Raw genomic sequence first — 72,089 nt, 5'->3', positions numbered from 1 at the left:
TATCAAAATATTCAGACTGGGACACTGGATAAGGAAATATGACCCATCTATATGCTGTCTACAAGAGACACATCTTAGACCCAGAGACTCATGGAGGTTGAAAGTGAATGGCTGGAAAACAATCATACAAGCAAACAACAACCAAAAAAAGGCAGGAGTAGCTATATTAATATCAGACAAAATAGACTTTAAATGTGAAACAATTGTGAGAGACAAAGAAGGATACTACATTTTAGTGAAAGGGACAATCTGTCAAGAAGATCGAACAATCATAAATATTTATGCTCCTAACAAGGGCGCCTCTAAATATGTGAGGCAAACGCTGGAAAAACTAAGTGAAAGAATAGATGCATCTACAATTATAGTGGGGGATTTTAATACACCACTATCAACTCTGGACAGAACATCTCAAAAGAGAATCACTAAAGAAACAAAACATTTGAACAGTATATTAGAAGAGCTGGATCTAATAGACATATATAGATCATTACACCCAAACACAGCAGGATATACATTTTTCTCAAGCGCACATGGAACATTCTCCAAGATTGACCATATGCTAGGCCACAAAGAAAGGCTTAATGAATTCAGAAAGATCGAAATCATACAAAACAGTATCTCTGACCACAGTGGAGTGAAGCTGGAAATTTGCAAGGGACAGAGACCCAGACTCCACACGACAATTTGGAAATTAAACAGCACACTCTTAGAAAAACAGTGGGTCAAAGAGGAAATCTCAAAAGAAATCAATGACTACCTTGAAACAAATGATAATGATAACACAACATACCAAAATTTATGGGATGCAGCAAAAGAGGTACTGAGAGGGAAATTTATAGCCATAAATTCATATATCAAAAAAGAAGAAAGAGCAAAAATTGGAGAACTAACTGCACTTTTGACGGAATTAGAAAAACAACAACAAAGTAACCCAACAGGAAGAAGAAGGAAGGAAATAACAAAGATAAGAGCAGAACTAAATGAAATAGAAAATAAGAAAGCACTTGAAAAAATAACAAGACCAAGAGCTGATTTTTTGAGAAGATCAACAAAATTGACAAACCTGTAGCGAGACTAACAAAGAAAAAAAGAGAAAAGATGCAAATACACAAAATAAGAAATGAGAAAGGTGATATCACCACTGACCCCACAGAAATAAAGACTATCATAAGAGGATACTTTGAAAAACTATATTCCAACAAAAATGACAATTTAGAGGAAATGGACAAATTCCTAGAAACACATAAGCAGCCCATACTGATGAAAGAAGAAATTGATGATCTTAACAAACCAATCACAAACAAAGAGATAGAATCAGTCATTAAAAATCTCCCAACTAAGAAGAGCCCAGGGCCAGATGGCTTCACAGGTGAATTCTACAAAACATTCCGGAAAGAACTAATACCAATCCTGTTGAAACTATTCCAAAAAATCGAAACAGAAGGAAGACGGCCTAATTCCTTCTATGATGCCAACATTACCCTAGTACCAAAGCCAAACAAAGACACCACAAGAAAGGAAAATTACAGACCAATTTCTCTAATGAACCTAGACGCAAAAATACTTAACAAAATACTTGCTAATCGTATTCAACAACACGTTAAACAAATTATACACCATGACCAAGTGGGATTTATTCCAGGTATGCAAGGATGGTTCAACATAAGAAAATCAATCAATGTAATACACCATATAAACAGACTGAGAGAAAAAAACACATGATTATATCTATAGATGCAGAAAAGGCATTTGACAAAATACAGCACCCCTTCCTGATAAAAACACTCCAAAAGATCGGAATACAAGGAAACTTTTTGAACATGATAACGAGTATATATGAAAAACCGAAAGCCAACATTGTTTATAATGGTGAAATCCTGAAATCCTTCCCTCTAAACTCAGGAACAAGACAAGGATGCCCATTGTCTCCACTCCTATTTAACATTGTCTTGGAGGTACTTGCTCGAGCACTGAGACAAGAACCAGATATAAAAGGCATTCAAATTGGAAGGGAAGAAGTCAAAATTTCATTATTTGCAGATGATATGATCCTATATATAGAAAACCCTGAGAGATCTACAACAAAGCTCCTAGAACTCATAAATGAGTTTAGCAAAGTCACAGGTTATAAGATCAATGCGCAAAATCAGTAGCATTTCTATACACCAATAATGAGCAAGATCAGGAGGAAATCAAGAAACAAATACCATTCACAATAGTAAATAAAAAAATCAAATACTTAGGAATAAATTTAACTAAAGAGGTAAAAAACTTATACATTGAGAACTATACAAGATTGTTTAAGGAAATCAAAGAAGACCTAAATAAATGGAAGAATATTCCCTGTTCATGGATAGGAAGACTGAATATTATTAAGATGTCTATCCTACCAAAACTGATCTACACATTCAGTGCAATCCCAATAAAAATCAACACAGCCTTCTTTAAGGAACTAGAAAAACTAACTATGAAATTTATTTGGAACAGAAAGAGGCCCCGAATAGCCAAAGACATATTGAAAAAGAAAAACGAAATAGGAGGAATCACACTTCCTGACTTCAAAACATACTACAAAGTGACAGTAGTGAAAACAGCATGGTACTGGCATAAGGAGAGACACACAGACCAATGGAATCGAATTGAAAGTTCAGATATAGAACCTCATGTATATAGCCATATAATATTCGATAAAGCCACCAAACCCTCTCAACTGGGAGAGAATGGCCTATTCAACAAATGGTGCCTGGAGAACTGGATAGCCATATGTAGAAGAATGAAAGAGGATTACCATCTCACACCTTATACAAAGATCAACTCAAGATGGATCAAAGACCTAAATATAAGAGCCAAGACCATAAAGACCTTAGAAAGCAGTGTAGGGAAACATCTACAGGACCTTGTAATAGGAAATGGCTTCATGAATATCACACCAAAAGCACGAGCAGCAAAAGAACAAATAGATAAATGGGACTACCTCAAAATTAAAGCCTTCTGCACCTCAAAGGAGTTTGTCAAGAAAGTAAAAAGGGAACCCACACAATGGGAGAAAATAGTTGGCAACCATATATCTGATAAGAGACTTATAACTTGCATATATAAAGAACTCATATATCTTGAAAACAAAAAGATAAACAACCCATTTAAAAAATGGGAAAAAGACTTAAACAGACACTTCTCCAAAGAAGAAATACAAATGGCTAAAAAGCACATGAAAAAATGCTCCAAATCTCTAGCAATCAGGGAAATGCAAATCAAAACTACAATGAGATACCATCTTACTCCCATAAGATTGGCAGCCATGAAAAAAACAGTAGAATACAAATGCTGGAGAGGATGTGAAGAAAGGGGAACACTCATCCATTGCTGGTGGGAATGCAGAAGGATCCAACCATTCTGGAGGACAGTTTGGCGGTTTCTCAAAAAATTATCCATAGATTTGCCATATGAGCCAGCAATACCACTGCTGGGTATATACCCATCAGATCTGAAAACAAGGACACAAACCGATATATGTACACCAATGTTCATAGCAGCATTGTTCACTATCGCCAAAAGTTGGAATCAATCCAAATGTCCATCAACAGATGAGTGGATCAATAAAATGTGGTATATACACACAATGGAATACTACTCAGCTGTAAGAACCAATACACTACAGTCGCACGTGATAACATGGATGAACCTTGAGAATCTTATGTTGAGTGAAGCAACTCAGGCATTGAAGGACAAATACTATATGACCTCAATGATATGAAATAAGTTAACTGCCTCAGAGAGCTAGAGTCTGGAAAAGTGGCTTACAGGAAATCGGGGGGTGGAGGAAGGATGTGAGTTAATGTCTGCAGGGGTGGAATCTGTGATGAGCTGGCGGTAAGTATGAGCACAAAGAAGGGACAAAATGGGGGCAAGGGGTTACCTTCGGGTGGGGTTTTCTGGGTTTGAGGGGGGCTGGGGATGGGAAGAGGGGTAATATTGTCCAAGAAATAGGTGGGAGGGAGGGGCAACATATGAATATGGGGGAGTGTCAGAAGTTCGTTGAGAACTAAATGTTGAGTAAAACGTATCAAAGTATAAGTAGGAGGGTTACCTGGTTAGGACGCTCAGGGGGTATGGTCTGATGCATGACGGACTCCGGAGGGAATAGCTGAAGGCTCATTTTGCCAAGGTGGGTTCTACCATTGGGTGGGGTGGACCCATATCCTGGGGAAGACTATCTCGTGAGAAAGGACGGCTCCCAGGGTATTAGATTGGCAGGCGTTGTGGGCCCTAAGGGGAGGGGAAAATGGATGTGGAATGGATGGAACAAAGGTAAATAAGGGGGCAAAAGAGGAGTTAAGTGAGAGTACACGAGGATGAATATAAAACAGCTAATATTACACCAAAATCATATAGGGGATGACAGACTAATAATGAAAACCATAAGACAAAACATAGGATAACTAAAAAATTTAGAAAACTGTACAGCCTAAAATATGGACCACATAGTAAGCACAAATGTCACCTTGTTTGAAAACTATAGTGTTGGAATCTGTACATCAGTTTCAGGAAATATGATATGAATAAGTTAAAAGATTATTGCTGTGCAAGGGAAAAGGTTTTATGGTGGATCTGGGGAAATACTGTATATTGTATATATGAATTTCGGTGATCTAAGACTCTTCTGAAGCTGACATTATGTTGGGATTCACTTTACGGGAAGTTTTGGATCACAGAGTGGTTCAACAATGGCAGTGGAGGAATACTGATATGGGATGTTATTGACAGGATATATATGGTTGACAGGGAGTTATACAGGGCATATGCCCAGGGTATATGGTAATGTCTATATATACTCATAGTGGAAACAAAAACAACAGCTGGGGGGGTACTGGGCTCCTGGCCAGGGGGTCACTGTTGTGGGCCCTGAGAGAGCAGCGGCAATCCTCCAGGTGCAACGGCAAGAACCAGGAAGGAAGGAGGGCCCAACAGTGGGCTCGTGATACTAATGTTTACACTTTTGAGCCTATACACCTGCAATAAGAACAAGGCCTAGAGTAGCATTGTGCCTGGGGGTTTCCTCCTGACAGCCTGCATGTTACTCAAATGTGGCCACTCTCACAGCCAAACTCAGCGTGTAGATGCGATGCATTCCCCCCAGCGTGGGACATGACACCCGGGGATGAGCCTCCCTGGCACCGAGGGATCACTACCACATACCAGCTGAAGAAGCAACTAGAAAATGACCTTGAATTAAAGATTCAATGTGGAACAGCAGAATATACCTGTCTACATATAAAGACATGACTTCGGGAAGCTGTTTGACCTAATGTAAGGGGGAAATGGAAAGGAGAAATGAGATTATAAGGCTGTGAGTCTCTAAAAAAGAGTCTGGAGGTTGTCAGAAGGAATACCCCTATGTACAACTGAACAGAGTCTAAGAGACAGATAAGGTAGATACAACCCCAGGTATTGGTTCTTTTGAGGGATAAAGAGACCCACGGGTTCTATGGTCATGGCAGAAGGGGTTCACTGCCATGACAGATAGCCCTTCTTTGGAGCTGGTGTTTCTGCATGATGGAATTGGACTCAGAGGGGATCTCTTTTCACAAGACTTGCATGCTACTTTATTGGAATTGTAGTCGGTGCTGGGTTTAAGATATATATAGGGGATTCGAATCTCTGGACTGATAATATGACACCCAGGCCCAGAGCCTCAACAGACTTCAGCTCCTACACTTTGATTTATTGGACTTACTCCACTCAGCTAACATGGAGTTGAAGAAGGTCAACCACCACAACATGGAGCCTAGAGTGTCTACAACTGAAAGCAGGAGGAGTGCATCCAGTACCCATATGGAATCTAAGCCCTCACTTGACATAGATGTGCAATGGACACAACCAATCCAATGTCCACAGAGAAAATGTGGAATGTGTGTGGAAACGGTAGCCATGGTGGCTGCTGGGTGTGGGGAACGGGAGGAAGAGATGAGATGTGGAGGCGTTTTCGGGACGTGGAGTTGTCCTGGGTGGTGCTTCACGGACAATTACGGGACATTATAGATCCCCCCAGGGCCCACTGGATGGAACGTGAGAGAGTCTGGGCTATGATGTGGACCATTGACTATGGGGTGCAGTGATGCTCAGAGATGAACTTACCAGGTGCAATGGATGTGTCATGATGATGGGAGAGAGTGTTGCTGTAGGGAGAGTGGGGGGCGGGGGTGGTGGGGTTGAATGGGACCTCATATTTTTCATAATGTAATTAAAATAAATAAATAAATAAATAATTTTTTAAAAAAAAGATGACAGAGAAAAATGAGATTTGGTGATTTGTGTTAACTTCCAGGAAACTTTGTCATGGAGCACTAATTCTGGGAAATTTTCCTCCTTTTTTCTAAAGACAAGTGTGTCCAGAGGTTCTGAGTGTTGGGAAAGGGAAGAATAGGTGTAATATGGGGGAATTTTGGTGACATTGGAGTTGTCCTGCATGACGTTGCAGGGATGGATATAGGCCATTATACATTTTTTCATAACCTACAAAATTGTGTGGGACAGAGTGTAAACTATATTGTAAACTATAGTCCAAGGTTAGTAGCAATGCTACAATATGTGTTCATCAATTTTTACAAATGTAACACACTAATAAAGGATGTTGTTATTGTTGGAAATTGTGGGGGAGGGAGGGGGCAGGGTATACGATAATCCCTTATATATTTTTTTATGTAGCATTTATATGATCTAAAGCTTCTTTAAAAAATAAAAAAAAATTAATTAAAAAAAAGAGAAATTGAGGGCCCGAATGGGGTTTGAATCTTACCAAGAGGGCTGTCTTGGGGGCTTGCAGGGCGGAGGGTGTGTGGACATAGATTTGGAGAGACAGTGGCAGAGGTGGTGCCTGCTAAAGGTAGAGCTGCCGCTTACAGGTACAGAGGTCGGAAGCTGTGGACTGGCGGGACTATTCCCCCTGGGGATAATGGCTGCGGTGTTTCCTGAGAACTGTCAGTTGTGTGGTGGCATTCCTGGGCCCCATGGTGTCCAGATGCGTGGTCTCCAGGTCCACGTCTCCTGAGTCCCGCTGGCCAGGGTTCCACGGAGCTAAGTGCCCTAGGTATGCAGAGTCCCGGACTTCCCTTTCCCAAGTCCAGCGCTCTTGGAGGTCCAGGATTGCCCTAGCCCTCCGATTTTGGACTGACTCCGTGGGTGGGATTCAGTGGGGGATGCAGTAGGGGGGCCTGGCTACTGTGGGTTCGATTTTCTTGTGCCCCCCCCCCTTTTTTCTTTTCTTTTTTTCTTTTCTTGGAGCATACTGGCTGGCTTAGGGAGAGTCTGGGAAGAGAGGAGTAGCACATCTACTGAGAAAGCCCAATTCACCTAAGTACCCTGGGATAGGAAACTCGACCTGGGAGAAGGTGGAGTTAGAAAATCAACAGGCCCTCTCATAGCACACCTAAAGGAGAGGGACTATAGGAGTTCTTTTCCAAGCCTCCAGTAGCATACATGGGTTTCCTGGTGAGGTGTGGGGTGCTCTCTCTCTGGAAATTAAGAGTCATTGTTTTCTGTGTGGAGCTGATTCAAAAAAGGACACACTTGAATCTTCTACTGGACCTCTCAGGCAGCTTTCCTACTGCCTGGGAGAGAGGGAAGTGAGGAAGGGAGAAAAGGGGGAATGTCAGATTGCTAAGCGTTTTATTTAACTACAAACAGGATTCCTTGCTTGAAACTTTCCCTAGTATTTAGTTGTTTTTTCCTTGTTTTTCCTTCCTCTTTAACACCCCAAGGCACTTTTTCTTTTTTCTTTCTTTCTCTTTTTCTTTTTCCTATTTACTTCCCCATTCCCTTTTGTCCCTTTCTTTTTCTCTTTGTTTCTTTCTCTGCTTTCTTATTCTTCTTACATTAGGTTCTGCAGGGAGAGATTCACATTTCCTGTATTTTCTCATCCTCCACTTACTCTTTTCTGTGTGTATTGATTTTGGCCACCAACGCTATTCCCTTTCCTCTACATCTTTCTACCCTCCATCATTTATTGTTTCTCTTACATTAACCTCTCTTTCTTTGCCCCCTATTTTTTTTTGACTTTTTATTACTAATACCTTTGTTCTATTTTCTACCTTATAGCCACTCTTTATATTATTGTCCTCTCTTTTCTCTTTTGCTCTCTTCTGAATACACAGGCCTTTTAATTCACATTGTATTCCTCCCCATATTCAGATTTGTGTGTACTCTACTTTTCTTACTGTTATAACACTACATATCTTACATGAGTTAAATACCCATTCTCCCAGATCTCACATGGTTCATCTGTTAACATTTACTATCAATACTACTATTATTCATTTTCTTTTCTTACTCCTTTTGCTTTCTCTGGCCTTAATATTATCCTCCAAGTGAACTTAACCAACAGCAAGGAAATAGAATAAGAAGAACAAAGTGACAAAGAGAAGAATTGACAAAAAGGCAAAAACAACAACTAAATAAACTCCAAACGAGACAAAGAAGTGAAGCAGATATTTCACTCCCATCCTCTGCTTCATAGCCACCCTTTGTCCCCAGGGCCTTGGAAGTCCATAGCAGTTGGGCAGGCTGAGGACCCAGGGGACAGGATTCAGCCTACAGGGCAGGGGTTTGGATCCACACTTGGAATCAACCTCAAGACAGAGGCGAGGTGTTCGGGATCCGGTCGTGGAGAGCTGGTGCTCGGGCCAGGCCGAGATGCCAAGTGGTGCTCCAGTATCTCCTGCAGGGAGGTGGCTGGGCGGCGTTGGAGCCTCTTCGGGACCAGGCTGTTTCAGGATTTTTGTGGGTCAGGAGGTATCTGGACATCGATTTGCTGGGAAGGTAACAGAGAAAATACGTCTATAAAATATACACGGAGGTCCCCACTGCGCGCGGAAAGTTCCCTCCTTGGGTGGGCGGAGCCGCCGCATTGGGCACTGCCGCAGCACGGGGACCTGCCACGGCAGTTTTGTTTTGTTTTTTTGTTTTTTTGTTTTTGTTTTTTGGAGGCCCCTGCAGTACTGGGGAATTCATAAGCCCTGAGCAGCCTATTGGGGGGTTAATAGAACAGGAGGCACTTGCAGACTGATTTGGGGAGACAAACGGGAGTTTTATGGCAAAGCCGGGGGAATTTTTGATTGCGGACACAAACAATAGCGCTTCCGCCTAGAGCCACACCCCCCCAAACCCGGCTGCTGATCTACATTGGACTTAAAGTGATAGCAATAAAGAGACGCCACCCAGGTCTGGTAGGGTGGGAGACGTTTGGAAGCTGATTAGGGGAATATTTTGTGAAGCGCGGGAATTTCGGGTTTGGACTCTGTTATTAGCGTTTAGGGCTGGAGCCCCTCCCCCAGACCTGGCTATTGATCTGAGTCATTAAATTGGCTGCAGCCTAGAGGCGCCCCCAGGTGGCCGTTCCGGGGGATCACAGGGTGGGAGGGGTCCTGAAGTCAATTGGTGATATATCCACAGAATAGACCCTAGTGAGTGAGTGAATTGTAAGGTACAGAACACAGGATAGAGCTTGTGGATGTGACCTCACCCATAGGGCTGGCACCCAGCTCTGGGGATCTCTGAAGGCTGTGATGCACTATGGTGCTCCCAGGCTTCCTGTTAACCGGACTTGAGGTTGCCAGGTCTGAGTCCCCTAAACCCTGGTGGCCTACACCCCAGAGACTCACACCTATTGAGTCCTCAATATCTCAGACTTTCCATCCCTGAATCCATCATTCCCTGAGGTCCATCTGAGGTCCTTGAATGTCCTAGCCCACAACGTTTGCGTTTTTTCTTTTTTGTTTTTTTTTGTTTTGTTTTTATTTTTATTCTATTTTTATTTTTTATTTTATTTTTTAATGTTCTGATTGCTAACATTACATTATCCCCTATTCTTTTCTCCCAGCGTATCCCCCAAAGAATTTTTCTATTTTTCTTTCTCTCTTGTCCCCCATCTTCTTTTTATTCTATTTTATCTTAACTATACAATAGGTGCTGCAGGAAACACCTCACATTTGCTGGGTTTCCTCATCCTCCACTGCCTCATTTCTGTGTGAATAGATTTTGGTTATCTACACTATCCCCTTTCCCCTACATCTTGATATCCACCATCAACTACTATCTCTCCTATATTCCACCTCCCTTTCTTTGATCCACAAAGTGTCTAACTCTTAATTTCTAATACCTTTGTTTTGTTTTCTGTCTGTTATCCACTCCTGAAACTATTACCTTTCTTTTCTCTTTCCCTATCTCATGAAAACAATAGTTTTTTAGTTCATACCATATTCCTCCCATATTCAGTCGTCTACCTCATTAAAGGTACTCTACCTACTGCTATAATTCTACACAATTTACATGAATCTAACTGTTGTATCCTAACCTAAAATCTGCCCACTTCCCTAGTAACAGCTAACGACACAAGACCACAAGTCCACTCACGAGTTTCTGCCAACCCCCAGCCGCCCCGTAACCATCACTCCTCCTGCTCTACCCCCGCCCTCCTCATTCTCTATATAAACCCCTGCACTTCCGTAATAAATTAGACTTGCTCTGCACTCCAGACTGTCTCCATGGTCTCTCCTTACCACGCATCCTCCCATGCCTTAGAAGCCCCGCTCTGGCCCACTCCTCGCCTGGGTCTTAGAGCATCATCGTCGGCCGTGCCAGCCCCTCTGTCTACCCCCGCTGACCCCCGACCCCTCAGGGAGCGAGCAGCCCGTCATCTGGCGCCCGAACAGGGACCCCCCCCGCGGTGTCTGGTTCCCGCCCCATTGCTGCCCCTCGTCTCTTCAGTCGCCGTGCTTCTAAGGTAAGGACCCCTCGTTACCGGCCCCAGGCGAAGGCCATGGGCGGGCGTCTATCCTCCCGTCAGGAGCCCCAAGTTAGGGCACTAGCTGCCTTACTTGATACGAACCAAGTTAAAGTCTCCTTGCGACAGCTCCAAAAGTACTGGGACCTTCTGTTGCCCTTTAATCCGTGGCTAGCCACCTGCCACCTTTGGAGCCCAGACACTTACTCGCGTCTCATTGATCGCATCACCTCCTCTATGGAGCATGATGGCAGGTCGTTTCCCCCCGGCCTCCTGCCCACCCTCATGGCCATCCGCGCCTGCCTCCTTGGTGCGCCAGCCCCAAAGGACACTTACCAAATTTCCACCGGGACTGCTGCGCGGCCGCTCGACTGCGACCCTGATGACGAAAACACTCCCAACTCAGATACCGAGTCCTTATCCGAGCAGCTCAATGCCGATCTTGAGCGTCACCCTCTTCCACCGCCTCAAAATGGCAAACTTCCCCCCTCTTCTCCACCCGAAGACAGAGAGTCCCCACCCACAAATCCTCAAGATGGCGAACTTCCGCCTTCTTCCTCGCCCAAAAAAGGGAGGCATGAGCCTTCCGTTAAAGAGTCGGCCTCTCTCTACCCGCCTCTTCCTGCCACGCCGCCATCTTGGTATAGACCGGAAGAGAGGCCACCGCCATCTTGGTGTAGACCGAAAGAGAGGCTGCCGCCATCTTGGTATAGACAGGAAGAGAGGCCGCCGCCATCTTGGTGTAGACCGGAAGAGGGGCCACCGCCATCTTGGTATAGACAGGAAGAGAGGCTGCCGCCATCTTGGTGTAGACTGGAAGAGAGGCTGCCGCCATCTTGGTATAGACAGGAAGAGAGGCCGCCGCCATCTTGGTGTAGACCGGAAGAGGGGCTGCCGCCATCTTGGTATAGACAGGAAGAGAGGCCGCCGCCATCTTGGTGTAGACCGGAAGAGGGGCCGCCTCCATCTTGGTATAGACAGGAAGAGAGGCCGCCACCATCTTGGTGTAGACCGGAAGATAGGCCTCCGCCATCTTGTTCTAAACCAGAAAACCAACCGCCACCATCTCAGCACACGCCGGCAGGAAAGCCGCCATGTTGCCAACCACCGCCATCTTATGCAACTTCATGGCAGGCCACGAATTCCTGGACGCCCCAACATCCTCGAGTTCTCGTCCAGCCAACTACGCACCTCTTTCCCTTAAATCCGGTGCCCACTGCAGCGCGCCCACAAGAATGGTTCCCATTTACCAACGACGAAATGAAAACGCTTCGAAAAGCCGTTAAAGAAGATGGAGTTAGCAGCCCTTATGCACAACAGCTGTTAGAAGAACTAGGAGCCCAACTCGTCCTCCCATACGACTGGATCTCCTTAGCCCGAGCCATTCTTACACCAGGCCAATTCATTGAATGGAGAGCACACTTCCAAGCCGAAGCAGAAAGGCAAATGGCCAACAACGCTCGCACAGGCGTTAATGACCATCCGGATGCCTACACCGGTACCGGCACCTTTGTCGATCCAGCGCTGTACCGCAATGTCGACCCAGGATTCTGGCAACGACTGAAAACTATCACCTTGCAAGCTTACTGAAATGTTTCCACTACGCGTCCTACTAAAATCACCCAACTCACTCAGGGCAAAGATGAGGACTTTGCCACCTTTGTGGCCCGCGTTCTTGAAGCCTGTCAATGTAAAGTTCGTGGGGAAGAAGCCCAACTTGCCCTTGCAAAAGATCTCATCATAGAGGGCAGCCTTGAAGCCTGCCGCCAAATCATCTCAACTATGCGAGACAAAGCCATCCATGACTCGGTTCTTGCATGCCACGAAATAGACCCACAGGCCAAAACATTAGCCAATGCCTTTGCATCAGCTATGGCAGTCTCGTCTGGATGCTTCCGATGTGGAGAGACAGGTCACTTCTCCCGTGACTGTCCTCAACCACCAACAAACCAAGCGCCTCGTCTGCCGCCTGTATCTCGTCCCCAAGGCCGCGCAAGAGGACCTTCTACCCCGTGCCCGTGATGCGGAAAAGGATTTCACTGGGCCCGTGACTGCCACTCAGCAAACCCTCGGCAACCTTTAAACTCCCAGCGGGGCAAGCCTCAGCCCCACCCCCAAGAGGCCACCCATCAGAGAAACCCCAAGCCTTGATGTGGACGGTTCCCATCAAAAGCGCCTCCAAGCCTGTCATGGAGCTCAAAATTGAAGGGCAATGGTTAGAGGGACTCCTCGACTCCGGTGCTGAAGTCTCCTGCATTCCCTTTGAAATTGCCGCCTTCAATCACTGGGCTCTTGAGCAGGGGCCTCAAGTAATTGGGGCCACAGGCTCCGCCGAGTCCTGGAGATGCACCACTCCTATCAAATGGGAGGACCGAGAGGGCCAGCAGGGTCGCTTCCGCCCCCTCATCCTCTCCACCATTGGCAGCATCCTCTGGGGCAGAGACATCCTCAGCCAAACAGGAGCTATCCTAACTACCGAAGCCCTTTTGCTCAATCTGCCCCCCCCCCCTTATAGGGGCCATTGCTCCCATCACAATGCCTGACCCTATCCCTCTTGATTGGGACACAGAGGAGCCCATCTGGGTCGAGCAGTGGCCCTTGCCAGCCTACAAACTGCAAGCCCTCTCTGCTCTCGTCAAAGAGCAATTACAGGCAGGGCACATTGAGCCATCCACCAGTCCCTATAATTCGCCTATCTTTGTAATCAGCAAGAAAGGCACTGGTAAATACCACCTTCTCCACGACCTGCGTGAGATCAACAAGCACATCAAGCCAATGGGGTCACCTCAACCAGGATGCCCGCACCCCACTGCAGTCCCGCAGCATATGCATGCGGCAATCATCGACATCAAGGACTGCTTTTTCTCCATCCCTCTCCATCCACGAGACTGCCCACGGTTCGCCTTCACTGTGCCACGCACAAACCACCAGGGTGCAGCACAACGTTTCCAGTGGAGAGTCCTCCCTCAAGGGATGCGCAACAGCCCAGCTATTTGTCAGCTTTATGTAAACCAAGCCGTTAATCCACTTCGTGAAGAAACAAATGGACAAACCTACATTATTCATTACATGGATGACCTTCTTCTCGCTGCCAACGACCTGCGCAAGCTCGAGGCTCTCAGCAGCACACTCTTACATAACCTTGCTCAAATTGGTCTTACTGTTCAGTCAGACAAAATTCGCCTTCAAACCCCCTTTCAGTTTTTGGGGTTCCACTTCCATCATTATGTCAAGCCAGTGGCACCAAAGCTTCGAGTCGCACCAAAAATGTTGCTTACAGAACTGCAACAGCTCTGCGGCCAAATTAATTGGCTCCGCTCGGCTCTCCCAATCACAACGGCCCAAATGCAACCTCTTTTCGAGCTTCTTCAAACAAAAGATTTTCCTGCCAATGCGGTCACCCGCTCCATCACCATTACCCCTGCTGCGCGAGCAGCCGTACAAGATGTCAATGAGGCTCTTCAAGCCTGTCGCCTCGAGCGCTACGCTCCAGGACAGCCAATCCTTGCGTTAGTTCTTCCCACCCCAGTCACGCCTACCGGACTTCTTTGGCAAGATGGGCCATTGCTTTACCTACATACCTCCAAAAGCAAGCTTCCAAAAATTTGCCCTTTCACGAGGGCATGGATCACCCTCGCTTCCGATCTTGTGGGGCTTTGCATGCATACCTATGGAGTTCCTCCTTCTACAATTATCTGGCCTTTTGATGCCAAGGCCACCACCAACTTACTCATGCACAATGAAGATATGCAAATACTTGTAGAAACATTCCGAGGCTCCTTTGACAATCATTATCCTCACCATCGACTACTTCAAGGCCTTTCACGGCTCGCACTCTCCTCCCCGTTCCATCCACTGCCAGCCCGCAAGCCCATTCCGTTTGCCGCGACGGCTTTCACCGATGCTTCCAAGACCTCATACGCGGCTGTCATTTACATCTCAGGATCACCTGAGCCGCGAACTCTTGTGTTCGCAAACGCATTCTCTGTTCAGGTAGGAGAGCTCCTCGCAGTTGCCACTGCTTTGCACACCTACCCTAACCAACCACTCAACATATTCACAGATAGTCTCTACACTATGCAAGTGTGCCATGCTCTGCCGTTGGCCACCTTCTTTCCAACAGACACCGCTATTGACAGAGCACTCCAATTTCTGCAGCGTCAACTAGAGTCCAGACGGTCGCCCTGGTTCATCGCTCACATTCGAAGTCACTCTAGCTTACCTGGACCTCTCACCCGTGGTAATGACATGGCAGACCAAGCTGTCTCCTCTGCATGTTGCGCCGCGCTCTCACGTGTAAATTATCACGAAGGACTAGTCAATGAATCACGGCTCGGAAACCTTATCAACCAAGCAAAATTACTTCATTCACAGTTCCATTTCTCCGCCCGTTCCATTCGCAAACTTTTCCCAGACTTACCTATAGAAACCTGCAAACACTTGGTGCCTTCCTGCCGTACATGCGCGCCTCTGCTCCCTCTTGGACCACTTCAACCCCAAGGAGCTAACCCTCGAGGCCTTCGCCCAAACTCCAGATGGCAACTAGATGTCACCCATGTTAATTCTTTTGGGCGCCTAAAATTCTTGCATGTAGCAGTGGACACCTTCTCACACATGTGCTTTGCCATACCACAAACTGGAGAAACCGCCAAACACGCCATCAAAGCCCTTCGACAGGCCATCCTCTTCATGGGAGTCCCCTGGGACCTAAAAACAGACAATGGACCAGCATACCGTAGCTCCGCCTTTGCCGCCTTTTTGCAACTCTATAATATCAAACACCATTTTGGCCTCCCTTACAACCCCCAAGGACAGGGTGTTGTAGAAAGAACCAACCAGCACCTCAAGCTGCTCATCCAAAAAGAGCAAGCCACCTCTCCTCACAAGTCACCAGCTGACATCATCACTGCCTGCCTTATACACCATAATCTCCTCTCCTTTGACAAGGAAGGCCTTTCCCCCACTCAAGCACTGGGGTCCCATGTGGCAGCCCTCCCAGGTTCCCCTCGTGCACTGGAAGGACCCCCTCACTAACCGCTGGCAAGAGCCAGCCCCCCTCCTTGCCCAAGGGCGAGGATTTGCTTGTGTCTTTCCAGATTCTGAGCCTCAACCATTGTGGATTCCTGCGCGTTGCATCCGACCTGCCACTGACCCCCTCATGCCGCCATCTGACAAACACCCTACGCCGCCCGCGCTGGACAACATCGCACCTTTTGCAGTGATCAAGTTCCAGCCCTCATCATCACAGCCAGAGAACGCTGCGCCCGCGCTATCAAGCAACAGTCCACCACCGAGCACCCCCTCTTCATCTGCCCCCCGAGATGACAGCACCGATAGAGCAGAAGACTGAAGCTCGTCTATATCCAGTCCTTCTCCTTCTCATTCCTCTTCTCCAGCCTGCCTTCTCCAACCCACTCCATCAGTCTTTTAATTGGACTCTCTCCCTTTGGCAGCAGGAAAAGCTTCTCCTCGCAAACGTAACTGCCTCCGCCCCTTCCTTTACAACAAATCTCTGTAACCTCACTGGACTCATTAAGAGCCCGTCCTCTAGCCCTTCCTATAAACCATGTATGGGCTCACCCACCGCTAGTGAGTGGGGAGGGCGCAGCCCCTCTGTCTCAGGCTTCTACATCTGCCCATCCTCCGCCAGAGGATGCCATAACCCTACAGACTATTACTGCCCCTCCTGGGGATGTGAAACCATAGCCTATGGGTGGTCTGGCGCCCCCAACAAGGACCCATACCTCATCTTGACTGAGACTAAAGGCTGGAACAGCATAACCCTCACGGTCAAAAATCCCTCAAACGATGTCTGGCTGTCTGGCCGCACGTGGGGAGTCCGCTTATTTGCCACCGGATACGACTATGGCGCCTTTATCATTATAAAAAAGAAGCCAATTCCTGCTCATTCCACCCCAGTAGGCCCAAATCAAGTTCTCAATCCTCCACAGGCTCAGCCTCCCTCTCCGCCCCGCTATGCCTCGCCCTCTCCTTCACCCGGCACCTCTCGCACAACTGCCCCCCTTAGCTCCCACTACCCCAAGCCTCGCTTACCCCCCACTCAGTACTCCAGCCCCCTCATTAACCTAATCAGAGCCGCATACACCTCTCTAAACTCCTCCCACCCCAACCTCACTGCAAGCTGCTGGCTTTGTCTCTCCCCCTCCCTTCCTCTATATGAGCCCGTCACCACAAACCTCACCTTCAGGGAATCCTCTGAAAATTCCCCCACCAGATGCAACTGGAACACCTCCTTTGTCCCCTTAACCTTCCAATCTGTTTCCTCCACAGGGCGCTGTGTTCATTCTCGCCAAGGTTCCCATCCCCTCCTCGATGTCTGCTCCAATTACTCCTCTCCCAACGCTTCCGCCAAATTCTTAATTCCTCATAACACCTCCCAATGGCTTTGTACCTCCACGGGATTAACCCCCTGCCTCAACGTCGCCACTCTCAATGCCACAAATGAAACCTGTCTACTCATTCTCCTAGCCCCTCGAGTCCTTTTCCACAGTGACGAAGAGTTCTTCTCCACCCTTCAGAATCAAAAACTTCCTGCTCACCTCCAGAAAAGAGAACCTATCACCGTCCTCACAGTTGCTACCCTTCTAGGTCTCGCCGGAGCAGCCACAGGAATCGCCGCCCTTGCCACACAATCCTCTTCCCTTTCCTCCCTCAGGCAAGCTGTCGACAGTGATATCTCCCACCTCCAAGTTGCTATCTCCCATCTTAAAAACTCTCTCAATTCCCTTTCTGAAGTAGTTCTCCAAAACCGCCGGGGCCTTGACCTTCTCCTCTTCAAAGAGGGAGGCCTTTGTGCTGCCCTTGGAGAAGAGTGCTGTATATACGCCAATTCTACTGGCCTTGCCGAGTACAACTTAAGAAAGGTCTGAGAAGGACTAGAGCGGCGCCAAAAAGAGCGTGAAGCCGCTAACTATTTTTCCGGAGTCTTCCATACCCTCCTCCCATACCTCCTACCTCTCCTAGGCCTGCTAATAATAATTTTCCTAGCTCTTACCATAGGGCCCTGGGCTGTCAAGAAAATCATCCAGCTTGCCAAGGACCAAACCAACGCAATCCTCACATCCTTCGTGCGCATCCAGTACCATCAGCTCGCCACTGAAGACAGCCCCTCCAACAAGCCCTGTTCAGCCCGCCCCAAGAAGAAATCAAAGACTACTCAACCAAGAACCCCACAACGCATTCCATTGCTCCCCCAGTCCGTGCATTCCCCACTTTAGCTACCAACCTCGCTCTCCCTCCCCGGCCAGGCAGGGGGCGGGGCAGGCCCAGGTTTGAATGGCAAGCATAGCCGCACCTAGTGGGGGAAGTGCGCAGCCCACCACTCATGTGTAGCACAGCTGGTCTGTTCTGCTTGCCTGCCACTCTTTGGACCTGCCACCCACCCCCTGTTAGTGGCCAATATAGCCTACACACGTCCATAAATATACACTCCAGCAAACCCCTCACTTACCACTTACCCCCCCTACCTTCTCAAAAAAGAAAAAGGGGCAAATGTTGTATCCTAACCTAAAATCTGCCCACTTCCCTAGTAACAGCTAACGACACAAGACCACAAGTCCGCTCACGAGTTTCTGCCAACCCCCAGCCGCCCCGTAACCATCACTCCTCCTGCTCTACCCCCGCCCTCCTCATTCTCTATATAAACCCCTGCACTTCCGTAATAAATTAGACTTGCTCTGCATTCCAGACTGTCTCCGTGGTCTCTCCTTACCACGCGTCCTCCCACGCCTTAGAAGCCCCGCTCTGGCCCACTCCTCGCCTGGGTCTTAGAGCATCATCGTTGGCCGTGCCAGCCCCTCCGTCTACCCCCACTGACCCCCGACCCCTCAGGGAGCGAGCAGCCCGTCATCTAACCTCCATCCTCCCAGATCAAATATTGTTACTTTGTTAACATACATCGCCAATACTACTTTACACTTTTTCCTTGCTTACACAATTGCCTTTCACCGGCCCTAATACTTTCCTTTAAAGTGAACTTAACCAGCAATAAGAAATTAGAATAAGAAGAATAAAGTGACAAAGAGAAGATATAACACTTATGCAAAAACAACAGCTAATTAATCTCCAAGACTAGACAAAGAAGCTAAGGAACTGATTAAACACATCAAGATAAAATGATGACCAGAGAGCAACAAAAATCTACAAACCAAACCGGTAATCAGGAAAACATGGCTGAATCCAATCAACAAACTAAAAATCAGGAAGGGGAGCAGAACTTCACACAAGCAATGAAAGATCTCAGAACATTTGTCACCGACAAATTTGATGAAGTAAAGGAAGAGGTTAAAAACATGAAGACAACACTTGGAGGGGAAATTGCAGACATACGCAAAAAGATAACAGATATGATAAAGATAACAGAACACCACAGTTCAAGAAATCAAAAATACACTTGCAGCAAATATCAGCAGACTAAAAAAGGCAGATCAGAGAATAAGTGAAGTGGAAGACAGTACATTGGAAATCAAACAGATAATAGAAGTGGTCGATAAAAAGATAGAAAAAATCCAGCTAGGACTTAGGGACCTGAATGATAATGCAAAATGCTCAAACATACGTATTATAGGCATTCCAGAAGGAGAAGAGAAGGGAAAGGGGTCAGAAGGAGTGTTGCAGGAAATAATGGCTGAAAACTTCCCAAATCTACTGAAAGAGACAGATGTACATATCCAAGAAGCACAGCACACTCCACTGGTCATAAACCCCAACAGGCCCACTACAAGACATATACTTGTCAAATTATCCAATGCTCAAGACAAAGAGAAAATTCTAAAAGCAGCAAGAGAAAAGAAAACCATCACATGCAAGGGAGGCTCCATAAGATTAAGTGCTGATTTCTCATCTGAAACCATGGAGGTAAGAAGGCAGTGCTATGACATAGTCAAGGTACAAAAGGAAAAAATTTCCAACCAAGAATACTCTATCCAGCTAAACTAGCATTGACAAATGATGGAGAGTTCAAAATATTCTCAGATAAACAGAAACTGAAAGAGAATACCAAAAAGAAACCTCCCCTTCAAAAATTCTAAAGGGAGTTCTGCAGGAAGAAAGGAAAAACAGGACAGGCAGAGTTGGAAGAGAGTGTAAGAGCAACAAAAAAGACAAAAAGAGAAGGAAAATAAAATACAAACAAAATATGACAAACACAAATCCAATCAAAATATGGCTAACACAAATAATTCCTTGAAAGTAATAACACTGAATGTCAATGGATTAAACTCACCTATCAAAAGATTCAGACTGGGACATCAGATAAGGAAATATGACCCATCTCTATGCCTAAGGAAATATGACCCATCTATATGTCTACAAGAGACACATCTTAGACCAGAGACTCATGGAGGTTGAAAGTGAATGGCTGGAAAACAATCATACAAGCAAACAACAACCAAAAAAAGGCAGGAGTAGCTATATTAATATCAGGCAAAATAGACTTTAAATGCAAAACAATTGTGAGAGACAAAGAAGGATACTACATTTTAGGGAAAGGGACAATCTGTCAAGAAGATTGAACAATCATAAATATTTATGCTCCTAACAAGGGTGCCTCTAAATACGTGAGGCAAACGCTGGAAAAACTAAGTGAAAAACTAGATGCATCTACAATTATAGTGGGTGATTTTAATATACCATTATCAACTCTGGACAGAACATCTCAAAAGAGAATCACTAAAGAAACAAAACAGTTGAACAGTATGTTAGAGGCGCAGGATCTAATAGACATATATAGATCATTACACCAGAATACAGCAGGATATACATTTTCTCAAGTGCACAAGGATCATTCTTCAAGATTGACCGTATGCTAGACCACAAAGGAAGGCTCAATGAATTCAGAAAGATCAAAATCATACAAAATAATATCTCTGACCACAGTGGAGTGAAGTGGAAATCTGCAGGGACCAGAGTCCCAGATTTCAACCAAGATATGGAAATTAAACAGCACACTCTTAGAAAAACAGTGGGTCAAAGAGGAAATCTCAAAAGAAATAATAACTACCTTGAAATTAATTAAAATGATAACACAAAATACTAAAACTTATGGGATGCAGCAAAAGCAGTACTGAGAGGGAAATTTATAGCCATAAATTCATACATCCAAATAGAAGAAAAAGCAAAAGTTGAAGAACTAATTGCACATATGGAGGAATTAGTAAAAAAAAAACAAAGTAACCCCAGAGGAGGAAGAAAGAAAGAAATAACAAAGATAAGAGCAGAACTAAATGAAATAGAAAATAAGAAAGCACTTGAGAAGATAAACAAAACCAAGAGCTGGTTCTTTGAGAAGATCAATAAATTTGACAAACCCTTAGCTAGACTAACAAAGGAAAAAAAGAGGAGATGCAAATACACAAAATAAGAAATGAGAAAGGAGATTTCACAATTGACCGCAGAGAAATAAAGACTACCATAAGAGGATACTCTGAAAAACTATATTCCAACAAAAATGACAATTCAGAGGCAAAGGACAAATTCCTAGAAACACATAAGCAGCCTATATTGATGAAAGAAGAATTTGACCATCTCAACAAGCCAATCACAAATAAAGAGATAGAATCAGTCATTAAAAACCTCCCAACTAAGAAAAGCCCAGGGCCAGATGGCTTGACAGGTGAATTCTACAAAACATTATGGAAAGAACTAACACCAATCTTGCTGAAACTCTTCCAAAAAATCTAAACAGAAGGAGCATTATCTAACTCATTCTATGATGCCGATATTACCCTAGTACCAAAGCCAAACAAAGACACCACAAGAAAGGAAAATTACAGACCAATTTCTCTAATGAACCTAGATGCAAAAATCCTCAACAAAATACTTGCTAATCGTATTCAACAACACATTAAGCGAATTATGCACCATCACCAAGTGGGATTTATTCCGGGTATGCAAGCATGGTTCAACATAAGAAAATCAATCAATGTAATACACAATATAAACAGATTGAAGGAAAAAAAACACATGATTATATCCATAGATGCAGAAAAAGCATTTGACAAAATACAGCACACTTTCTTGATAAAAATACTGCAAAAGGAAATTTTCTGCACATGATAGAGTATATATGAAAAACCCACAGTCAACATTGTTTACAATGGTGAAATCTTAAAATCTTTCCCTCTAAGATCAGGAATAAGACAAGGATGCCCACAATCACCTCTTCTATTTAACATTGTCTTTGAAGTACTTGCTCGAACACTGAGTCAAGAACCAGATATAAAAGGCCTTCAAATTGGAAAGGAAGGAGTCAAAATTTCATTATTTGCAGATAACATGATCCTATACATAGAAAACTCTCAGAGCTCTACAACAAAGCTCCTAGAACTCATAAATGAGCTTAGTAAAGTCACAGTTATAAGATCAATGCACAAAAGTAAGTAGCATTTCAGTACACCAATAATGAGCAAGCTCAAGAGGAAATCAAGAAACAAATACCATTTACAATAGTCAATAAAAAAATCAAATACCTAGAAATAAATTTAACTAAAGATGTAAAGAACTTATACAGAGAGAATTACACAACACTGTTAAAGGAAATCAAAGAAGACCTAAATAAATGGAAGAATATTCCCTGTTCATGGATAGGAAGACTAAATATTATTAAGATGTCTATCCTATACCAAAACTGATCTACACATTCAATGCAATCCCAATAAAAATCAACTCAGCATTCTTTAATGAACTAGAAAAACTAACTATGAAATTTATTTGGAAAGGAAAGAACCTTCGAATAACCAAAGACATATTGAAAAAGAAAAACAAAACTGGAGGAATCACACTACCTGACTTCAAAACATACTACAAACTTACAGTAGTGAAAACAGCATGGTATTGGAACAGGGAGAGACACACAGGTCAATGGAACCGAATTGAGAGTTCTGATATAGATCCTCATATATACAGTCATATAATATTTGATAAAGCCACCAAGCCCTCTCAACAGGGAAAGAATGGCTTATTCAACAAATGGTGCCTGGAGAACTGGATATCCATATGTAAAGGAATGAAAGAGGATTACCATCTCACATCTTACACAAAATGAACTCAAGATTGATCAAAATAAAATCCAAGACCATAAAGATTTTGAAAAGCAGTGTAGGGAAGCATCTACAGGACCTTGTAATAGGAAATGGCTTCATGAACTTAACACCAAAAGCATGAGCAGCAAAAGAACAAATAGATAAATGGGACTTTCTCAAAATTAAAGCCTTCTGCACCTCAAAGGAGTTTGTCAAGAAAGTGAAAAGAGAGCCTACACAATGGGAGAAAATATTTGGTAACCATATATCTAATAGGAGACTTATAACCTGCATTTACAAAGAACTCCTATATCTCAAAAATAAAAAGACAAACAACCCATTTAAAAATGGGAAAAAGATTTAAACAGACACTTCTCCAAAGATGAAATACAAATGGCCAAAAAGCACGTGAAAAAATGTTCCAAATCTCCAGCTATTAGGGAAATGCAAATCAAAACTACAATGAGATACCATCTTACTCTCATAAGATTTGGCAGCTATGAAAAAGCAGAATACTACAAATGCTGGAGAGGATTTGGAGGAATGGAAACACTCATCCACTGCTGGTGAGAATGAAGAAGGATCCAGCCATTCTGGAGGACAGTTTGGCGGTTTCTCAAAAACCTAGCTATAGATTTGCCATATGACCCAGCAATTCCAGTGCTGACTGAAAACAAGGACACAAATTGATATATGCACACCAATGTTAATAGCAGCATAGTTTACTATTGCCAAAAGTTGGAATCAACCCAAATGCCCATCAACAGATGACCAGATAAATAAAATGTGGTATATACATACAATGGAATATACTCAGCTTTAAGAATGAATACACTACAAACACACGTGATAACATGGATAAATCTTGAGAGCCTTATGTTCAGTGAAGCAACCCAGGCATTGAAGTACAAATACTACATGACCTCAATGATATGAAATAAGTAAACCAAGCTGTCTCAGAGAGTTAGAGACTGGATGATAGGCTTAAAGGAAACTGGGAGGTACAGGAAGGATGTAAGCTGACACCTACATGGGTGAAATCTATGATAAGCTGGAGGTAAGTATGTGTACAAGGAAGGGATAAAATGGGGGAATAGGGTTATCTTTGCATGGGGTTTTGCAGACTTGAGGGGGGCTAGTGATGGGAGGATGGGAAATATTGTCCAAGAAATTGGGGGGAGGGTAGGGGAACATAGGAGAATGTCAGGGATTTGGTTGAGAGTATAATGGTGAGAAAACTTTTTGAAAAATATAATAATGAAGGTTACCTGTTTAAGACGCTTAAAAGGCATAATCTGATGCAGGACAGGCTTGTAGGGAGTGTGTGAGTGCTCATTTTGCCCTAGTGGGTTATATCATTGAATGGAGACCCATACAATGAGTGAAGTTACACCCACGTCCTGGGGAGAACTGATGTTCTCAAATAGAGGGAGTTGTATGTCTCGAGAGAAATGGTGGCTCCCAATGCATTAGGGCAGTTGAGCATGTCAAGCCCTCAACACTCTTGCAAGTATCTCTGAACATGGCCCTTCAAGCAATGATGTCTGATTGTCACTGTGGGCCCTGAGTGGAGGGGGAAAGAGGTATTGAATAGATGGAATCAATGTAACTGTGTGGGCAATAGAAGTGTTCCACAAGATTATGCAAGAATGGATATAAGACATGTTAAATTACACCAAAAACATATAGGGGCCAACAGACTAATAATGTAAACCATAATATAAAACACAGGATAACTAAAAATTTAGAAAACTGTATAGCCTAAAGTATAAACCACAATGTAAACACAAATGTTACCTTGTTTGAAAGCTATTGTCTCAATATCTGTACATCAGTTTCAGTAAATATTGTATGAATATGTTAAAAGATTATCACTGTGGAAGTGAAAAGGTTTTATAATGGATACGTGGGAGTACTGTATATTGTATATATGAATTACTGTGATCTATAGCTCTTGTGAAGAGAAGCTTAATAATTAGGAAAAAAGAAAAGAAAAAGATAGAATGTAGAATTTTTCCAAATCAATATGTATTCCATATCTAACCTTTAAACTCATCACTATATTCCATTTTACTATTAAGGGAACCTGGCATTATATTGGGCTTCACTTTTCAGGAAGTTTTGGATCACAGAGTGGTTCAACAATGGCAGTGGAGGAATACTGGTATGGGATGTTATTGTCAGTGGACATATGGTTGACAGGGAGTTATACAGGGCATGTGTCCGGGATTCATAGAAATGTTTGGATATATTCATAGTGGAAACAATTAAAAACAACAGCTGGGGGGGTACTGGGTTTCTGGCTGGGAGGGGACCCTGTCGTGGTCCCTAGGGGAGCTGTGGCAGTCCCCCAGGTGCAACAGCAAGGACCAGGAAGGAATGAGGGTCCAACAGTGAGCCCCTGATACTAATGACTATGCTTGTGAGCCTATACACCTGAAATAAGAACAAGGCCTAGAGCAGCACTGTGCCTAGGAGTTCCCTCCTGACAACCTCCATGTTACTCAAATGTGGCCAGTCTCAAAGCCAAACTCAGCTTGTAAATGCAATGCCTTCCCCCCAGCGTGGGACATGACACCCTGGGATGAATCTCCCTGGCACCAAGGGATCACTACCAAGTACCAGCTGATGACGTAAATAGAAAATGACCTTGAATAAAAGGTTCAACGCAGACCAACAGAATATCCCTCTCTACAAATAATAACAGGAATTAAAAATGCTTTTTGACCTAAATTAAGGGGGAAATCGAAAGGACAAATGAGTTCATATGGCTATGAGTCTCTAAAAAATAATCTGGAGGTTGTCAGAAGGATTGCCCTTATGCACACCTGAGCAGAGTCTCAGAGACAGATAAATAGATACAACCCCAGGTATTGGTTCTTTTGAGGGCTAAAGAGACCCACAGGTTTTATGGTCATGGCAGATGAGGTTCACTGCCATGTCAGTTGGCCCTTCTTTGGAGTTTGTGTTTCTGGATGATGGAGCTGGACTCAGATGTGATCTCTTTTCACAAGCCTTTCCTGTTACTTTACTGGAATTGTAGTTGGTGCTGGGGTTTATGGTATATCTAGGGGATCTGAATCTCTGGGCTGAAAATTTGATAGCCAGGTCCTGAGCCTCAACAGACTTCAGCTCCTACACTCTGGTTTATTGGACTTACTCCACTCAGCTAACATGGAGTTGAAGAACGTCAACCACCACACCATGGAGCCAAGAGAGCCTACAACTGAAAGCATGAGGATTGCATCCAGTATCCATGTGGAATCTAAGCCCCCTCTTGACATAGATGTGGAATGGACACAACCAATCCAAGGTCCACAGGAAGGAGGAATGCAGTAAGGATTGGAGTGGACTTACTGATATTCTATTCATGAACTATTGTGGTTAGTAATCGAGAAAATGTGGCATTGGTGTGGAAAAAGTGGCCATGGTGGCTGCTGGGTGCCGGGAATGGGAGGAAGAGATGAGATGTGGAGGCATTTTTGAGACTTGGAGTTGTCCTGGGTGGTGCTGCAGGGACAATTACTAGACATTGTAGATCCTCCCATGGCCCACTGGATGGAACGTGGGAGAGTGTGGGCTATGATGTGGACCACAGGCGTTGGGGTGCAGCAATGCCCAGAGATGTATTCACCAAATGCAATGTATGTGTCATGATGATGGGGGAGATTGTTGCTGTGGGGGGAGTGGTGGGGTGGGAGGGGTGGGGGTGAATGGGGACCTCATATTTTCTGAATGTAATATTTTTTAAAAATGAATTTTAAAAAAATAAATAAAAAGAATGTCCCAAAGAGGAGAGATGGGGATCATGATTGTCCCTAGGGGTTGTCAGGCATAGAGAGTACTTTGAAAATTCCAGGGTAGGTGCATAGTGTAACTGGAACTCTCTTGGATCAGTCTGGGTCTGGGGTGGCTCTCCTAGAAAGCAGTGAGAGCCCTGATAGATCCCAGTCACCGGAAAAGAACTTCATTAGAAGAAGGTACCAGACAGGTGAAGATTGGCTGAGATTCTGGGCTGTACTGAATCCTTTTTTATAATAAACGTAACCAACTTTATCCAATGTTAAGGAGAAAACAGGAACCATGTTCTGAATCCTAAGAACATGTAGTTATTATTATTTTTATTTCTTATTTACAGAAGAGAAAACAGAGTTTCAGAATTAAGTCACTTGTCTGAAGTCAAAGCATATGATTATGTTGGGGCTCAGAATTATGATTTTCTAAAATTTATGAAAGACAATCAAACCATGGCTACAAGGAGTCAGAGAATCCCAAGCAGGAGAAATTCCAAAAGGCATGCAGGTGCATGAAAACACACAAACATACACATGCCTAGACACATTTTAGTGAATCTAATGAAAACCCAAGAAAAGGAGAAACACCTTGAAGGCAGCAGGAGGAAAAAAGGACCACTAAATGATACCATATTTGTATGTTCCCTAAAAGGGGTTTGACAACTGCAAGGTACTTCATAAGCTTCAGCTTTCTCCTCCAATGTGCTGCAGGAAATTATACATTTAAAAGTTCAAATAGTAAGTAAAAAAGTTGGGAGAATACTCTTGCCAAATGTTCCAGAAAAGAAGAGACATACAAATGACTATGAGTTGTAAATACCACAGCTTTATCTCTGAGAAACTGCAAGATCTTTACAGGACAACAAGCCTACAAAGGCAAATGCGCAAGGGAACTTGAAGTACATCCTTAGAGAGATAATGTCCACCAACCAGGAGATAATGAAACTTGCAGAAACCACACAGGGCCAAACAATCTCTGACAGATGCCCATGCCCTCCAGTCACATGGACTGAGGAGACATCATCTAGAGATACTGGGTGATATCTGAGCTAAGAAGGAAACATAGGAGGGTTTTTGGGTGTTGTCAGAGTCCGGAAGGAAATGTGGGATGAATTTCATGAAGGTGGGGGCATTTCCTATTATAGGATGGGTGTTATCTTCAATAATAGCCTTGAGAGTTATGACCAGCTCACGGCAGAATGAGCTGCAGCCTTGGCTGAAGGCAGGCACAGCGAGTGGGAGCTTGCTCAGGACCTCACAACAATGGAACAGAAATCTCTGCCAAAACTGGGAGAATCTGGTGAGTGGAAAGACTCAGTATTACACATCCTGAAGCGTTGGGACCTGGGTACACATCAGAGTTCTAGCCAGGTGGGGGAGGAAGAAGCTTGGGGTCCCCCATCACACCTGGGTTCCCTCCTGAAACCCACCACAACTCAACAGTCTCAGCAGTCCAGTGGTGAATGATTCAGCCTCATTTCTCCTCAACTACACTCTTGACTTTTCAGCATTTCCAGAGCCTGTGTGGGTTGACCCTTTCTTCATTCCGTACAGGACAGCAGGAACAAAATCTTCCCCAAGATGATCCCTGGAAGTTTCTATGTCTGGCAATGACCATGCTGATGTTTCTCTTGGTCATGATTGTTGGTGTGGTCCTGGGAAATGGTGAGATAAGGCTAGTGGAAAGGGTAATCAGAGGGATGAGGTTCTCCACTTAATTGTTCAGGGGAGGGGGTGTGTGGAGCATGCATGGGCAGTAACATTAGGCTGTGCTGAGTTCCCTGGCATTATGGTTTTAGAAGGGAATTTTTCTCCTCACCCTGGCTTCGAAGGGCATCTAAAATCTAGGACATTGTATTCTCCTCCCATAGTCTTGCAGTTGAGCTACCAATTAGAGGAAGAATTGAATCAACTGAACAACACATGTGAGTGCTGATTGCAATGATGGCCTCTGTCCTACCCACATTCCAGCCCTTCTTCCTTCCAGGCCTGTAGCTGTCTTTTCTCTATGTGTCTCTTAGTTACACAGGGTTTGGCAGATACTAAACACAATTGAGACACCTTTCGGGGAGAAATGTTCCGGCAAAGGGAGGCTGTGCAGGCAGTAAATGGTAAGGAACAGGCATTTGGAGTTTGGATTGTGGGGAGTGAGTGTTGGGAGAAAGATGTTGTCTTGGCCACTCTGTTAATGGTATCATTTCTTGCAACATATGAGTCTGTAAAGGGAATTTTAACTAATCTCCTACTCACCATTACTATTAACATAAGTTTAAGGCACCCTGCATTGCTTTCAGCTGCCTTCTGATGATTGGGCATGGTATATATAGGAAGTTATTGATTTCCCTGTTGTGGAATTTCAAGGATGCAGCCAATTGGTTGGGTTCAAATCAATTCACTGGGTTGGAGTTCAATACCGTGACCACTGTAACTCCCAGCCCCGGCAAAACTGATTTCTGCCCCTCTCCCCCAGAATCTACTTGCAATCCCTGCCCCAAGTCCTGGACAGCATTTGAGGGCTCCTGCTATAACTTTAGCAGAAACAGACTTGTGTGGATTAAAGCCAATGATCAGTGTATCAAAGATGGAGCTCACCTGGTCATCATCAATAGCCAAGCAGAGCAGGTAAGAGTGGGAAGGGATGCTGTGGGAACCCCTTCCAAGAAATTACAAGTTGAGGTTCCTGCTAGTTCTTTTTTTTTTCTCTCTCTATTTTTTTTTAATGTTACAATAAAAAAATATAAGAGGTCCCCATATACCCTCCACCCCCCTCACCCCACTCCTCCCACATCAACCTCTTTCATCATCATGGCACATTCATTGCATTTGCTGAATATCTTTTGGAGCACTGCTGCACCTCATGGATAATGGTTTATGTTGTAGTTTACATTCTCCCCTAGTCCACCCAGTGGGCCATGGCAGGAAATACAATGTCCAGCATCTGTCCCTGCAGCACCACCCAGGACAACTCCAAGTCCTGCAAATGCCCCACATCCTATCTATTCTTCCCTCTTCTAGCCTCAGTAGCTACCGTGGCCACTTTCTCCACATCAATGCTACAATTCCTTCCATTGCTAATCACAGTAGCTCCATAGTAGAATATCAGTAAGTTCACTCTAATCCATACTGTATTCCTTCATTCTGTGGACGCTGGGATGATTATGTCCACTCCACCTCTATATTGAGAGGGGGCTTAGATTCTACATGGATGATGTGTGCAATTCTCCTGCTTGCAGTTATAGGCACTCTTGGCTCCCTGGTGTGGTGATTAACCTTCTTCACCTCCCTGTTAGCTGGCTGGGGTAAGTCCAATAAACCAGAGGGTAAGAGTTGCAAGTCTGCTGAGGTTCAGGGCCTAGCTGTAACATTGACAGTCCACAGATTCAGGTCTCCTGAGTATACACCAAGCCCAACGCCAAACACAGATTCAGTAAAAGTGACAGAAGAGGAGTGTGAGAAAGGTCACATCTGAGTCCAATTCCATCACACTCAGGAATACAAACTCCAAAGAGGGCCAGTTGACATGGCATGTCTGCCATAACCATAGTACCTATGGGTCTCTGTAGCCCTCAGGAGAACCATTACCTGGTGTTGTATCTACTTTGGCTGTCTCTGGGACCCTGCTGAGGTGTGCGCATGTGCAATGCCTCTGATGACCTCCTGACTCTTAAGCCATCCCTGGAGGCACCTGCCTTTGAAGTCCCATTTTGCAGAAGAGGACCCTGACAGTCACAGATGTCCATAATTTCCCTGACCATATCCTCCATAACTATGGTGAACATGTAGAGCTCTCAAGACATTTGGATCCAGTGTTTTCATCTGCTTCATTGGACAGCATTCTTCACCTGAGAGTCCTTCAGGTCTGAGTCTTCATCATGTTTCAATATCCCAGTCCCACTTGTGTTCCCCCATATTTCTCACTTGTGTTCCCACATATTTCTTGACTACATCTCCCTTTTCTTCAAGAAGAAATTCTTGACTGCCTTTCAAGGAGAGTTTTGGATTGGCTTCACAAAACTGTACAGGAAAGGCTCACACAAGTGGCAAGATGGATCGTCTCTCACCTACACATAAGTATCCCTTTTGTGACTCAGAACCCTCACTGCACCAGTCTGTCCATTTGGAGTTTGACAAAGGTCTACTAGAGTAGGTTCTCAGTTGCCTCAAATATGTTTTAGTTTTGGCAAAAACCATAGTCTTGCTGATCACAGCCCCTCTTCTACTGCTCAGTTTTATTTTGAGTAGCAAAAGTGTTTGTAAACAATGAATTAAACAATATTAAACAGGATGTTCTTCATTGCAGGAAGTCTTAGCTGTAGCATGTTAAAAAGATAAGAAGAGGTAATGTGTCATTGCCTGAGATTATTAAGAGCCAGAACTCTTCTGGACATATTATGTGGAGACTCTAGGGTCCCACAAAGCATCCTTGAGGAAACACTTCCTGGAGAATCCAGTCTTACCTTCCCTGAAGCATTCAATGACACTCACTTTCTGGTCCTCACTTCTCTTTGTCTTTTTCATTTTCTTTCCTACCACTCAGCCTGAACCACACCCAAAGGCTCCTGGACCACTCCTTTGTCTTCCTCATTCCCTCTTTCCCCACTGCACTGCCTCATCTCAAGTCTCATCTGTAGACTGGACCGTTGCTCTGTATCCTAGACCTAGGCTTGCTCTCATCAACCCATGCCCTACCCATATCCATGGTGCAATATTTCTAAATATGTGGTTTACTTGGATTTAGGAAACACCTTCCTTTCTTGGTGACACAAGGATAGTCTAGGTTCTTTGAGGGCAGCGGCGGGCCTCCGGGAGGGTCGGCGGTTGGCCGGGTGGGCTCTCCAGACAGGGGCTGCCTCGCGGTCGAAGGAGAGGAGGGGGTTCGGCACGAAGCCGTTGGGCCCTCGCTCTCTCCGCTCAGGCACGGGGGACGCGTGGTGCAAGCAAGAACACCACGGAGACAAGGTCTAGGCACAAGTCTACTTTATTGTTGAAGGGGACATGGTTTTATAGGGTCTAGGGATACGTAAAGGGACTTGATTGGTGCCGGCGGGTGCTGTTGCTTGCGTAGGCGGTTACTGGACAGTAGGCAGTTACTGGACAGTAAGCTGGCTAAGAGGTTAGGAGCAAGGGAGGGGAAGGGGAAAGTGTGGGCTGTCTAGATAACGGCTAGGCGGAAGACGGAGAAGGGGAGAAGGAGGGGCAGCGCCGGCTGCCAATACTGGGCGGGAAGGAGACGGGGACAGTTCTTTAAGATGACAACTTCCAAGGCTTGCACACTGGGTGCCGTGCATCTTCACATCCTCCTCTCCTACTCTTCCTAGTCTTCTCCACTTCCTTGTTGTAAGCTAAGTCCTGGAAGAAGCACTTTTCCCCAGGGCTGACTTACACTATCTTCCTTCTGCCTTTCCTTTTGCTGTGTCTTCTGCCTAGGGCACATTCCCTGTCAATTGAATTGCAAAATGTGCATGGAGCACAGGTTACGTCTCCTCCTGGGGCAGCCCTCCTGTGACAATGATGCATTACTCAAACTCTTTTCATTTCCTAACCCGATTCTATTTACATGTTTTTTGATTGCCTTATTATGCTCTCCCTTCGCCTATACTTGTCCCCTCCACCAGACAAACTTCTACTTAGGGGCAGAAAGAACATGCAACAAATCTCTTTGCTCCTGTACCCCATACACGTCTTTGTACCCAGCAGGTGCTCAACAAACAGTTTTGGAATGAATGAATGTGAGTACCTCATATCCTCCACAATCCCATTAGTAAACAGAAATCCAGGGAAGTTAGGTGACCTGTGCACTTGGGCCTCATCTATTATTTTGCAGTGCATGAGATTGGACCTGTTGATTCCTATAATGATTTTGCCCACTAAGGACTGGGGATGTTTCAGATGTCATGAATGGTATGGATGTTGTTGGAAATTGGTGGGTTGAGTCCAGGGATGCTGCTCAGTGTCCTACAGTGCACAACAAGGAACCCAAATGTCAACAATGTTGAGGGGACTAAACATATCTATAAGATATGGCACATGTTTTTCAATGTCTTGGGATTTCACAAGTGTCCTCAGTCTATTTGTCTGGGTTGATCTTTATCAGGGACCTCAGCATTGATATTTATAACTCTGCATGATTTAGTGTGTCTTTTTTTATTGATTTTTTAAAAATATTACATTAAAAAATATATGAGGTCCCATTCAACCCCACCACTCCACCCCACCACTTCCCCCCCAGCAACATTCACTCCCATCATCATGACACATCCATTGCATTTGGTAAGTGTTTAGTGTGTCTTGTCCATGTCCTGTGGTTAAGGAATTCAGCTGGCATTGTATGTTTATTTACAGGAACTGGCAAACTGAAAATTGGCATATCTCTGACTGTGTCTACATGAATCCATCTGGCCAGTGGGACAGTGTTGATTGTCACAACTATTGGTCCTACCGTTGGATCTGTGAGAAGCCTCAGATCTGCTGAACCTAATCCCTTTCCTGTATGTTTTATGTAGTTCAAGATTCCCCTGATCTGTGACCTCAGCACAAATTCCTAACTTCTTTGCAAAATCTAAGTCTGTCCTGAGTCTGAGTTATATTGGTAGGATTCATTCCCCTCTCTTGCCTCCCTCTTTAATTCTGTTGGGAAACAAGTAAATGGTACCCATGGAATGAAACTTACAGTAAACCAAAGTATGTAGAAGAGTCCACAGAATGAATAGATCAGTTTTCCTAATATAAGTAGCATAATTAAAAGAAAATGTGAGACTGCCATATAATAAAAGAGATTTAAGTGATATAACTAATGTGTGGACCTTGTTTGTATTTAGATTTGAACAAATCACCTATAGAAAGACATTTTCAAGCAATCACAAAAATTGATGTGGATTGGGCATTAAGACATTTTTTTGAAGATGTAAAATGGGAAATTTTATAAATGAAGCAAATTAAGCATACTCAAAGGGGGAAAAAACCAAATATCTAAGATTCACATCATAATAAAAGATGAAATTTATGAAATAGCCTTCTCTTGATAAAGTTTCATCTCTTTGCATTTGTTTCTTTTTTATTTATCTTGCCATCTTTCCTCCCATGCTTCTCTATTTCTTTCCCTCCACCTTTTCCTGTCTAAGCCTGCAGTGACAGATTTCCTCCTCCCCCTCTGTGGTTATAAAAATATGGAATGTGTCATGAATTTGTGTATCATCCTTTCACAGGGACCATATTAATTTTCTCTATATTGTTCCAACTTTAGTATATGTGCTGCCAAAATAAGCACAGCATTAGGAAATATTAAGTGATTTTTATTTATTTGTTAGTTGTGATGATGGTAGGTAGTTGCATATAAAAAAAGAAGTCATACATTAGATTTCCATACTGAAGTAATTAGGGATTAAAATACTTAGTGCCTTGGGTTTTCTGTAAAATACTAAATAAATTAATGGTAAGCGGGCAGAGATGAAACAAAATTGGCCAAATATTCATAACTGTTGAAGCTGGGATATAGGAGGACATATTTTGTTTTTACTTTAATATATATTATAAATTTACAGTTGAAATTTTTATATTTTATTTTATTTTTTATTAAGTTGTCTTTTAAAAAAAATACATGGATCACAAAAAAGTTAAAAAAATAAGAGATTCCCACATACCACACACCCCACCCCACCCATTCCTCCCACATCAAATGTAATTTATCATATTAACTCATTATAAAGGAAAACATGATTTAAAGAAGAAATTTAGACACTTTGGTGTAAAAGAGAAGTGCCTTACCCTGTGAAAGTTATCTACAGGGCTCATTTGTGTCCACCAAGATCGTGTTCAAAGATGCTCCAGGGTGCTGGTCCCTCCAGAAACTAGTAAAATCTGGCTGCCAGGCTAGAAGGGTGTAGCCCGGGTGGCAGTGGCAGCATCCAAGGAACTGGAAAGATTTCTGTGAGTTCTAGTAACTGGCCAGGAGCCTCCTGGACCAGAAGAATTGTAACCTGAGCAGTGAAGTGAGTGAAGGGGTGAGAGGAGAAGGTTTCATGACTCTTGCCTGCAGCTGGGAGGAAAAACTGAGCTTGTGTTTCTGCCCCTTGGGCCAAGAAGCCGGGACCCTGAGGGCAGCTTCTTGCAGGAGGATGAGATTTGGAAAGCCCTGAGAGATAATTGTGGACCCATAACCTGGCTTTTGCGACATACTGAACCTCTCAGAAAAGGGGAAAAGTGACAGTTAGCTCTTTGATATAAGAGATGAGGAGGCCTGAGAGAACAACTGGATGTGTACTCAACCATCGTCTCTTTCATTAGCGGTAAGCTCCTCCTCACTGCCGCTCAGGCCATGGAAGAAATCGAAGAAATGATGCAGGAATCACCGAACCCAGAAGAAGATGAAAACCCTAAGATCTTCAGATCAGCTTTCAATGCTTCCTGGAAGTCCAAAGCTTAAGATCAAATTCAAGCTGTTATGAAGAAAAAGTAAAAAGGCTCCTATTGTCCAAATTAAATGAACTCCTTGAGGCGTCGCACTGTCCTTGTACTTGAGGCTTGGGTTACTCCGAAGACCTTGCGTAGTTGTTGGGTGGGTGAGCTGAACTTGAGTTTGGAAAGAAGGTTAAAAAAAAAAACAACTTCATTTATGTTCTTCTTGAAGTGCATGATAAACTGAAAGAGCACAAAGACAAGTAAAGAGGAACTCTCAGAATGACAAGACCAAGAGAAGTCCCGTGCCAGGCACAAAGTAGGCGTCAGGCATTGATTTTGAGGAAAGGCAATGAAACACGGGCCACCATCTGGTGAAGATCTTCAAATCCAGGAGGGTTTCGGGGTTCAGAGGACATCGGAGCCGAGTCAGCAACTGGGTGCCGCGTGTTTGTAGATTTGAAGAAGCTGAATCAGCCACTGGAGGAGCCGAAGGAGCTGAGCAGCGAAAGTGAGCTGGGCAGGAGCCGGTGGGCACCCCCAAACACACACCCCAGGGTCTGGAGGCCTCCCTTGCTGGACCCCGGCTCACCTCCCAGCGACGCATGGTCTGACTGACACGAAGTAGTTCTTGGACTTCCATTGTCGCCCCAAAATTCTGGAAGTCTAGGCAAAGAGGGTCTGGAATTTTGATAAGAAGGCAGAGAAGCGGGACAGACTACGCATATTTCAGCACCAGGGACAGCGGCTTCCCTGAGAGAAGACCTCCGGGCCTGCAGGGGTGGTCGGGTGGGTACTTCCCACAGACCCCTGAAGAACCTTGCTGGGGTCTACAGAGTAAAGGTGGCGGCGGAGGATAAATGGCTGTACAAAGAGGGGGAAAACACCAAGCAATTGAAATGAATAAATGTTTAATATATTTAAGGATGGAAAAGTTTTAATGCCAATATGTTCATGCAAATATGACAAATTTGAATATATATTTAGTCACATTCCATCCTGTTTAGAGAACATTTTGCAGACTCTATGTAGCGTTCCATACCTGGCTCTTTTACTTAATATCTGTGTCTTGCCTTTTTAAAAAAATGTGTGCCCAAAGAGAGGTGCTTATCTCCTCCTGCCCGTCTCCTTCAGCAAGTAGAAATGGCCCAATGATACACTTCTCTACTCTATATATTTCTTTTCTTTTCAGTCCATATGCTTGGATTACCCTTTCCCCTGTCATCAACCAAAAGAATCCTCTTCATCCAACAAAACCCCACTAAAATGTTCCTTCCCTTACATTTTGCCATCACAGGTGGAAAAATGAAGGTGTCTCCATCACAGCCCTTCAAATTGCACTGCCCCTGCTGGATTTGACATGATTTATCTGAGTCTCCCCAGGTCCTATTTTTTTTTTATTTTTATTTTTTATTATTGATTCTGTAAAAATATTACATTAAAAAAAATATATGAGGACCCATTCAACCCCACCACCCCCACCCCACCACTCCCCCCGCAGCAACACTCATTCCCATCATCCTGACACATCCATTGCATTTGGTAAGTACATCTCTGGGCACCTCTGCACCTCATGGTCAATGGTCCACATCATGGCCCATACTCTCCCCCATTCCATCCAGTGGGCCCTGTGAGGATTTACAATGTCCAGTGATTGCCCCTGAAGCGCCATCCAGGGCAGCTCCAAGTCCCAAAGACGCCTCCACATCTCGTCTCTTCCTGCCATTCCCCATACCCATTAGCCACCATGTCCACTTTTCCCACTCCAATGCCACCTTTTCTATGTGGACATTGGATTGGTTGTGTCCATTGCACCTCTATGTCAAGAGGAGGCTCAGATTCCACATGGATACTGGATGCAATCCTCCCACTTTCAGTTGTAGGCACTCTAGGCTCCATGGTGTGGTGGTTGTCCTTCTTCAACTCCATCTTAACTGAGTGAGGTGAGTCCAATAAATCAGATTGTAGGTGCTGTAGTCTGTTGAGGCTCAAGGTCTGGCTATCGCATTGTCAGTCCAGAGATTCAGATCCCCTAAATATATCTTAAACCCCAACACCAACTACAACTCCAGCACAGTAGCATGAAAGTCTTATTTATATTGATGGGTACACAGTAGAAAGTCAACACATGCTTCTTGTATCAAGGCCAAGACCACCACTTTCCTGTTAACAAATCTAAGCTCTCTAGCCCAATGTCCCATGCCCTGTGATAATAGTCATAGTTGCACATAGTAAATGCTATATATCATGTTCCCATTAGCTTACCTGATTGTCAGAACCACTCTGGCAGGAAGATGCTGCCATCCCCCCAGTTTTCAGATGAGGAAACTGAGGTTCGTATGTTTGAGTAATTTGTTTTAGGTCAAATCACACGTTAGTGATGTATCTGGGGATCAAACCAAGGGTTGTAAAGAGTACATGGATTGGAAAAGCCCATTGGTGTTCCCGACCAATGGTTCTAAAGTGCTTGACCTCCTCTCGATATAGAGGTTGAGTGGACGTCACCATCCCAGGGTCCACAGGATGGAGAAATAAAATATGGATTAGAGTGAACTTACTGATGTTATACTATAGAACTATTGGGACTAGTAATGGAAGAAATTGTAGCATTGATGTGGAGAATGTGGCCACGGTAGTTGCTGAGGACAGGGAGAGGGAAGAAGAGATGTGATGTGGGGGCATTTTTGGGACTTGGAGGTGTCCTAAAGGATATTGCAGGGTCAGATGCTGGACATTATATATCCTGCCATAACCCACTGAATGGACTGGGAGAGAATGTAAACTAAAATGTAAACTATTATCCATGTGGTGCAGCAGTGTTCCAAAATGTATTCACCAAATGCAATGAATGTGCCACAATGATGAAAGAAATTGTTGATGTGGAAGGAGTGGGGTGGGGGTGCTGAGGGGTATATGGGAACCTCTTAGATTCTTTAATGTAACATTTTTGTGATCTATGTATTTTTAAAAATACAATTAAAAATGATGGGGGTGGGGGTGGGGAGTGGGGTGTATGGGAACCTCTTAAGTTTTTTTTTGTCTTTATTTTTTTAATGTTACATTAAAAAAATATGAGGTCCCCATACACCCCCCATCCCCCTCACCCTACTCCTTCCCCCATAACAGCAACCTCCTCCATCATCATGAGACATTCATTGCATTTGGTGAATACATCTCTGAGCACTGCTGCACTTCATGGTCAATGGTCCACATCATAGACCACACTCCCACATTCCACCCAGTGGGCCATGGGAGGACATACAATGTCTGGTAACTGTCCCTGCAGCACCACCCAGGACAACTCCAAGTTCAGAAAATGCTCCCACATCACATCTCTTCCTCCCACTCCCTACCCCCAGCAGCCACCATGGGGACCTCATACTTTTTGAATATAACATTAAAAAAATAAATAGAGACCAAAAAAATGTCAATCTACATATTAAACACAATTCCAATCAAAATTTCAACAGACTTCTTCACAAAAATGGAAAAAGCAATCATGAAATTCATACAGAAGTTTCACCCAGTTTCCTGTCTGCATTCCATTTTCCAGTCCCACTTGGGTGTATTAGTCATATCTTGAATAAACTAATGAACAAGTGAATGCATATGTATGTTTGTTCTTTCATTATCATTGACTTTGTGGTCATTTGCGGCGGCTTGCTCGGTCGGTAGAGGTGGGGTCTGGCTGCGCACGAGGGGTCGGTCCAGCTCAGGACGAGGGGTCGGTCCCGCTTGGGACGAGGGATCGGTCCCGCTTGGGATGAGAGGTCGGTCCGGCAGCAGACGAGGGGTCGGTCTCACAGGGGTTGCGGGGTTCGGCTGACGGGGTCGCCCGGCGAAGCCGGCAACGAAGGGGTCACCTGGAGAAGCAGGCGACGAACTGGGGACAAGGGAGGCCAGGCCCTTGTCGGGGGCTCTCAGGACTGGAGGGCGCACGGCAGAAGAACTACCGCGGAGACAAGGTAAACACGCAAGTCCACTTTATTGAGGGAGAGGCAACAGTTTTATAGGGGCTGGGGAAGGCTGATTGGTCGAAGCCACGCCCTGTTCTGATTGGTTGCCGGCAAAAGGTCAGTGGGCGGTACTGGACGGGGGAGGGGTGGTGGTTAGGGATTGGCTGTCGCTGTTGCTGGGGGAAGGGGCAGGGTTTAGGGATTGGTGGCTGCTGTTGCTGGGGTGGAGGGCAGACTTGAGTTTCCCGCCCACGCCTGGCTGTTGCTGCTGTCAGGGGAAGGGAAAAGGGCAGACTGGATTTTTCCGCCCATGCCTGGCTGTTGCTGCTGTCGGGGGAGGGGAAAAGGGCAGACTAGAATTTTCCGCCCTGTGCCTGCACAGGGAGAAAGAAGAAGAAGGGTGCCACCCCACAAGGCATCGTGTGGCGCCATCCGGGAGGAGGGGCGGCCGCGGAAGCATGGCTGCCGAGAAGGGGAGACCCGAGGGCACTCTGTGCCCATGCCGAGCTTCCTTCAGGGGTGGTGGTGAGTCCGACCAGCCACCCTATTATGGGGGCAGCGGCTTGGCCTGCCGCGGCCGCTCCCCCGCCAGGCCAGCAAACCACACTTCAGCCTGAGGGGTGACCGCAGTCATTCATCACAAATCTTATAGGTAACCTCTGTTGGTTATTTGTTATCATTGTTGTCCTTGTTTGGTGAAACTGATTAGGGTCTCTGGTGATACAAGATGGTATTTATGATCATTGTTTTTGTCATTGTTTGTGTAAAACATGGAATAAAGTTTCTGTTGATTGAAAATAAATCATATGAACATGTAAGTGGCTTCAAATTGCCAAAACTGTCTTGAAAAAATGAGAACGAAGTTGGAGAACTACACTTTTATTACAAGGCTATCACAATCAAAACAACATGGTAATGGCATAAGGACAGACATATAGACCAATGGAATTGAGTTAAGAGGCGAGAAGTAATTCTTTACATTTTTGGCCAACTGATCTTTGACAAGGTGCCAAGTCCATGCAGTGAGAAAAGAAAAGTCTCTTTAACAAATGGTGCTGGGTGAACTGGATATGCATACGCAAAAGATTGTAGGTAGATCCATCTCTCACATAGTATTAAAAAATTAACTCAAAATGGATCAAACACCTAACTATAAGAAACAAAATTATAAAATTCTTAGAAGAAAACAAGGCAACATCCTCAGAAACTTGTGTTAGGCAATGGTTTCTTAGACTTTACACCAAAAGCACAAGCTACAAAAGAAAAATAGATTAATGGGACTACATCAAAATAAAAAACTTTTGTGCATCAAAGACTTCATCAAGAAAGTAAAAAGACAACCTAAATAATGGGAGAAGGATCGGGGCAGGAGAGGGTGCATTTGGCTGCTGCCTCTGCTGGTCTCAAAAACAGTTTTTTGAGCATTAGAAATTCTTCAGGACCAGGCTGTTTCAGGATTTTGCAGGGCAGGAGGTGTCTGGACATTTATTTTGTGGGAAGGTAATAGAGAAAATTCATGTTAAAGATAAAATTGAGGCTCTATTAACAGAGGTCGGGGCTGCGCGCAGGACGCCCCCTCCTGGGGTGGGTGGAGCCGCGGCACTGGCACTGCCGCTGCTATTCCTGGAGGCTCTGTGGTACTGGGGAACTCATAAGCCCTGAGCTGGCTATTGGGGGGCTAACAGGGCAGGAAGCCTTCGCAGACCGATTTGGGGAGACAGACGGGAGTTTTATTGTGAGGCAGGGAATTTTTGATTGCAGACACAAATAATAGTGCTTCCGCCTACAGCCCCACTCCCCAAGACTGGCTGTGATATGCAGCAGCCTTAAATCACTCCCAGCAAAGAGACGTCACCAGGAGGCTATTTCGGGGGATGGCAGGGTGGGAGGCGGCTGGAAGCCGATTAGGGGAATTTTTTGGGAGATGGGGGATTTTTGATGTCAGACACTGATACAGTGCTTCCAGCTAAGCCCTGCCTCCCAAGCCTAGCTGTGGATCTACAGCGTCCTTAAATTGGCTGCAATATAGAGGCGCCCCAACTGGCTGTTTCCGGGACCTGCAGGGCTGGAGGTGTCCTGAAGTCAAATTGGTGATACAGCCAGAGAAGAGACCCTAGTGAAAGGGGGAATTGCGGGTTTCGGAAACATAGGTCAGAGCTTGTGGATGTGACTGCTCCCATATGGCTGGCACCCAGCTGCGGGGATCCCTGAAGGCTGTTTTGCACTGCAGTGCTCCCAGGCTCCCTGTTAACCAGATTTGAGGTTGCCAGGTCTGTGTTCCTTAACCCTGGTGGCCCACACCCCAGAGACCCACACCTCTTGAGTCTGCAATATCACAGACTTTCCATCCCTGAATCCATCACACCCTGATGTCCATCAGGGGTCCTTGATTGTCCTAGCCCTCAACGTTTGTGGTTTTTTTTTAATTTTAATTTTAGTTTTTAATTTTTACTTTTTAATTGTCTTGGTTGCTATTATTGCATTATTTCCTAGTCTTTTCTCTCATTGTATCTCCCAAGGTCTCTTTCTTTTTTCATTTATTTAGGGGTTCTTTGTTGTTGCTGCTGTTGTTGTTCTATATATTCTTTTCTTTTCCTTACTTGTTCCCCTCCCTTTTCTTTACCCATCCCCCCTTTTACTTTCTTTCTTTCTTCTCTCCTTTTTTTTCCTCTCTTTCCTCTTGTCCCTCATTTTCTTCTTATTTCATTTTATCTTAATAATACAATAGGTGCTGCAGGGAACACCTCACATTTGCTGGGTTTCCTCATCATCTGTTGCCTCATTTCTGTGTGAATTGATTTTGGCTACCTACACTATCCCCTTTCCCCCATATCTTGATATCCTCCATCATCTACTGTCTCTTCTATATTCCACCTCCCTTTCTTTGATCCCCAAATCATCTAACTCTTAATTTCTAATACCTTTGTTTTGCTTTCTCTCTTTTATCCACTCTTGAAACTATTGCCTTTCTTTTCTCTTTCCCTCTTTCATGAAAACACTAGCCTATTAATTCATACCATATTCCTCCCATATTCAGTCAACTACCTCATTATAGGTACTCTACTTACTGCGATAACTCTACACAACTTACATGAATCTAATATCCATTCTCCCAGATCTCATATTGTTGCTCTGTTAACATTTATTACCAATACTACTTTAAACATTTTCCTTTCTTACACAATTGCCGTTCCCTGGCCCTAATACTTTCCTTCAAAGTGAACTCAGCCAGCAATAAGAAATTAGAATAAGAAGAACAAACTGACAAAGAGAAGATATAATACTTATGAAAAAACAATAGCTAATTAATCCCCAAGACTAGACAAAGAAGCTAAGGAACTGATTAAACCCGTCAAGATAAAATGATGACCAGACAGCAACAAAAATATACAAACCAAACCAGTAATCAGGAAAACATGACTGAATCCAATGAACAAACTAAAAACCAGGAAGGGGAGCAGAACTTCGCACAAGTAATTACAGATCTCAGAACATATAGCACAGACAAATTTAATGAAGTAAAGAAAGAAGTTAATAATATGAAGACAACACTTGGAGGGGAAATTGAAGACATATGCAAAAAGATAACAGATATGATGGGGATGAACACCATAGTTCAAGAAATCAAAAACACACTTGCAGCAAATAGCGGCAGATTAGAAGAAGCAGAGGAGAGAATTAGTGACGTGGAACACAGTACATCGGAAATCAAACAGATAGTAGAATTGATCTATAAAAAGATAGAAAAAATCCAGCTAGGACTTAGGGACCTGAATGACAATGCAAAACACACAAACATGCGTATTATAGGTATCCCAGAAGGAGAAGAGAAGGAAAAGGGGACAGAAGGAGTGTTGCAGGAAATAATGGCTGAAAAATTCCCAAATCTACTGAGGGAGATGGATGTACATGTCCAGGAAGCATAACCCACCCCAAACACCATAAATCCCAACAGGCCCACCCCAAGATATATACTTGTCCAATTATCCAATGCTCAAGACAAAGAGAAAATTCTAAAAGCAGCAAGAGAAAAGAAAACCATCACATACAAGGGAAGCTCCATAGATTAAATGCTGATTTCTCATCTGAAACCATGAAGGCAAGAAGGCAGTGATATGATATAGTCAAGGTACTAAAATATAAAAATTTCCAACCAGGAATGTTCTACCCAGCTAAACTAGCATTCAAAAATAATGGAGAGTTCAAAATATTCACAGATAAACAGAAATTAAGAGTATGCCAACAAGAACCCTGCCCTTCAAGGGAGTTCTGCAGAAAGAAAGGAAAAAACAGGACAGGCAGAGTTGAAGGAGAGTGTAAGAACAACTAAAAAGACAAAAACAGAAAAAGAAAATCAAACAGAATATGACAAACCCAAACCCAAAGAAAATATGGCTAACATCAGTAATTCCTTGAAATAACACTGAAGGTCAATGCATTAAACTCACCTGTCAAGAGACTAGACTGGAAGATTGGATAAGGAACTATGACCCATCTATATGCTGTCTACAAGAAACACATCTTAGACCCAGGGATTCAAGGAGGTTGAAAGTGAATGGCTGGAAAACAATCTTACAAGCCAACAATAACAAAAAAAAAAGGCAGGAGTAGCATTATTAATACCAGACAAAATAGACTTTAAATGGTAAACAATTGTGAGAGACAAAGATGGACACTACATATTAGTGAAAGGGATCATCTTTCAAGAAGAACAAACAGTCATAAATATTTATGCTCCTAACAAGGGCGCCTCCAATCCAAATACGTGAGGCAAACACTGGAAAAACTAAGTGAAGGAATAGCTGCCTCTACAATTATAGTGGGAGACTCTCAAGGTGGTCCCTTAATTAGCCCTGGTCCCTTTCCTGCTCAAACACCTACCATAGTTCTTTATGACCCGGAGGATAAATGCGCTTTGGGGATGCACCATCAGAGTGGGGGCACCCATGGTCATCCTGCAGAGAGTCATGGTCTCGGGCTTGGAGAAACCAGCCACACCTCCACCCAGCCTCCCCGACTCCCGGGATCCAGGCAGTCCCCAAGAGCAGCCCTGAGTCTCTGGCAGAGGGAAGCCAAGTTTTATTCCTGGGAACCTGCAGGTAAGTGGGTGAGGTCAGGGATGGATCTGAAGCCCTGTGGCAGTGGACCCGGGTGAACTCGCGCTCAGCGGCTCCACCCGCAGCCAGAGTCCACCCTCCGCGCGCAGGATCAGCTCCGGCTTCCTCCGGGGCTCTGTCTCGTCCGGCAGGACGCGGAAGCGCAGCAGCGTGAGCGCCAGGACCACCTTCATCTCGGACATGGCGAACGTCTGCCCGATGCAGTTCCTGCGGGCGGGAGTGGGGCTCCGAATGCGCCCAGGGCTCCCATTTGGGCCCCCTATCGCGGGACCGGGACCCTCAACCCCTCCCACATCAGCCTGTGGGATAAACAGGGGGGCAGCTAACCGTGCGTGGGAGCCCCAGTGAGCTTCCGTGGGCCCTGAGCTTGGGCCAGACTCCAACCCCTAAATCAGACCAGCTGATGCGCAGGAAGGGGCTGGGACCCCTCCTTGGACTTCGCCCCTCTCCTCCATCCTTGTCCATCCTCCCGGGGAGGGAGACAGGGGCATTGGAACTCTGACTCCCCTGGACTTCCCCTCTTCCCACACTCAGGTCTAGATGCAGTCCCAGATCCCGGTCACCCTCCACCCCCTCCCCACCTCAGACACCCACTGGCCTCACCTGGGCCCCGCCGAGAAGGGAATAAAAGCCAGAGGTGACCTCTTCTGGGTGTTTTCTGGGTTGAAGCGGGAGGGGTCATAGACCTGCAGGGGATGAGGCAGGACAGGTAAGGTTATTCTCCCAGGACAGGATGCTTTCCAGAGGCAGATGTGTGTGGGGTGGGGGAGGTGGGTCTGGTTTCCCAAGGCAGGACCCTGCGCCATCCCCCAGGTCCCTGGACATGAAATCCCTGGGGAAGGGGCAGCACCTCAGGGTTTGGCCAGACTGTCGGGTTGTGATGGGTCCCAAAAATGCTGATGAGGGAGATAACACCTGAGGGAGAAGAGGGCACAGTCAGGACAAGGGCCCCCAATGCCCACGGGAACCACCTCCCTCCCTGCCCAGGGGTCTGCGTCCTGCCATTGCGGACACCTTTGGGGATGACCCGGCCATCCGGGAGCACGATGTCCTGGGTACAGCAGCGGGAGACGATGCCAACTGGGGGATGCAGCCGCAGACTCTCCTTGATGCACATGGTCAGGAAGGGCAAATGGGCCAGGTCGTCCCTGTTGAGATCCCCCCACAACTGACCAGGGAGCCAAGACTCCCCCAGCCCCATCTTGCCCCGTGTGACACTTTCATTGCCTCTCTCTGACTCTCACACTCTATAACACAACAAATCCCTGACAGATAAAATTTTTAAGTATGAGAAAAAGCAATATCATAGAAGTACCCAGGAATATTTAGCCAGCTAAGTTTAGAAATCATTCTGAGCAAAACCAACACCCAGAAACCACCTGAAAATGCTAGCAAATTTGCATAAAAATAAAATAGTCTTCTGGGCAAGAACACAAACCAAAAGATGAATGAATAAGAAATAAGCCCTCCCAACATTTTATTCTTCATTAACATTGTACAAAAAATACTAGCTGATGCAATTACACAAGGAAATTTTTTAAAAGTATAATAATTTCAAATGTGGGAGGAAATTTATTGTGTGGCCAGTAGTGGCTTTCCATTTGAAAATACAAAAGAACCCACTGGAAAACTTTTATAAACACTGAGAATTCAGTAAAGAGGCCGGATTTTTTACCCCCTTCTTTTTGCGCAGCTATTTAACATTTCAATAACTGATACAGTTAAATGGCTCAAATTTTAAAAACTGAAAAAGAGCACACCTATAACTCAGCACCACCCACTTTCCCTCTCCACACCTTGGCCAAGATACCATTTCTTTATGTATCCTTCCAGCATTACTTTTCTGCATTTTAAAAAATTATATAGCAGGATACTATACACACATTACTCTGCAGTCTTTCATTTAAAAGTGTACCAATCTCTTCATGTACGTCTCCTAAGACTTGTGTGAAAATAGGGCCTCAAGTATTTCCCCATGGATTCTTCTATAGCTTTTAAGACAATTTTTTTTTACATCTTCCCCCACCCTGAGATGGCTCCCTCATCTGTTTGCTGGTTGTTTGTGCTCGTTGTTTGTACTTGTTTTCACCTCATTGTTTCTGCCCAATGTCTGCTCTCTGTTTTGGTGGGATTAGGAGGCATCAGGAACCGAACCTGAAAACTTCCATGTGGGAGGCAGGCCCTCAACTGCTTGAGCCACATCCACTCCCTGCTCATTTTTTGTTTGTTTGTTTGTTTTTACTGTTGTCTGCTCATTGTTTTGCTTATTGTCTTCCTCTTTGTTTTTGCTCATTTTCTGCTTATTGACTTTGCTCAATGTCTGCTCATTATTTGCTCATAATTTGTCTTCTTTAGGAGGTACTGGGAACCGAACCCAGGACCTCCCACGTGGGAGGTGGGCGTTCAGCTGCTTGAGTCACATCTGTCCCTAAGACTTCTTCTATTTTTCAAAACAATCTCTTAGTTTTGTTACCTTTTTAAAAAAACAAATATACATCTTTGTTCCATCTGGATGTTATCTTGTTGTAAGTTATGAGAAGCAGATTGAATGATTTTTTTCCAGATTATTACCCAATTGTCTCAAGAGCTTTTATTAAATGGTTGAAATTTTCCCCACTGATATAAAACACCATCTTTAGCAATGACTAAGATGATGGAGCAGTATATATATATATATATATATATATATATATATATAATATATATATCACATATATATATATGTGATAAGTTTTTCTATACAGAAACAGTTTCTAATAATCAGTTAGAAAAGATAATAAAAGAAAAGATGCTTATAATAATATAAAATGCTTGGATCAAATATAACAAGAAATGTGAAAGCTCTTCTTTCCAAATAAACTTATAAATTTCATTGAATCCAAACAAAATGCCAAAAGAAGATAATATTTGTCATAACAACAATAGCATCTAAGTGTTGATCTCAAAATACACACATAAGGCCTCTAGGCAGAAAGTTTTACTCCCTTAAAAGACCTAAAGATTATTTGAATAAATGGAGATCCATTCTATACTCTAGCAAAGTATGTGCTAATACTATGAAGTAATCAGTTCTCCACAAGTCAATCACATATTCAATTCTATCCAAGTGAAAATCTAGCTGAATTCTTTTAGGTAAGTGATAAATTTCCTCTAAAATTTTTTGGGAAAAATTAAAGATCATGAAGAACTAGGTCAATTGGAAACTAAAAAATTGAAGAAGGAAACTTACTCCACCAGATATTAAGAACTAACAAGGAGTTGCAACATCTACTTCCAGTTCATTGGACTCACTCAGGACAATCAGCAAGGAGGTGAGGATAGACAACCAGCACCCCAAGGAAACGAGAGAGTCTACAACTGCAAACAAGAGAGTCCCATCCATCAGCCACATGGGATAGAAGCTGCCTCTCAATTAAAGGTAGTGTGGGCATCACCATCCCAGAATCCTCAGGATTGAGGAATAAAATATGGGCTAGAAGGACAAATTGGTATTCTAATGTAGACTTCTTGTGATTCCAGCAATGGAAGAAATCATATCATTGATATGTAACGAATACCTGTATCAATGATATAAGGTGCTGAGGTCAGGGAAAGGGAAAAAGGGGTGTAATATGGGGACAATTCCAGGACTTGGAATTGACCTGAATGACATTGCAATGACAGATATAGACCATTATATATCTTGCCATAACCTACAGAATTGAGTGGGAGAGAATAAACTACAATGTAAACTATAATCAATTCTTAGTGGCAATGCTCCAAAATGTGTTCATCAATTGCAATGAAGGTACCAAAGTAATGAAAGCAGTTATTAATGTGGGGAAAAGTGGGAGGTATGGGGAGTGGGGCAAATGGGAATCCTTTATATTTTCTTATGTAACATTTATGTAATCTAAATATCTTTAAAAATAACTAAATAATATATATTTTTTTAAAATGAACTAACAAAGAGATGATGATGGACAACTCCCATCCCAAGGAGCAGAGAGTGTCTGCAACTGCAAGCAAGATAGTTCCATCCATCTTCCCCATGGCAACTAAGACCCCTCTCTATTAGAAATGGAATAGGCATAATCATCACCAAATCCTCAAGATTGGGGAATGAACAATGGACTAAAGTAGACTTATTATTCTAGCAATCAAAGAACTTTTGTCATTGATACAAAGGCAGATGTTCTGTGGGGAAGGAGAGGGAAGAATACGTGTAATATGGGGACATTTTCAGGACATTGAAATAGTCCTGCATAGCCTAGCAATATTGGATATAGTTCATCATATATTTTGTCATAACTTAACAAAAATTTTGTGGGCCAGAGCGTAAACTGAAGTAAACTATAGTTCATGGGTAGTAGCAATGCTTCAGTATATGTTCATCAGTTGCAACAATTTTACCACACTAAAGAAAGATGTGGTTAATGGGAAAGTGTGGGGGAGGGAGGAGGTGGGGCATATGGGAATTCCCTATATTTTTTATGTAACATTTATGCCATCTAAAGCAGGGACAGATGCTGGACATTGTGTGTCCTGCCATGGCCCACTGGGTGGACTGGGGGAGAGTGTAGACTGCAATGTAGACCACTGTCCATGTGGTGCAGCGCTCCAAAATGTATCCACCAGGTGCAGTGAATGTGCCACGATGATGGAAGAGGTTGTTGATGTGAGAGGAGTGGGGTGAGGGGGGTGAGGGGTACATGGGGACCTCATATTTTTTAAATGTAACATTTAAAAGAAAATGCAGGGAAAAAAAAGACCTATTTCAAAGCTGCAGTAAAAAAGAAGAAAAAATCAGTGTTTTCCTCTGCAAGGAATGGGAAATGAATTCATGAATAAGAATAAAACGCTCAGAGACAGGCACATAAATAGGTGAAAACTTAACGTCTGGGAAAAGAGGATCCAAAAAGTTATTGTGTATGGATGGATTGTTTGATAGAAGGTATTCAAACAACTGATGATATGGAAACAAATAGAACTAGATCATCTACTCTTTATACATATGGACTCCATATATAAAACCAAAAGTTAAAAGAAGACAATGTGGTATTGGTTCTTCTGAGGGCTACAGAGACCCACAGGTTCTATGGACATGGCAGATGGAGTTCACTGCCATGCCAGTTGGCCCTTCTTTGAAGTTTGTGTTTCTGTGTGATGGAGCTAGAGTCAGATGTGATCATTTTTCACAAGCCTCTCCTGTTACTTTTACCAGAAAAGTAGTTGGTTCTGGGGTGTAATATATACCCAGGGGACCTGAATCTCTCGACTGACCATATGATAGCCAGACCCTGAGCCTCAACAGAATTCAGCTCTTACACTCTGGTTTATTGGACTTACCCCACTCAGCTAACATGGAGTTGAAGAAGGTCAGCCACTACACCATGGAGCCAAGAGGGCCTACAACTGAAAGCAGGAGGATTGCATCCAGCATCCATGTGGAATCTAAGCCCCCTATTGATATAGATGTGGAGTGGACACAACCATTCTAAGGTCCACAGGATGGAGGAAGAGAGTATGGACTAGAGTGGACTTACTGATATTCTATTCATGAGCTATTGTGAGTAGTAATCGAAGAAAATATGGCATTGGTGTGGAGAAAGTGGCCATGGTGGCTGCTGGGGATAGGGAGTGGGAGGAAGAGATGGGATGTGGGGGCATTTTTGAGACTTGAGTTGTCCTGTGTGGTGCTGCAGGGACAGTTACTGGACGTTGTATGTCCTCCAATGGCCCACTGGGTGGACTGTGGGAGAGTGTGGGCTATGATGTGGACCATTGACCATGAGGTGCAGCGGTGCTCAGAGATATATTCACCAAATACAATGAATGTCTCATGATGATGGAGGAGGTTGTTGTTATGGGGGTAGGAGTGGGGTGAGAGGGGTGGGGGTATATGGGGACCTCATATTTTTTAAATGTAACATTAAAAAAATAAAGACAAAAAATCTTTAAAAAAAGATGCTAAAAATCACACTTGTTATCAGAAAAATGAAAAAATATATAACAACGCATCATTATTTCACACCTGTTTGAGGCAAGACTTAACAAGGTGTTTAATACTAAGTGTTGGCTGAGATGTGGTAATAGAGGGTCCCTCATGTATTATGGGGACAGTAACCTCCAATCTGGAGAAATCTACTGACAAGGTCAAGAAAAGGTGATGTGTGTTTTATGACCAAGCTAGCATTCTCCAGTGTATACTTCCCAGAGAAGTTCTCAGACAAGTAGATAGAGACTTTTAAAAGGATGTTCACTGCAGTGGAAAGTGGGAGGCAGCCTGGGGCCATGATTGAGGTGGGGAGAGGAAGATACTATCCAATGCTGAAAGCTATCAACCAGCTGTACATAGCACCCTGGATGGCTGATAAATATCACAATGTTAAGTGAAAAAGAGAAGGAACATGAGATCAAGGTATAGATATAAATCCAATGTATGATATCACTAGTGTGAAATAATTAGAATAAGCAAATTCATAATGTCAGAAACTAGAATATAGTTTAATGGCTGAGGTGGGGTACAGAGTGGGGAGTTAACACTTATTGGTACAGAATTTCTGCTTGGGTTGCTGGAGACATTTTGGTCACAGATGGTGTTGGGGGTGGCACAGCATTGTCCACCTAACTAACACCACTGAATTATTTAACTAAAGTGGTGAAAGTGAGAAATTTTATTTTGTATATGCACTATAAAAATAAAAACAATTTTAAAAAATCATAGTATGGTACAACACAGACAACAAACCTTAATGTAAACCATGGACTATGGTTAATAGTACAATTATAATAATATGATTGCATAATTGTAACAAATGCATTACACTAATGCAGGGTGTTAATAATGGGGGAGAGGGGCATATGGGAAATCCATGTTTCCTGCTTGATTTTTCTGCAAACCTATAACATCTCTAATAAAAAAGGAATAAATAAAATTGAAGCCATTAACAGCACTTACAGAATTTCCCACAACCAGGCTCCCCTGCCATCTTCACCTCTGTTATCTCATGACCTTGTCTGTCCCTCACGCCACATACTTCAAAAGGATTTGGCCACCCTTGGTTTACGCACTTGGCTGGATTCCCTCCCTCTTTTCCTCTATCTCACCCTCTCCCTCTCTTCTTGGCCTTTGTCTCTTTGGCCAAAAGCACTTTTCCCTAATTGCACCTAAATGGCTACTAATAAACAAGATCTTAGCTGAGATGTTTTCTCCAACTCTGTCTCCACTCCCGCTTTCCTTAAATTCTCTCAACCCTAGACAAGCCCATGTAATCTAGGAGTCTCCTGATCTAGGACTGTCTCCCACCAGGCTGGGATCACCTGGAAGGCACAACGTGAGACTTAATCCTTCCTGAACCAGGAGGAGGCTGTGAGCAGAGGTGAGGGTGAGCAGCAATGCAGGAGAGATGGATGTGGAGGTATGTATTCTTCAGCAAGATATTGAAAACTACCATGAATCCCTGGATGGGACAAATAGGGCAGGAATTATGTGGCAGAAGAAAAGCAAATATTCAAGAGGGCAAAGATATTTGGAAAAGCATGTTTTCAGGAGAAAAAAAGCACAGGAGGAGAGGCGAAGCTCATTTACTGACCACGTCCTAACCGGCAATGGCCCGTACATATTGCTGCTAATTCTCCCAAAGCTTTGGGGACTGAAGACTGGTCCAATATTAGAGGAATAATCTCATTTCAGAGAGAAGATATGACCCATTTAAGATCACACAGAAAATTAAGAGGGGATCAAAGATTCAAATCAAGACCTTTCTCACTGAAAATCTATACACCATTTCACTTGACAGCCAAGCTGTGTTCCAGGCCCTGTATCTGGGCTCTCCTCCTAGTCCCACTAATCTATAATAGAAAAATCAACAAAAAGATTTTCTCTGTCCTTACATGGGGACAAGAGTCAACTAGGGGGACTCCAGACAGGCTATGAGTACCTGGACTCACCATTCAATTTCCTCTGACCCACGGTCCCTCAGGAGCTCTTGCACCTCCTGCCGACAGCGCTCCTGGTATTCTGGGTGTTTTGCCAGGTTGTACAGGACCCAGGAGAGGCCACTGGCCGTGGTGTCATGTCCTGAGGGGCACAATCAGGTAGGCTTGCGTCTCCGAACTGATTCAGCACTAGAGGGCGGACAGCTCCCAGACATGACTCCCTCAAGGAAGATAAAGGAAGATGGTGCAGGATGGAATGGTCCAGGGTCTACCCACCAAGTCCCTGGGATAGAGAGACCCCTGTTGCTACAGTGATTCCATGCTAGGGCCCTCACCCGCAAACATGAAGGTGTCTGCCTCCGCTCGGATATCCTCGTCTGACAGTTCTTTCCCATCTTCATCCTGGACAAAAGACAAGACTCCATTATCATTCCAGCTCTGAGAGCCTGCCACCATAACCAAGACATTGTCTGGAGATCCATCATCCATCCAGAAACCAAAGCCCACCCTGTACTCCTAGGACCTCCTTTCCTCACCACCCCCACTGACTCCACCCCACAAGCCACCTCCCTGGTGTCCTTGCCTGTTGTTTTGGCCCAATTGGGAGGAACCAGTGCTCCATGAAAATTTTTATGTGTCTGCATCTTGAGAGCTTTCTGAGAAAGAAATTACTGGCAATCTGGTTTATGAAATCATTGCATGGCAACGGGCCTTGGAAGTTAGAGATTATGCCTTGCTTAAGATGCATTTGTTCACATTCTAGGAGAGCGAATCCCTTTCTTTGTTGAACATCCACCATTGGTCCCCAGTTCCCTCTGGATTGAATCCAAGTTCTTTGATTTACACTTGAAATCAAGACCTGTCTACCCCCTGAATTCAGATCCCAAGTAAACCCACCTTGGCCAGCAGGAGCACATCGATGAAGTCCAGAGTTTTGGCTTTGGCCTTGGCCATGAGGAATTCACCATCAGCTTGGTTAGAGAGGTTGCGGCGCCGCTCCTGGATGACAGCATTTGTGAAGTCATGCACTATGCGGCAGGCCCTGCGGAAGCGTCGCCCGTCAGAAGTGAGGTGGTACAGAAAGTCCATGTGCAGAAAAATCTGTTGGTGCCGTTTCGCCACGAGGGCACTGAGCTCCAAGATGGCAGTAATATATTCACTGGGCTTCCTGGAATAGGACATAAAGGGAGGCAACAATTTAACACTCACGAAGGCCAAGGAGAACTTCCCACCCAGAAGCTGGGAGCTACATCTTACCAGGAAGCTGAGCATCCATGAAAGGATGGCTCCAGAGACACCTGGCAGGGATAACTCCGGAGGTGTGGGTCTCCAAACATTCTTCTCTCTCTGCATCCCCATCTCAGTGAACTACCTACCATTTTCTGTATCCCTGGTGCAGAGCTTGGGCAGCATGATTATCTCTCCCCTCCTGCCCAATGTTCCATCATCTCCCTTCTCTTCTGCCAACTTCTCCATCCGTCTCAAACATCATCTTCTCAAGAGGTCCCAGTGCTCATCTCTCCCCCTAGACTCCTCATATCCAGTGTCAACATGGGAGTCAAAAGTCTTACCTACACAAAGACAGATCTCTAAAGGTCTTCTCAGACCCTAACCCTCATCTGCTCATCCTCAAATAGCTTTTTTGAAACTTAAGGATAAAATACATACGCCTATGCCTGGACTTTGAGACCCCTTAAGATTTAATCCCTCTCCATGTCCCCAAAGCTATTTCTAAGGTGCCTACTTGCTCTGCTCCTCCTAGTCTCCTGGCCTTTTATCCAATATTTTTAAGTACCCAGAAGTTCTTCTGTTTCTCTCTCCCCTCCCTTGTCCTTCAATGTCCAACTCTGGCACCCTCTCCCAGAAAGGCCCTGCTGATCACCGTGGTCACCCTCCTCTCTCCCACCTACTCCCTTGGGTCAATGGACCAAGTTCTCAGGGCCTGGACCAGGACTCACTCCTGGCACTGGCTGTCGAAGCTGAAGACACATTTCTGGAAGCTGTCCAGCGTCATGAGGCTGATGTGATCAAACATGTCCAGACGAGCACTGCCCTCCGAGGCCAGCCGCTGCCACTTGGCCTAGTCAGAAACAAGGGAAGAATGGGGGCTAGTCCCTACCTGCCTTGAGCCCCCTTCCCAACTCCAGCCAACAGCTTGGAATCTACTCAGAACCTATGCATCTGTTCCTTCACCCTGACACCTGACATCCACTTCCAGGGAGGAGCAAATTTAAGCAAAAGTGGGACCTGTCCCAGTGAAGACATGAAGATTCCATGACTGGGAGTCAGGAGACATGGGTTCAAGTCCCAGCTCTGACTCCTGTGCTTTTATGACTTTGATCAAGTCATGATCTTCCTCTGGGTACCAGCTGTCATTCCTTTAGTAACAGTTAAGATGACCTTCTTCAGTGTCAGAAAAAGCAGGTCACGTATTAGCTGAATGACTCTGGGCAAGCTCCTTAACCTCCCTGAACCTCAGTTTCATCACTTGTATTAGGGCAAAAAACTATCATCTCTCCCTCACAGAGCTGTGAAAATTAAATGAGACAACATATCTCTTAGTATGGCTTACTTTCTGATTACAGTAAACTTAATGAATATTAACTTTCAATATCTTTATCACCATCATCATCCTTGTTATGGACTGATGGAAGAAAATATCCCTATTTTGGGAGAGGCGGTCCTTCATGGCCCCTAAGAATCACTTCACATTCTTGCTGGGCATGCTAAAAATTCAATGACCTGACACTTTTTACATGAAGCATTGCTAGGAGAAGTTTTACCAGCAAGCAACCTTGAGGCATGAGGTAATACCTTCCCTTGTACAAAAATCAGGCTGGTTTCTGCCTCACAAAGTTGTAGATTCCCTATAGTTAGTTTTTCTACCCTCTAATGCAATGGTCTGCATGTGCAGGCATCCATTTAGGCCTATCTGTGCCACGTGTATGAGACTTGTGTGGCTTGGGGAAAGAATAAAAACTAACATGGTGCACATGTTGCTGGCTATGCCGTGAATAGGAAAGTCATTTGTCTGACCCAAACAAGAGTCTTTTGATTTCTTGAAGAATCCAGGACATAATTACAAGCTATCTTAATAGATTATAAGTGGGGAAAAATCAGATGGTTCACAAAATCTTTTTTCCCAATGCTTCAACCCATCTTACATCAACACCTTTTGCAATGTGAAATTGCAGCAACTTCCACTTGGAAGTGGAGCTTATTTCCCCATACTTTATTCTAGGCTGGATTTGTGAACTTGTTTTGTTTACTAGAATGCAGTGAATGTAGTGGACATGATAATTTAAACCTAGGCTTCCAGAGGCGTTGCTGTTTTCTCTCACTGTCTTGGAACCCTCCTCTGCCCTGTATGCAAGCCTGGGCTGCCTGCTGAAGCAGGGAAGATCACAAGAAGGGAAGTGCAGTTGTCCTAGTGGAGGCCATTTTAGATGAGCATGAGGCAGCCAAGACCCAACTATATGAGAGAGGCAAGCTTGGACCATCAGCTCTGTCTACCTGACTCACTGATCATAGATGCATGAATGAGCTCATCCATGTCCAGGAGAACCAGCCAACCCATTCATAGATTTCTAGCAATAATAAAATCTTATTGTTTTAAACAAATGAGTTTTGATGCAGTTACTCATCATGCACTCTTCATCTTTATCATCACCACTGTCTTAGGATTTAAAGGATTATGGAAAGGAGACCAGAAACTAATACCTTCTTATCACCTACTGTGTGCAAGTGATGTGTTTCCATTAAGTCATCTTGGTCACCCTTCAGTGTGTGGGTCATCTCCATTTTACAAATAAGGAAACTGTGACACAGAGAAAGAGCCATGGCCTCAAAGCCACCCAAGAGAGTCCAAACTCCAGGCCAGATGTAGCTGAAGTCCCTTCCATCCAAGGATAGTTCCATCTGGGATACCCAGTTCAAGGACTCACATGCATGATGTTCGTGCTCTTGTTGAAAATCTTCATATAGGGCTTCAGGATGTTGAAGTGGAAGGCAGGGGTCAGCATGCGGTGGTGGCGGCTCCATTTGTCACCATCACTCAACAGGAGCCCATCCCCTAGAAGAGGCAGCCATGGGCATCAGCTGAGGCACCCCTTCCCCTGGTTGCCCCTAAGACTGCTCCAAACCCCTTTGCCTGCAATTACTCACCTAGCCAGGGCTTCAGGAAGCGGTAGAAGACCATATCTTTGTGTGCAACGGTGGCTGACATGAGAAATGGGCAAACAGGAGCCATGGAGGGCAAAAGGGAGGGACCTCTGGTGGGGAGTTTGTTCTTACGCCCATCAAGCCAAGCATTGCAGGAGTGGGGTCATGCACAGAGGAAGCAGGGAGCAGGGGAAGGTGATGCAGAACGAGACCATGCTACAGCAGCAGCATAGAGGAAAGGTAGGGCCCACAGACATAACTCAGTGAGCTTAGACACACCCTGACTTGGCTCAACAACCCCCATCACACCACAACATGTCTCCTCCACAGTCCAACATGTTCTGAAACACCTGAGCACAGCCCAACATTCTACATAGTGCATCATGTGTACCTAAGACACCCAAACCACCCCAGCATTGTAACACATCTCTAGATATGGGTCTTGACATCTTACATAGCCACAACATGCATGGAGCACATTAATATATCCATAACATAACACAGCATGCTCTGACATGGGTTCGAGACTATGCGACATGAGTTCAGCTTGCCCCACAGTTGATCCAAAACCAAAATGGACCAAATGTGATTGAGGCATATCTTATACCTCCTTCACACTTGATTCTAATAAGTTCACAGACTTTTCTCAGGGTGACCCTAGGTGCCAGACATATTCCAGAAATGACCTCAGAGAAGACATAAATATCCCTCAGATGTGATCAGGAGATGAACCAAACTGTCTTAATCAGCATCTCTGACAAGACCCAGACAGATGCTGGCATAGCCCAAATATCCTTGACCATGGCTGATCTCTGGACATGACTTAAGCCATCTATCTGTGTATGATCTCAGCTATAAGCACACACCAGACGACCACATGTCGCTACACAGTAGACAACATACAGACATATCCAGACAAGACCAGACATCACTGGCAGTCAGACAGGTGGGGGTCCTAGTGGGCAAGGGGCAGTGGCCCCTCACATCCCACACCCAGCTGCAGGCAGCACAGAGACCTCAGCAGCAGAAGGCTTTGGGTGGCGGGATGTCTACCTGGAGCAAAGAGGACGGGCTTGATGAAGGTGGGGTAGAAGATGCGGATGACCGCATGACATGGCCCCACCCACCAGCAGCACACCTTCCCATAGGTGCTCGCCAGACCCTGCGTGTAGAGTAGACCCTCTTCTGAGGCCTGAATCTGGAGATAAATAAAGAGAACCACATTCAAACATTTCCAAGAGCGCAAGGGAAGCACCTGGATGGCAGAGAGCAAGACTTGAGCTCCACGAACCAAGTCAGCTGTTCACCCTCTTCTCCAAGTCCCCTCCTGGATCCCACATCCTGACACACAACAATTCAGCATCTGTCATGTACAGGAGAAGAAAATCTCTTTCCCCATTTTGGTCCCCAAATATCACCCTCACCTTGGTTCTTTTCTCATTTCCATTTTCCCAATAAGGAAATGGAGGTGTGATAATGAATCACTCATGCAGGGTTCTCCAAATAATAAGCAGGGAGACTTAGGCCCAAGTCCTGGTATGTCTGAGTCCACAACCTATGTTCTTAATACTCAAGTTGCTTTGTGCACACAAAACAACAGTTCTGAGAATACCAAATCCAAGAGTGGGAAATCATAATCATGCGATTGGCTCAGGGATTGGTCTAGTGATTCAGGCAGAATATTTAAAGTAAATGCAGGTCATTTGTGGGAATGGGAGCTACAGAGGAACTTTTCCATTGGAACTGAGTTTCTGGTATTCACTGTTTACACAACGAGGAAAGATCTGCCTTGGATGTAAGACTGACTGAGAGAAAATTAACAGAGATGGAGACAGATTACTATGACATCATTTGAATTCTGGATCTGGCTGTGGCAGAAGATAGTTCTTCCTGGACTTTTTTTCCTTCTTTATTATATATATACATATTTTTTTTTCTTTTTTTTCTTTTTTTCTTTATTTTCTTTTAAATGTTACATTCAAAAAATATGAGGTTCCCATATACCCTCCACCTCACCCACACCACCCCTTCCCCATCAACAACCTCTTCCATCATCATGGCACATCCACTGTACCTGGCGAATACCTTCTGAAGCACCACTGCACCACATGGACAGTGGTCCACATTATATCCCACACTCTCCCCTAGTCCCAGGGGTCCATGGCAGGACACACAATGTCCATCATCCATTCCTGCACTTTTTAGTCAACAGATTCCTTCTTTTCTTAGACCTCAGCAGTGAGAGTGAATAGGTCCTGGCCAGAGTCAGCCACTACCATTGCCCAATACACCACTCTATTCCTGCATAAAATACCCTACTCATTATTCCAGGTGGAGTTCCAGCAACCTCCGCTCCAGGAAACCTTTGAGCCTGCCCAGAAAGAGCCTGGATTCTCCTCTCGGATGCCATAGCCCATCTCTCTGTCTGTCCCCATTCCTGATAATACTTGGTTGAGGTTCTTTGTATCCAGATCCATCTCCTCAACACCAGAGGTTCCTCCAGAGTAGAGGGTCCATTGTATACTTGACAGCAGTGTCAGAGTTGGTGAAATAGAAAGATGGCTGAGAGAGGAGAGGGGACAAAAGAATTCCTGCAGAGGCCCTCGGAGCTTGGGGTGAAGGGTCCTAACAGCCTCGATGTCCCCACAGCGCCCATCACCACAAGCTCTTCATGGGTACCTGAGGTGTTGGTGACACACCGGACAATGTCAGGGTGGCACAGAGTGATGACGGGAATGAGGGGCCCCAACCAGGTTACAAAACCCTGGGGGCAGTCGGCCACCAGCTGAGACAGTGTGATCAAGCCCTGCTCTGTGGGGTTGACCTGCAAGCAATGGGGTGCCGTCAACTCCTAGGAGCAGCCACCTGCAAATCCCTACCCCCTCCATGCCCTGGTTAGGCCTCTGCAGGAAACAGGGTGTAGGGTTTCTGCAGCAATGGAGAGAGTCAAGTGAACTGTGTCAGAACAGTGCTCCCACCTTAAGAACAACCTGCACACCAGGCTTTGTGGAGAGTGTCTCGATTCATCTTCTCCCTGAACCTACAGACATGCCCACCAAGGGACCATTCAGAAATAAAGAATCCAAGGCCACATCCCCGGAAGAGGTGGGGCAGGGGCCGGTTTTGTTGAACCATCCTCCCCGTCTCAGGGAAGCCCCATTGTGTCTGATGCACAGGCTGCTCCAAACAGGTGGGCAGGAGTTGCTTTCACCTGTGTACCCTATAGCTTGGACCCTTTGGCCAAGATTCAACGTGCTTGGTGAAAGTGATCCAGAGAAGGAGAGTGATGAGGCTAAGGTTACACAGGAGGAGGAGAAGGGTTGTCAAGACCAGACTCTAAGGCCAGGCCTAGAGGCAGAATTGCAGCAGTTTTATGACATTCCTGTAGCTTCAGGGAATTCCAAGGTCCAGAATTTCAGGAAAGGTTCAAGAAGAGCTTGGGCTCCTCACACATGTCTTGAACTTGGCTTGGGAAGCCCTTTCCCAAGCTGTAGTTCTTTTTGGGCATTGGGGGACCTGGTCAGGTGCATGCATTTTAGAGTTGATCCAGGGGAGGGGAGCAACCTGGAGCTCCTCCCTTTGGCCTTGGATAACCCAAGGAAGTGATGGTCAGCTGAACCTCTAGAACACCAAACATTTTTGAGCGCCTACTATATGCCAGGTCCATGGCTGAACACTGTACATAGAGTACCTGACCTCCACACAGTCTAATGAGAGAGAGGGATGATTAACTACCAATTAGATAATTAGCTGTTTAAGTACAAGTAGGAGCAGGGCCAAGTCAGAGGAGGCTGGGGATTCAAGAATGGCCTCTGAAGAGGGAAGTGGCCAGATTTTATCCAGGTTGGGCAATGGGACTGGTTGGTAATTCTAGGGGGATGGGCAAGAGAAGAAGAGGAAGGTGCCCAGGAGGGGTGGGGTGGGGAGACACCCCCTCTAGCCCAGCTGTCCCCCCATGGCCCAGAGAACATTAGACTCTGGTCTGAGGTGCACTAAGAGCAGCCCATGTTCAGGGTGGAGCCTGGGCCAGGGCAGAGCAGGTGATGGGCTCCATGCAGCCTGCCCTGAGAGCCCCCCAGGGGAGACAAAGTGCACTAATGTGGGCAAGACAGGCAGGAAAGTGACCCCCGGCAGGCTGGGGGTAAGAATGAGAGAAAGACCTCAAGGCATGGGGTGCACAGAGGAGGAGAGAGATGGACCTGTAGGGTGGGTGAGGAAAGAGGGGCTCTCCTTGGGCTCCCTTGCTTTTCTGCTGTCCCAGACCCCACTTAGCCCCCCATCTTTCATCTCCATGAGCCCCATTCCTGACCCCTCGGGAAGTCCAGTCCTGGTTGTGGTCCCCACTCACCAGACCCAGGTGGCCCAAGAACCAGTTCCTCCGCGGGGGCTGTGGGAAGCATTGAAGGCGGCGGCACTTGTTGTAGAAGGCATAGGACCAGGCCAGGGCATGGGCAAGGAGCCAGGAGGCCCCAATCAGCAGCAGGAGCAGCCATGGGGAGGGGACCATGGGCCCAGGTCCCAGCCAGGACAGGCTTAGCAGTGGCATCCTGGAGGGAAGCAGGCACAGTGGGTGAAGGTGGTCCTGGAGGGAGAGAGGGATGGGTCACAATGTAGAGGCAGAGGGCCAAGGAGGTGAGCATCAGGACAAGGGATGGGGGTGGATGGAGAAAGGGAGGGATGAGGAGAGGGAGGGAGAAGGGCAGCAGAACAGGAAGCGGAGAAGAGAGATCAACAGGGATGGGCGTCAGGGAAGAGGAACATGGGTGGGAGATGGACAGGTGAGGGAGGGGAGTGCCTGAGCCAGGGCAGGAGGCTTAGAGATGGGTGGGCATGGGGCCGAGGGATGGAATTGGGGAGGCCCAGGGAAATTCAGGGTGCAGAGGCCAAGGGAGAGGGAGAGGAAGAGAAACAGAGAGATATAAGTAGAGAGAGGGAGAAAGTGAGAAAACGAGAGGTGAGTGATATAGAGATAGAGCTGGCTGGGGTCCAGAAAGGCCAGCTGAGGCAGCAGCCAGAGGGAGGAGAGCAGGGGGACAGTTACCCAGTAATCCCAGCGTGCTGCCCCAGCACCCTTGCCTTCTCGACAGGGACCCAGATAAACCTCCCCACCAGACCTGTCACTCCAGGCTGTCACCTCCTGTCAGAAGAGGCTTGTCCAGTGCACCTGTCTCCTGCCTCCTCCTGAGATGATTTTGTCCCTGTCCCTCAGCTGAGTTAAGTTGGGAGGGGCAGGCTAAACTGGCCAATCCCCACTGGCCTGCCTGCCTCCTTCCTGCCTGGCAGCCTGCCCAAAAGAGCGGGAGGGGAAAGGAGAAGGGGCTTAAGAGCAGCTGAGGCCCTGGCTCAGGGTGGCACAGTATGGGCCAGGGAAATTCAGGACTCAGCACCACCCACCAGGGATGGGGAATGAGCTGGTGTAGAGAGACCAAGGTCCCTCGGCTCCAAGTTTACAACTTGTCCTCTGCTCTCCAGCCCAGGGTGCAGCAAGGAAAAGCAGGTGTTCGGGGGCCAGGTGAGCATCAGCAGGGCAAATCACATTCCCAAAACTCCCAGCATGTGACCAGAATCAAGCAGGAATTGGAAGATCCGTTGCCAGGTGTCACAGCCTAGTAGAAATTTAACCCCAACTCAAGCCTGGCCAGGAAGAAAAAAATCCAGACTGACCAGGGATTACAGGGATCAGATTCTGGGGATAAAAGATGCAGGTCAGGTTGACAAAGCGCACCTGGAGGGCTGGGTTTAGGTCTGGGCACCTGAGAGGAGGATGGGGCGAAGTGGGGGTCAGCCTAGAAGAGGCTGTGAGCGCGTGTGGTCCAGGCAGCAGGGCACAGACCAGGGGCCCTGGGTGGAGACTCCACTCTGCCCCTTCCTTGCTCTGAAGGTAGGCGGCCCAGGCCCTCTCTGTAGTTTCTCTGTGGTCTTCCCATTGGAAATGGGGTGTGGGAGGGGGCTTTAGGGAGGGCAGAGGAGGGCATCTCAGGAAGGTGAGAAGGACCAGGAGCCTCAAAAATAGGAGGAGAAGGGGAGGGGCTGGCAGCTAGGACTGGAGCTGTGCATGTGCCAGGTGCTGTACTAAAGTAGCCTACTCTGTGCAGAGTGCTGTGCATAGCATGCCTACTGTATGCTGGGTATTCTTCATAGAGCACCTACTGTGTCCCAGGTACTCTTCATAGAGCACTTACTGTGGTCTGGGCTCTCTATAGAGTACACCTACCATGTGACATAAATACAATATAGAGCACCTACTGAGTGTCAGGCTTTCTTTATCAAGTAACTACTGTGTGCCGAGTACACCATAGAGAGTGCCTACTATATTATGAGCACCGTTCACAGAGCACCTACTGTGTACCAGTCACTCTTCATAGAGTACCTTCTATGTGCCAGGCACTCTTCATAGGGCATCTACTGTGTGCCAGGCACTCTAAATAGAGTGTGTCTATTGTGAGCCTGGCATTTTACACACTGTGCCTACTGTGTGCTGAGAACTCTTTGTAGAGTGTTCCTATGCTGTACTGCACACTGCATATAGAGTGTGCCTACTACGTGTCTGGTATTTTGCCCACCACATGTCTACAGTGTGATTAGTAAGCTAGAAGCACATCTACAACACCGTCCCAGGCACTCTGCATGAAGTAAACCCACTGTGTGTCTGAAACAATGTCCACATCCTCCCTGCCACCCTCCTCTCAGCTTTCTAGGCCAGCATCAAGAGTTATGTGGGAAGACCCAGGTGGTAACATCCAGAAGAGGGTGGACTACCCATTTAACAGAAGAGGAAACTGAGGCTCAGAGAAGCAAAGCCTCTGGCTCAAGGTCACAAAGCTGGAGTGGACACTGGCCTGTCAAACGCCCAATCCCAAGCCCTTTCCCTCTGCCACCCTCCCCACCACCATTCTCCAGGGACATTTTGTAGGGTGGAGTCTCAGACATAGAGGTCACCCATGGGAGTAAATCTTGAAACCTTCATGTCCCCGCCGGGCTCCTGCTCCCACAACCAGGATGGAGCACCCAATGGGACTAGTGCACCTCTCCTGACCCCCCTTATTCCTGGTCAGAATTCCCCTTTGGGGTGGTCTCAGGTGAGGAGAGCTTGAAGGATGAGGCTCCCAGCAGAGCTGCTGAGCAGTGTTGGGGAAAGATAGTCCTCCTGAGAGAGGTAGGATGTTGGGGAGACCCCAAACCTCCCTTTCCCACCCACACTGTCCCTTCCATCCCAGTCTGGTTCCAGACTTCAGGCAGCTAGTCCTGGAGGAGCCCTCAGCAGGGTGGACTGTAGTCCCTTCCCAGAATCTCAGACTTTGATACACTAGGCAGGGTCCTGGGAGACACAAGAGAGAGCCCCAGTGGCTGGCGAGGCTGAGGTCACTGAAGACCTACGATGCACCTGGGGTGGGTTGGCAGCCTAGAGCAGGAGTAGCATGAGCCAACACAAGCCACCGGGCCTGTTTTAAGCCCTTTAGGTACATTAACCATTCTATTACATTTTCCATTTTACAAGTAAGGAAACTGAGGCTGAAAGATAGTTTCTATTTTGTCCAAAGTCACAGAGTTAGTAATGAGCCAATTAAGTGTGTCTTCAAAGCCTAACTTCCCACATCATGCCCTTAAGCCTTAAACTGTACCACTGCCCACCTGTAAAGGGGCATTCAGTAGTACCCACATCACAAGATAGTGGTGAGGGTGATAAAGACAGTGCATGAAAATGTTTAGAATATAGTAAAAACTCAAGAAATGCAGGTCATCATTATTAGCATTCTTCTTGTTGTCTAAGCATCCAGCAACTTTGCAATATCATCTTTATGAGCCTGGTTCCAAAGAAGAGGAACCGGAGATTGAGAGAGTTGAAGCAACTTCCTCCAGGCACACAGTGTATTACGTAAATGAGGCAGCCCATGTAAGGAAAGCCTTGCTCATCATAGGCACTCATCATATGAGAGATCTAGGGAAAGAAAGGGAAGTTTGCAGCCCTGAGCGTTAAGGTCCAGCTACTCAAAGTGTGGTCCACCAACATGCACCATGAGTACAACCTGAGAGCTTGCAGCAATGCAGAAACTTGAGTTCCCACCCAGAAAAGCTGAACCAGATTTCCATCTGAATTTTTTTAATTTTTAAATTTTTATTTAATTGTCTTTTTTAAAAGATACATAGATCACAAAAATGTTCCATTAAAAAATATAAAAGGTTCCCATATACACCACCCCCCACCCCCCTCACTCTTTCCACACCAACAATCTCTTTCATCATTGTGGCACATTCATTGCATTTGATGAATATTTTTTGGGTCACTGCTACTCCGCATGTATTATAGTTTACATTGTAGATTACACTCTCCCTCAGTCCATTCAGGGGGTTGGGGATTTAAGAAGAGAAGACAGTTTTGGGGAGAGTCTAAATTCTGTTTTGAACAAACACAATGTGCATTAGGTGCTTTGGGGTCATCTAAATGGAGGAGGTACTTAATTGTCCACTTTTTTTCCTATGGCCTCTTTATTTTTTTTTAATGTTACATTAACAAAATATAAGAGATTCCCATACATCCCCCACCCCCCTCACCACATTCCTCCCACATCAACAACCTTTTTCAACATTGTGGCACATTCATTGCCTTTGGTGAATACATTTTGGAGCACTGCTGCACCACATGGATAACTGTTTAGATTGTAGTTTATAATCTCTCCCAGTGAGTTATTAAAAAATATATAGTGTCCAGCATCTGTCCCTGCAATATCATTTAGGACAACTCCAAGTCCCAAAAATGCCACCACATCACATTTCTTCTTCCCTCTCCCTGTCCTCAGCAAATACCATGGCCACTTTCTCCACCTCAATACTACAAATTCTTCTATTACCAGTCACAATAGTTCCATAGTAGAATATCAGTAAGTCCACTCTCATCCATATTTTATTCCTCCATTCTGTGGACCCTGGGATGTTGATGTCCACTCCAACTCTATATCGAGAGGGGGCTTAGATTCCACATGGATGATGGGTGCAATTATTCTGCTTGCTGTTGTAGGCCCTCTCGCTTCCCTGGTGTGGTGGCTGACCATCTTCACCTCCCTCTTAGTTGACCTGGGTAAGTCCAATGAACCAGAGGGTAGGAGTTTCGAGTCTGCTAAGACTCAGGGCCTAGCTGGCAAATAAACAGTCCAGAGATTCAATTCTCCTGAGGGTACACCAATACTAGCACAAACTACATGTTCAGTAATAGTAACAGAAGAGGCATGTATAGAAAGGTCACATCTGAGTCCTACTCCATCACACTCAGGAACACAAATTCCAAAGTAGGGCCCACTCACAAGGTGCCAAACTCCAGAGCCATCTACCATGACCATAGAACCTGTGTATCTACATAACCCTCAGGAGCACCACTACCTGGGGTTGTATCTACTTTGGCTGTTTCTGAGATCCTGCTGAGAGGTGCATAAGTGTGACCCCTTTGATGACCTCCCAACTCATTTTGAAGTCTCTTAGCAATATAAACTCATTTGTCTTTACCATTTCCCCCTTTTATTCAACGTCTTTTTATAGTTGCATCACCAGCTTGTGATTGGTAGTAATCCCTCAGTGCCAGGGAGGTTCATCCCTGGGAGTCATGTCCCATGCTGGGGAAAAGGTAATGCATTTACACGATGAGTTTGACTTATAGAGTGGCCACATTTGAGCAACATGGAGGCTTTCAGGAGGTAACTGTTAGACACCCTGCAGCTCTAGGCCTAGTTGAAATTCCAGGAACACAGGCTCATAAGCAGAGTCATCAGTATCAAGAGCTCATCATTGGATCATACTTCTTCACTGGTCTTTGCCCTTTCACTTAGGGATTGTTGCTGTTCCATTGGAGAATGTGACATAGCTTCCCTGGCTATGAACTCAACAATCCAATTGTCTTATAACTCTACTTAGTATGACAATACCCACCAAATATCCAAACTATTTTATATATCCTATATACATGCCCTGGAGAACTCCCATCCCAACCTTGTTTCCCCCATCAATAACAGCCCACATCAGTGCTCCTCCCATGCCTTAGTTGAACCCTTATGTTATCCAAAACTTCTTCAAAAATGAGTCCTAATATATTGCCAAATTCAATTCATAGGAAAATGAAATAATAATGGTAGAATTAAAGATTAGAAATAGAATCACACTAATTTAGAAAAAAATAAAGTAAAAAATAAAGTGGGTATTAAAAGTGAAAAATATCATAAAACTTTGTTTTTGACATTTTGCCTTTCCTCACTTTAATAAGTGTTGCCCTGTATGTACACTGGCAAGGCAATCTCTTTCATTCCTTCCTCAGAGTCTACATCCTTTTTTAATTTTGTCTTCAAAAACGTTTTAGTTTTAGATCACAGTAAAGTCACCTACACAATATAGGGGACTCCCATAAATCCATCGTCAAACCCTTTTCCCCCTTCCCCAGGGATGACTTTTTACATGTTCATGTTTTATTTGCTACAGCTGATGTGCAGATATTGAAACATAGTGCAGTGCTCAGAGATGTATTCACCAAGCGCAATGAATGTCCCATGATGATGGAGGAGGTTGTTGTTATGGGAGGAGTGGGGTGAGGGGGTTAGGGGGTATATGGGACCTCATATTTTTTGAAAGTAACATTAAAAAAATAAAGACAAAAATAAATAAATAAATAAATAAATAAAAGAAGCTACTAACCATGGTTCCATTTTGGTTTACATTATGGTTTATATTTTAGACTGTACACATTTCTAAATTTGTAGTTACATTGTGATTTACATTATGATTTACATTATTGTTTATATTTATACTACACACTTTAATAAATTTTTGGTGAAATTTAACATGTCCTATATCCATCATTGCCTGATTTTGTGGAACACTTCCATTGTTCCCCAGTGACCCCCACTTCCATCTATTCTATTCCTCTCTCTTCCTCCCCTCAGGGCCCACAGTGACAATCAAGCTTCACTGCTTGAAGGACCAGATTCACAGATACTTGCAGCAATACTGAGGGCTTAACACACTAGACTCCTACCCCGCTGGGAGCCACCAATGCTCTTGAAAGACACCCTTCCCTCTGTTTGAGAACATCAGGCTTCCCCAGGATGGTGTCCCTAATTTTTAATTCCAACTTTACAGGATAGAGAATTCCTGGCTGGAAGTTTTTTTTCTTTTAGCATCTTAACTATGTCATACCACTGGCTTCTTGCCTCCATAGTTCCAGATGATAAATTAGCATTTACTCTTATCCAGCTCCCTCTGTATGTGATGAATCCCTGTTCTCTTAGTGCTTTCATTATTCTCTCTTTGTCTTGAGAATTGGACAATTTGACAAGTATATGTCTTGGAGTATGCCTCTGAATTGTTCAAATCAATATACAAACAAGGTCCACACATTAGTGCATGTCACTTGAATCTCTTTTAGCTTATTTTTAAAGGAGCTTTGTATTACATAAATGTCACATTAAAAATATAGGGGATTCCCTTGTACCCCACCCATCCCCCAAACCTTTCTACATTAACAACATCTTTCATTAGTGTGGTATATTTGTTACAATTTATGAACACATATTGAAGCACTGCTATTTACCATGGTCTCTAGTTTACATTGTTTTACACTTTGCCCTACATAATTTTATTGGTGCTGGCACAATGTATAATGGCTGGAGTCCATCATTGTAACATTATGCAGAATAATTCCAATGTCTAAAAAATGCCCCTTCTTTCATCTATTGATCCTGTAGCCTCCCCTCAGAACCTCTGGTGACCACTGCCTTTATATCAATATGCGGGGAATGAGAGGAAGAGATGATATGCGGAGGCATTTTCGGGACTTGGAGTTGTCCTGGGTTGTGCTGCAGGGACAATTGCCAGACATTGTATGTCCTCCCCTGGCCCACTGGATGGAACGTGGGAGAGTGTGGGCTATGGTGTGGACCACAGGCCATGGGGTGGAGTGATGCCCAGAGATATACTCACCAGATTCAATGGATGTGTCATGATGATAGGTGAGAGTGTTACTGTGGGGGGAGTGATGGGGTGGGGGCGGTGGGGGTGAATGGGGACCTCATATTTTTTAAGGTAATATTTTTAAAAAAATGAATAAATAAAATAAAATTTAAAAAATAAAAAATCAAATCAAATCAAATCCTGAGTGAGCCAAATGAAAGCTGCTTAGGATTTCCTTGCCTTGGAAAAAAAATACATTACAAGTTCTTCCATTACTAGAATAATAATAAGTCTTGCAGTCCATAGTCACATTCTCCCCTCATGTTTGTTCAGTTCTCTAACTTGAGTATTTAGTGATAGTGATGCCCAACTCTGTTTCTGATTGAGAGGGGGCTTAGACCCCATGAGGCAGATTGATGGAACTGTCTTGCTTGTAGTTGAAGATACTCTCTGGTTCTTGGGTTGTTCCTTGTCCATAATCATCCTTTTGCTAGCTGTTCCAGTTGAGTCTGATGAACTGGAGTAGGTGTTGGCTGCAACTCTGCTGAGATTCAAGGCTCACCCAGCATATGAACGACCAGACGATTTAAGTCTCTGGAACATATATTTAATGGGTAGAATACTAATTAAAGTCTCAAATAAAAAGGGATAGAAGAACTATGTGTAGGAAAATTTTAATGAGTCTAACTTTGATACATTGGGGGAGATGAGTTATATATATTCCAAGGTAAAGTCCACGATGGGAATGCCAATTTCCTGGGTTGTCTGTCCTGCCTATCGTGTTTAAATGTCTCTAGAATGCCCAGGAGCAAGACTATTGGAGGCACTGTCTACTGTGGCAGACAGTGAGATCCTCCTAGATGCGCATATCCCTAATCACTGGAATGACCTCCCAACACCCTTTGAAATCTCTTAGCCATAAAAATTCATTTGCACTTAATGTTTCCTCCTTTTGGTCTAGATCTTTCTCCAAATCCATTGTTAGTTTGTGCTTGGTATTAATCCCTTGGTGCCAGGGAGTTTCATCTATGAGAATCATGCCCCATGTCGGTTTGAAACTACAATGGTGTGAAAGCTTATTTTTTGGCCAATATGGCAGGGGAAGGTGACCGATGCATATCTGTCATTGTAAGATGTCAAAGCAGGGCTTTGGTGGTGGGGAGATATGTAGCAAAGCGCACACCTGAAGCATGATTTTATGGGATAGGAATGTGTTCATCTTGATATAAGGTGTTATCTCAGGGGATGAAGACCCACACAAATAAACAAGAAAATATTAAACTCCTGTCCGTGGGAGTTCTGCTTTGTCCTAAAATAGAGGGGCAAACATCTCAAGTACCTAGACAGCCCCTAATAAAAGAAAACATGTAATCACAGCTTCTTTAAAATTAAAAAACTCAATAAAAGAAAACAGTTCAGTATGTCAAATACTCAAATATTCTGAATGTAACTATGAATCTCATTGATCCAAAATTAAAACTTATTGACTGCCATAGATTCTGAGGGGAGAGTGACGGAGGAATGCATGGAACATGGGGCATCTTTGGGGCATTGGAATTGTTCTGTATGATCTAGCAATGACGGATATAGGACATTATACATTTTGTCCGAACCTGTAAGAGTAAACAGTGCAAAAAGTAAACCATAAAGTAAACCTCTGACCATGATTGGTAGCAATGTTTTGAAACTTTTTCATCAATTGTAACAAATGTACCATACTCACATAGGATGTTATTGGTAGGGGATGTTGTGTGCGTGAGGTGGACTGGGGTGTATGGAACCCACTGTGTTTCCTATGTGGCTTCTCTGTAACCTAAAGCTTCTTGGAAAATAATGTGAAAAAATTAAGACATTAGGGGAAAATACAGAAGAACTTGTCAATATACATGAAAGATAGATCTTATGGAGATGAAACACACAATGCAAAAAAAGTATTTTGTTGTTCAACCTTTTATTTTATGTTGTTATTTTGTTTTTGTTTTTGTAGAGGTTTTGAGTTACAGAGGTGTTGCACCTGCGGTAGAGGAAGATCATTGTCCGGGGTGTCATTGGTGGGGGGATGTGTGTGTGGGGGTACACCTGGAGTATGTCTCTATGGAGTGTGAGTGTGTTCATGTGGTAATGGGGAGTTGTCTCCTTGGGTGGAGACCCACAGAACAACCCATGGAATACTGAATACTTGTACTGTCAAGTCCTGCTCTATTCTCTCACAGAGTAGTGAGAATCTCTGGAGTACATGGGCAGTAGCTAGCAAAGGATGCTGAACCGATGTGCCATGCTCTTGATATTGATGCTTGTACTTACGAATATTGTTTTTGTGAAATTAAAACTTGGCCTGGTAATATATATTTCCTAAGAATCACCTCCTGAGGGCATACTTGTTGCTCAAATGTGACCTCTCTGTAAGCCAAACTCAATATATAAATTAAATCTCTTACATAACAATCTCACATTCCTTTATAATTATGCTTCTTGCAGGGACAGATGCTGGTCACTGTATGTCCTGCCACAACCCACTAGATGGACTGGGGGAGAGTGTAAACTACAATGTAACCTTATCCATACGGTGCAGCAGTGCTCCAAAGTGTATTCACCAAAGGCAATGAATGTACCACAATGATGAAAGAGGTTGTTGATGTGGGAGGAGTGGGGTGAGAGGTGTGTGGGGTATATGAGGACCTCATATTTTTTTAATGTAACATTTTTAAAAATAGAGAAAGAAACAAAAAACAAAGCGTACGATCCATTTTTTTTGTATAATCCCAAAGTTGTGTGTTCACCACTTCACGGATTTGCTGAAGGCAGGGAGAAGGAAAAAGAAGTGGGATATTGGGGCATTTTCAGGACTTGGAGTTGTCCTGAATGATATTGCAGGGACAGATGCAGGACACTATATATCCTGCCGTAACCCACTGAATGGACTGGGAGAGAGTGTAAATACAACATAAACTATAACCAATGCTCCAAAATGTACTCATCAAATACAATGCACACCACACTAATGAAAGAAGCTGTTGATGTGGGAGGAGTGGGGGGTATGGGGAGTGGGGTATATGTGAACCTCTTATTTTTTAATGAAACATTTTGTGTGATCCTTGTATCTTTTTTAAAAAAAGATAATAAAAAATAAAAATATATGTGATTACCAATTACCCCCGGCCCATGGGGGTATTTCCAATCACAATAGTCCCACAGTAGAATAGTAGAACACCAGTGAGTCCACTCTAACCCACACTCTATTCCTCCATCCTGTGGACCTGGGATGGTGATGTCCACTCCATCTCTATGGCTTAGATTCCACATGGATGATGGGTGCAATTTTCCTGCTTGAGGTTGTAGACACTCTTGGCTCCCTGATGTGGTGGTTGACCTTCTTCACCTCCCTGTTTGCTGGCCAGGGTAGGTCCAGTAAACCAGATGCAAGTCTGCTGAGACTCAGGCCTGGCTGTCACATGGACAGTCCAGAGATACAGGTCTCTTGAGTATGCACCAACCCCAGCACCAACCACAGGTACAGTAAAAGTGACAGAAGAGGCATGTGTAGAAAGGTAACATCTGAGTCCAACACCATCACACTCAGGAACACAAACTCCAAAGTAGGGTCAAGTGACATGGCCCTGAACTCCAGAGCCCTCTGCCATGACCATAGAGCCATCAGGAGAGCCAGTAATACTACATGACTTCTCTTATATGTACTAAGTAAACCAAGCTGTCGCAGAGAGCTACAGATTGTATGATAGGCTTGAAGGAAGTTGGAGGGAGAGGAAGGTTGTGAGCTGACACCTACATGGGTGAAATCTATGATAAGCATGAGGTATTTGTACAGGGAAGCGATCAACCAAATTTGACTGTACACTTTGAATGAATTGTGTGCCTTATTGATATGTGTCGATAAAATTGATTTGTTTTTTAAAAAAGATGAATGGGAGCCAATCTGCAAGCCATAAAAGTTGCCAACTTAAAGTACTAGACTTTATCCTTTTGTCACAGGGGAATGGAGG

At 44.7% G+C, this 72,089-nt stretch overlaps 1 protein-coding gene, 1 long non-coding RNA gene, 1 other non-coding gene and 1 pseudogene across 5 annotated transcripts; 2 read left to right on the top strand and 2 right to left on the bottom strand.

Moving 5' to 3' along the window:
- The first annotated feature begins 27,819 nt into the window (after window positions 1-27,819).
- LOC131277523 (uncharacterized) lies at window positions 27,820-33,390 on the top strand. Its single transcript, XR_011648191.1, has 6 exons — window positions 27,820-27,912; window positions 28,167-28,277; window positions 28,484-28,537; window positions 28,634-28,723; window positions 29,083-29,234; window positions 32,955-33,390. It is a non-coding gene; the product is annotated as an uncharacterized lncRNA (long non-coding RNA).
- A 382-nt stretch (window positions 33,391-33,772) lies between these two features.
- Window positions 33,773-33,879, bottom strand: LOC131277530 (U6 spliceosomal RNA). Its single transcript, XR_009184690.1, has one exon. It is a non-coding gene; the product is annotated as a U6 spliceosomal RNA (small nuclear RNA).
- An 898-nt stretch (window positions 33,880-34,777) lies between these two features.
- On the top strand, window positions 34,778-35,463 carry LOC101444540 (fasciculation and elongation protein zeta-2 pseudogene; annotated as a pseudogene).
- Window positions 35,464-39,831: 4,368 nt separating this feature from the next.
- On the bottom strand, window positions 39,832-61,361 carry LOC101441145 (cytochrome P450 4F3-like). Of its 3 annotated transcripts, none has more exons than XM_004473622.4 (13): window positions 61,275-61,361; window positions 60,509-60,742; window positions 57,214-57,358; window positions 56,164-56,217; window positions 55,944-56,071; window positions 53,958-54,079; window positions 52,897-53,167; window positions 52,335-52,401; window positions 52,012-52,141; window positions 45,094-45,227; window positions 44,930-44,994; window positions 44,683-44,765; window positions 39,832-44,286 (listed from the first exon to the last, which is right to left on the bottom strand). In XM_004473622.4, the coding sequence occupies exons 2-13, from the start codon at window positions 60,704-60,706 to the stop codon at window positions 44,076-44,078; spliced, it is 1,608 nt and encodes a 535-aa protein (XP_004473679.2). In that variant the 5' UTR covers window positions 60,707-60,742; window positions 61,275-61,361; the 3' UTR covers window positions 39,832-44,075. The 3 variants fall into 3 exon arrangements, with proteins under 3 accessions (XP_004473679.2, XP_004473681.2, XP_004473680.2); XM_004473624.4 differs by having other exon boundaries at window positions 60,509-60,707; window positions 61,275-61,353; XM_004473623.4 differs by having other exon boundaries at window positions 61,295-61,345.
- Between the last annotated feature and the right edge of the window lie 10,728 nt (window positions 61,362-72,089).

Source organism: Dasypus novemcinctus, unplaced genomic scaffold, assembly GCF_030445035.2.
Source record: "Dasypus novemcinctus isolate mDasNov1 unplaced genomic scaffold, mDasNov1.1.hap2 scaffold_124, whole genome shotgun sequence".
Lineage (NCBI taxonomy): Eukaryota > Metazoa > Chordata > Mammalia > Cingulata > Dasypodidae > Dasypus > Dasypus novemcinctus.
This window is presented reverse-complemented; position numbering and strand designations above follow the sequence as displayed.

Coding starts and splice junctions, on each gene's coding strand:
- LOC101441145 (XM_004473622.4), bottom strand. CDS start 60,706: ATGCCACTGCTAAGCCTGTCCTGGCTGGGACCTGGGCCCATGGTCCCC. Junction 56,218..57,213: donor GCCCGTCCTCTTTGCTCCAG/GTAGACATCCCG, acceptor TTCTCATGTCAG/CCACCGTTGCACACAAAGAT. Junction 54,080..55,943: donor AGAGCACGAACATCATGCAT/GTGAGTCCTTGA, acceptor GTTTCTGACTAG/GCCAAGTGGCAGCGGCTGGC.